General features: G+C 36.0%; 5 protein-coding genes across 7 annotated transcripts; 2 read left to right on the top strand and 3 right to left on the bottom strand.

Moving 5' to 3' along the window:
- Positions 1-9,103: 9,103 nt before the first annotated feature.
- Positions 9,104-11,830, bottom strand: LOC121735810. 2 transcript variants are annotated; one of them, XM_042126769.1, is made up of 2 exons: positions 11,758-11,830; positions 9,104-11,234 (listed from the first exon to the last, which is right to left on the bottom strand). In XM_042126769.1, the coding sequence occupies exon 2, from the start codon at positions 11,227-11,229 to the stop codon at positions 9,358-9,360; it is 1,872 nt and encodes a 623-aa protein (XP_041982703.1). In that variant the 5' UTR covers positions 11,230-11,234; positions 11,758-11,830; the 3' UTR covers positions 9,104-9,357. The 2 variants fall into 2 exon arrangements, with proteins under 2 accessions (XP_041982703.1, XP_041982704.1); XM_042126770.1 differs by lacking the exon at positions 11,758-11,830 and having other exon boundaries at positions 9,104-9,255; positions 9,846-11,301.
- Positions 11,831-31,984: 20,154 nt separating this feature from the next.
- Positions 31,985-34,229, bottom strand: LOC121736234. The gene is made up of 2 exons (XM_042127321.1): positions 33,820-34,229; positions 31,985-32,847 (listed from the first exon to the last, which is right to left on the bottom strand). The coding sequence occupies exons 1-2, from the start codon at positions 33,980-33,982 to the stop codon at positions 31,985-31,987; spliced, it is 1,026 nt and encodes a 341-aa protein (XP_041983255.1). The 5' UTR covers positions 33,983-34,229.
- Positions 34,230-42,718: 8,489 nt separating this feature from the next.
- Positions 42,719-44,871, top strand: LOC121736162. Of its 2 annotated transcripts, none has more exons than XM_042127244.1 (8): positions 42,719-43,049; positions 43,141-43,338; positions 43,571-43,750; positions 43,830-43,911; positions 44,012-44,071; positions 44,151-44,207; positions 44,284-44,367; positions 44,618-44,871. In XM_042127244.1, exons 1-8 carry the CDS (start codon positions 42,957-42,959, stop codon positions 44,812-44,814), a joined length of 951 nt encoding a protein of 316 aa, XP_041983178.1. In that variant the 5' UTR covers positions 42,719-42,956; the 3' UTR covers positions 44,815-44,871. The 2 variants fall into 2 exon arrangements, with proteins under 2 accessions (XP_041983178.1, XP_041983179.1); XM_042127245.1 differs by having other exon boundaries at positions 42,719-43,034.
- A 957-nt stretch (positions 44,872-45,828) lies between these two features.
- On the bottom strand, positions 45,829-47,481 carry LOC121736164 (putative nuclease HARBI1). The gene is made up of 5 exons (XM_042127246.1): positions 47,395-47,481; positions 47,111-47,307; positions 46,892-47,024; positions 46,577-46,718; positions 45,829-46,268 (listed from the first exon to the last, which is right to left on the bottom strand). The coding sequence occupies exons 2-5, from the start codon at positions 47,251-47,253 to the stop codon at positions 45,871-45,873; spliced, it is 816 nt and encodes a 271-aa protein (XP_041983180.1). The 5' UTR covers positions 47,254-47,307; positions 47,395-47,481; the 3' UTR covers positions 45,829-45,870.
- A 3,026-nt stretch (positions 47,482-50,507) lies between these two features.
- Positions 50,508-54,050, top strand: LOC121736165. Its single transcript, XM_042127247.1, has 2 exons — positions 50,508-50,680; positions 53,212-54,050. Exon 2 carries the CDS (start codon positions 53,299-53,301, stop codon positions 53,992-53,994), a length of 696 nt encoding a protein of 231 aa, XP_041983181.1. The 5' UTR covers positions 50,508-50,680; positions 53,212-53,298; the 3' UTR covers positions 53,995-54,050.
- The last annotated feature ends 18,039 nt before the right edge of the window (positions 54,051-72,089 follow it).

Here is a 72,089-nt window from a genome sequence, read left to right on the forward strand (position 1 = left end):
ATAATAAGAGTACTGAGTACTGTGTACTTTTAGCTCCCGAAAGCGCTAAAGGCCCAAATCGCAAAGGTTATGATTGCGTAAATTTCTATTAATACTTAATCTATTAGTAAAATAATTGAGTGAAAAGGTATATATTTTACCTAATACCTTGTCACTCAATAACAATATCGATTACTTTATTCCAAATTCAAAATTGTCGAAATTTCGTATTTTTGCTTTTTATTAACTCGACACTGGCCGAATGGTGCATCCCTGCATCTTTGGAATTTGGATGATTAAATTAAAAAGAAGAAGAAGAAGAATTTAGATCACATATTTTTCTCGTGTTCTTTGACCTGCACAAATTTAGCACCCCATCGAAGGATTTTTGAAATCAAAATGACCTTAATCGATAGGTCTATTTATACGGGCCTGTAATTCATTGGGTGCCCAGTTTAAAAAAATATGAGTTTTAAAATATTAAATATTTTTACATTGGCATCCCAAGTCTGGCCCCCGTTTCGTGATTGGCTAAAGTAGGGAGCTGTCAGTTGTTGTCAGTTGGCTGTAAACCTGCGTTTTCTAGTGACGTTTCGCCAATAGACATCATTTATTTACTTCTCACTTCTCAGTTTATTTTGACTTTTTCGTTAGTTTTAAGTGATTTTCGTTTTTTTTTATAATTAGTGTTAATTGTTTCGTTTATTATTGACTATTTTTCTTTGTGTTTTGTGTCTTTTCTTATTTTAAAATGCCTTCGCCGTATGTGTATACCGCGCGCGAATACGGCATGATGCTTATGTGCTTGGGAGAAGCATCAGGAAATGCCGCAGAGGCTTTGAGGATTTACCGAAGGCGATATCCTCATGCCCGACATCCTTCCGACTCTCGTATTATCTCACACGCATACCAGCGTGTGTTAGAAAATAGGCCTATTGCGCCTTCTGCTTCTGGCGGTGGGCGGCAGCTGGACGTGCGTGTCGAGGAGCAAGTTTTGGATGTTTTACACCGTGACCCACGATTAGGAACTCGTAGTGTAGCCAAAATATTGAGACGTCGTCACGGTCGGCGAGTTGTATCGCATGCAACCATACATAAAATTTTAAGGCGGAACACAATGCGTCCCTACAAAGTACACCGAGTGCAAGCGCTACTTCCGGAGGACCGTGTCCGACGCACTGATTATTGCAGATGGCTGCTCCAACGGGAAGAAGCGTCCCCCGGCTTCATCCAAAATGTCCTTTGGACGGATGAGTCCACGTTTACGAGGAACGGAATATGGAACAGGAGGAATGCCCAAATTTGGTCTGTTGAAAACCCTCGGGCATGCCAAGAAACTGGCCACCAAACTAGTTGGTCAGTTAACGTGTGGGGTGGCATCTACAAAAATGTGATATTGGGGCCAGTATTTTTGCCTGCACGGATGACGGGTGCATCATATCTAGAATTTTTGAACTGCCAGTTCACTGAAGAACTGGATGAGCACATTGCCGTTACTGACCTACGGCGAATGTGGTTTCAGCACGTTGGCGCACCTCCACACGTCACACAGCCTGTCCGTCAATGGCTGAGAGAAAATTTTGGAGATCGTTGGATTGGACGTTTGGGTCCCCAAGCCTGGCCACCAAGATCCCCGGACTTAACTCCAGTGGACTTTTTTCTCTGGGGCTACGTAAAGGAGCGAGTTTTCAACCGGGCGTGCGACAGTGCCGAGGAAATGAAGCAGCGAATTAGAGAAGTATTTGGTGACCTTAGGGAACTTTGTAGTGCCGACAGAACATTCGGTTTTCGCTTGCACGAAGACACGAAGAGGCGTGCAGAACTGTGTCTCGAGTTGCAAGGGGCGCAGTTTGAACCGCATCTCGTAAGACCACGAGTGCAAAGAAACTGATAAGGTCAGTGACAAATATTTTTCTATTCTTCAATAATTATTTATATTGTTAACTAAATTTCATTTTTTTAATTATCATTTTGCTGTTTACATGTTTGTGAACATGTACAGTTTTTTCCATAGATCAGTATAACTGTGTATGAATAATTTGTACATTATATATATATATATAATGTACAAATTATTCATACTATATATATATATATATATATATATATATATATATATATCAGGTTCAGGTTAACTTTTCCTCTATGAGTAGCAGTCCCTAAAAGAATATATACCACCGAACCAAAAAGAAAGCCGTAAAGGTATTTCCGTATCGATGCAAGAATTGGAACTGCTGTCGAGGTTTGCAAAAAAAATTTTTTAACCACTTTAGGCTACAACCAAAATAATGACCGGGTTTTGCGCATTGATATCGAACAATCGACTATTTTGGAAGGTCATAAGTAGGGCCCGGAAAAATATGTATTAAAAAATCCAAAATATGTAGGTAGGGGTCAGATGTTGGACAGTGAACCAGTAATATACAGTGGCCCACCATTCATATCTTACGAATGCGACGTTGAAAATTCGTGCCATAAACGTGAATAAACTTGTTTCTTGACTCAATCTTCCATGCCCAATCGACGCGACGGTGCGCTCATAGACTGGCGACTCAAATTTTTAAAGAAACTAGCGCCATCTGTGTTGCAGATTTCCTAACGGTTCGCACCATGCCGCGAAATTTAATTTTTTTTTTTTTATTAAGAATTTAAATTGTTGCTTCTATCTGTTTTATAACGTAAATCAAAGTTTGAAGATATAAGATAAGGACTAACAATTCTTTTTCAATTTATACAAAATAAGTAATGTTGGGAGTAGAGAAATAAATTGAAAAAGAATTTGAAGTTTTCAAATATTTATTGCAAATTCTGTTTAACAAGAGAACAGGCTATCTGTGATGGTCGGGATGTGTCTTCTCATATACAGCCATACTACACAGATTTTTTTCATATAGCCTAGCAAATTTGTATTGATAGGTGGAGGAAATTGTTTATCGATTGTTCTTCCTCCAAGAGTATTTGGTACTGGACATTAAATTATCAACCTTGTCTGATACCATGGTTTGAGGGCACTAATATGACCAGGGCCTCTATCATGAGCTCTTAAAGCCAGCCAGAATACTGACTGGCTAGCATTTTGGTACCATGACCTCTATTTTCCAGCCAGTCAGTGGTCACGTGACACAAAACTCACTTCTCCATTGTTAACTGAGTAGTAATTTCGTATCATGACAACACAACTGACATAAGCTGGCTGGCTTTTACGTCAAATACAGCAATTTAATAAACACAAACCAACGAGTAGCTTTTACTGAATAGTTTACATTTTAGTAATTTTATTTATTAATATTACATACTTTTTAGTCTTAAATTATATTGCTATTTAGGTGGTTAGTTATTTAATAAGTTATATTTTAGTCTATAGCATATATTTTAGTGAAAATAATACGTTATTAAAACCAAAAAACTAAACATTCGAAGTGTCCAAATTTTTGGAAAACGATTAAGTATTCTCAAGTTAATCACGAAGCGATACATAAGTAAAGACGTAGAGACCTTAGTAATCCATTTAGTGAATAGTGTTAGTGAGGTTTCAGAATAATAACATAAGTGAGGTGTAGTATAATAATACAATATAAGTACCTATATGTCTAGTCAACAATAAGGTTCGCATTTGTGCGATGAGCTAAGACTGCATTGATTTAGTACACAAGAAACACATACAAGGTATAAGGAACACAAGTGTTGTGTATAATTACTGTAAAATAAGTATGAATTTTCACCAAAAACCTACAGACCATACAATCTTATAGTTGCATTGTAGGTTTTTGTGTTATTTCACAAACTATTTCCTTGTAAACCTGAAGTATTTTGGTATATGCATGATAAACACTGCACCAAAGAGGCAAATTCAAAGGCATATTACTTTTAACAAGAAATTTGAGAACACAACCTTTTAAACTTTAGATGTATGTATAACATGCCCCGGATAAACATTGACACACCTAAACTACTAGAAAAGTTAAATAATTGATAATATCATAGAATCCAAATTAGCTAAATTCTCATATGAGCACTTTTCATTTATAACTTCTTCTCTTGACTACAATATGGTATTGTATGATGGGAATAGTGTAAATCACTAAATTTTACTCAAAAATAAAAACCTACATTATAGTACTTTTTCCAAAAAAGACTTAATAAGAATTGCATAACAAACATATGGAACTTATTGGTCATAAAACATAATATTATCATAGGAACATATATTATTATGTATTACCAAAAATACTTTTGTACCTCAATAATAATAATAAGTATTAGTTTTATATTAAATTAAAATTTAAAATACATGAGGACTTACTATGAACTTCTTAGGAACCTATCTTAGGAGCATTTCGTACAATCTTTTGATTGCAGTAGGTCTTTGTGTTATTTCACAAACTATTTCCTTGTAAACCATGCATGATAAACGCTGCACCAAAGAGGTAAATTCAATGGCATTACTTTCTCAATAACAAAAATTTTGAGAACACAACCTTTGAAACTTTAGATTCATGTATATTCACGAATAAACATTGACACATACACACACACACCTAAACTACTAGAAAAGTTAAATCATTGATAATATAAAATCCAAATTAGCTAAATTCTCATATGCACTTTTTCATTTATAACTTCTCTTGACTACAATAATATGATATAATATACAATGGGAATAGTCACTAAAACTCAAAAATATAATCCTACATTACTTATAGTACTTTTTCCAAAAAGACATAACAAAAATTGCATAATACACATACTTATTGTTCATAAAACATAATATTTTCACTGGAACTTATATTATTATTACCAAAAATACTTTTGTACCTCAATAATAATAATATTAGTTTTATATTATTACATTAAAATTAAAATACATGAGGACTTTAGTAAGTCCTCATGTATTAAAAAAATTAAAAAAGACGTGGTCGTCTTAGGGACCTATCAGACTGAGTGGTCACGCGTTGAAGCATTTACGTTGGAGCAGTCAGTGTGTGACTGAGGAGCAATTCTGACACATTCAGAACTCCTCCTGTGTGAGTATATAGAGATACTCACACGGGAGGCATTCTACAACATAATACAACACAAAGAACACAAAACCCTTGACCACTCTCTGTCTGAGATATCCCAGGCAGTTCCCTATAGTTGCAACTTGCAATGCAGTTTCTAATTGTTATTGGTTTGCCAAATAAAAGTCTGAAATTATAAAATTGTTTTTATCTTTCATCAAAAGTTTGTATTTGAACTCCTTTATAATAAATTAATATTTACACAAAGGATATTTGATTCAACTTCTTTGATTTTAAGTGACAAGAACTTGTTTAAGATTTCCGCTGTATAAATATTTTTATAAGTAAGTATAATATAAAAGAGATTTAACACTTGCCTATCTGATACTAGGTTGATAATAAGGTGTAAGACAAATATAGTACCTATTGATGAAAGCTGTGTATGAATATGTATCTAAGGTATATTTAAGTGAGAAAATAAATGAAAAAACATTTAAAAACGAGTATTTATTAAATTTCTTTTAATTTAAGCTTTTGAGTGAATATATATTATCTTCCTAGGACTTCGTCATCATTACACTTGCAATTCTTTATTAGCAATGTAGTACTTATAGTATCTCAGTGTTAGCAATCACCTTTATCCTGAAAAATATTTGGTTCAGCGTACACAGTACTAATAATGTAAAATGCCTTATAAGGCATGAAAAGGGGATTATTAAACTTATAAATTGCCTGTTTATGTTACAATAATACCTATTTGAAAGCTCAAAAAAACGTAGGTGTTCAAGAATGAGTTCAAGTTCAACAAACTATGTTCAACTCATGACATCAACTCTGTTGTAATGCATGTAATTGTAATCCACAAGTTTGATGCATTTCTAAGACTTTTTTATGGTAGATTTAAGATTATTTAGCGTAGGTATCAAATAGGTATAGGATATACTTAATAAACTTATCAATTTCTTGCATAAAACATAATCTCTATAAACTTAATAACAATATCTAATTATCTTTTTTTTGTCTCCTTCTTCTTCTTTTTTTTAATTGCCGACTCAGTTAGTTGCCAATGTCAGAGAATTCTTTCTCCTCTAGATCGCCATGCTTGTGATAATATAAACATGAAGGAGTGTTATTTTCTCAGTGTTTTCATAAAGGTCTTATAAAATACCATAAAAATATAAATAAAACCATTTACACATTTATAATAATTACCTTTAAATACAATAAATCGGTGCAAAAGTAACTATTCCTACATTGACCACGTTATATATTAGAAAATAGTATATTTTATAATAAAAAATATCAATCTTTTTTTAAACTATATTTTCATCTTGATTTACAATTTTTCCGTTAGTCGTTACGGCTAAGCCATTTCAATTCCTAAAAAAAAACAATGCCGTTAGTCAAATATGACGTTCGTGTTTGACATTTCTTAATCCAGTTCAGAGACAAATATTACAGGTTAAAACCATTCAGAACAGTAATCTGTGATTCAGAAGTAAAAGTGGACATGATAGGTACCGAAACAGAACCACTTCACTTTACAACTGTTTACAGACCTGCGCGGATTAGCTCAGGTTTTGACAAAGTTAATGATAGAGGCCCAGGACTAGCTTGGTTACCGCTATGAGGATGAGATCAGGACACGTTCTACTCAACAAGTTTAATCATATGATAGGAAAGAGGGAGTCCCCTCTTTGTGTTCACTGTGAGGTTGCGGAGGACTTAATGCACTTGTTGGTGGATTGTGGACGGAATCGTGGCCTCAGGGGCCGGTTGTTTTCAGGAGGTTTGTTTGGGGGGGAAATTAATATTATTTTGGCGTCGCCTCTTTCGTAAGAGGCCCGCACTTTAATAATATTTTATTTATTGTCAATGAAGGGTCGCATAGTTTAATTTTTAATTATTTTGAATAATACTATGAGGTTAGCATAGATGCCAAGTGCATTTTTAAGCCTCGTTAAAAATTTGAAGGAAAAAAAAAAACCAAGAGAACATACTCATAAGTTGTTAAAGTTTATAAACAAAACAGTTAAAATCATCCAAAAGGCAGAAAAGGGATTTAAAAAAGCTAGAACAGTCTTTAGAAAAATTAAATCTCATTCATAAGCTTTATTTGAAATACTTACTTGAAGTATATCGATGGCATAGAACACAGGTGTGGTATGTGCAATGGAATAACTTTTACACAATAGCAATTTTAAAATTTGGATAACTAGTACATTTAGGCATTTCTAATTATGGCTGCTATATTTATATTTACCTGTAAACCAGTTCATTGGCTAACGTAATATAGGTAGAAAGAGTAATAAAAGTGAAATTTGAATGCTAAAGTTGGAATTAATTAACTTTGGGTGTGCACTTACCACTTCAGTGTACTTCTTTATTGTACATACCATGTTTGACTACTTTTGATATTTGGTTTTTAAAGAGAAAAAAATACCTATTTGAATTGAAATTTCACTTAAGTTTCACTTAATTATAAATTTATAAGGTTAGTTTTCTTGGATATTTTGACTTTATGGGTACGGCTTATTATTAGTCATCATCACAAAATTTATTCCACTGCGATAACACACTTAGTTTAAAAATTATGACGTTTTATCTAAATAGGGTCAACAGGTGCAACTCAAAATTTTAAAAACATCATAAAAAATTCAAATATATTTTTTTATTTTTTTAAATATTATTCCCGTCGATAAAATGGGGTGTAGTTTCCCTGATTTTAATATGTGCACTTTATAAGGACTCACACATATATGTACATATATATATATATTATATATATATATATATATATCTATATATATATATATATATATATATATATATATATATATATATATATATATATATATATATATATACAGTGTGTAACAAAAATAAGTGATAATACTTTAGGGTGTGTACGTATTCCTTGTAGAGAGTTCACTGTGAAAGTAGCAGCGCTGAAAGACGAAAAATTTTTTTCACTTTTGTATGGGCAAGGGCCCGAGCGTCACGAGTTTCCCCATACAAAAGTGAAAAAAATGTTTGGTATTTCAGCGCTGCTACTTTCACAGTGAACTCTCTACAAGGAACACGTACACACCCTAAAGTATTATCACTTGTTTTTGTTACACCCTGTATATATATATATGTATATATATACTTAGTAGAATAGACTATAATTTATTATACATATAATAAATAAATATATATTTATTGTTTTATAAATTACATAATAATAATATTAATGTTTTGAACGGTCCTCACCGTTCAAAACTAGTCGGTGTGGCGGCCAGTAGGTCCGACATTTTCCGATTTCCTTAGATTTTATGCTGCTCCACCATTTGCCTTTAGATGTTGTGACATTGGCTTGGTGTAGAGGGCCACTCAAGCTGGGTGGAGTTTCTAGGGTGGTAAAGAGATATCGTTCTGTGTCGAATCTACCCGCCATGTGGCTTAGGACTTTATCGTTCCTGTCTTTTATAGCCATTTTTATGTTATAATCTTTTATGTGTTCGGTTGACACCTCCGTGGCTCTTTTTATGAAGCTTGCCACAGCATCTCCATCAGTGTCAGTGGGTGACACAGGTGTTAGTGGGAGACACAGGTGTTAGTGTGCCGGGATATGGCTACAACTGCATGAGGAACGCTGTCATGGATTGCCAGCTTTCGGGACTTGGTCTGTATGATGATCACCGAGGGACTCGTTAATCCCTGAGCTTCATGGATTGTGAGGACGCGAGAGTCCGTTCCCGATCCATAGCCTGTATTAGTGAGGGCTGCTTTCTCCTCTTGTGTGTGGACAAGATACAGGGTATTTAGATCGGTTTTAAGTATTTTCGCTCCTGTATACTTCATTAGCTTTAGGGACCGCACAATTTCCTTCGATGAATAAATGTTATTATAGACCATGCTTAAGGCGTATGCCACATCCATAGGGCTCCTGTGTGTGCAAGACAACTCCTGGGTGATGCTGGTTACCAGGTTTGGACGAGTGTAATTAAGTTTAACACGTTAAACGCTTTAAGAAAAATCGAGTATTTCCATTCAGGCCACAAGGCTCATCGGTGAGCCTTATCATACCGGACCGTTCGAGCCATGGTGGTCACCCGTGAGCCGCGTGACAGGTCTAGAGATGGGCAATCCACCTGGGTGGGTTTAAAGTCTGGTGGGTAAAAACCGGGTGTTTTGGGTTTATTGGGTTTAAACCCCATAAAGACCCAAATTTTTGGGTGTTTATGATTTTGTACTTCATCATCGTCATCTCAGCCGCAAGACGTCCACTATACTGGACATAGACAATATTATTATGCAGCCTACAGAATAAAAAACTTTTAATTTGATTTTGAGTTTATTAAGAAAGAGATGAAAGTAAAATGTAAAACTACAGTCAATCACTGTCAGATTCAGAGTTATTACAAGCGATGAATTGTATAGGTTCGATAGGCTCTATTTCGTCTAAACTGTTATGTTCATTTACTTGCTCAATGAAAGCTTCTAAGGTATTTTCTTCATTAAACTGAATGTCCTCGCATTCAGCTTTATGTTTAAGATTCCAGTTATAACAAATGAATGAAATTTTTTCAGTTCTTTCAGTTGTAAGTCGATTTCTTTTGTTATTATGTATGTAGCCTTGGATACTAAAGGAACGCTCAGTGGCTGCCGAAGTACAGGGAGCTGATAGAATACGAATCGCTACTTTGCTTAACTCAGTGGAACCACAAATACCTTTCCACCATATTAGGGGCTCAATGCTATCTAATGAGCTCCATACAAATCCTCTGGCCCAAAAGTTTTCTTTAGCTTTATAACACGCCAAATCTGCCATTACATTTGACAAACTTAAGTGTTGGCTTAAATTGTAGATAAACTCCATACCCTTAAGTTCTTCCTCTTGAGTAAGTTCGACTCCTAGAGTCCTGGGGTCTAGAATATATGCTGCAAAATGTATTGGCCTCATTGCCATATTGCATCTTGAAGATACTGATGTTAGAATCTGCTGTTTGCTTTCTTCGCTCAATGTCGAAATCTCATTTAATGCAAAACGTATCTTAGCTTGTACATCTCTAAATGTAATGTATGTGCGATGCAAACGATTCTGGTCGCTCTCTAAGTAAAATATGCTTTCAGTGACTGGTTCCAAAATACTTATACATTCCCCTGTCTTCGTCCAGAAATCATCACTTAGAATTAAATCTTTAATATCTCTTGAAATTACCACATCTTCTTTAACTGTTAATATTTGCAAAGCTATCTTATTTGCTTTCAAACTTTTTAACGAAGTAACATGACTTCCCCATCTTGTAGCACAAGGCAATTTTAGTGTTTGTGTAGAATCTTCACCCTGCCTTGATTTTATCAACAAGGAACTTAATCGTTGACTCCTTTTAACAGTTTTTATTATATTTATGGCTTGCATAATAAACACAGTTACTTCTTGTATCTTTACAATATCTTGGCACAACAAGTTAAGGATATGTGCACAGCAACCGAGAGGAACAACATGTGGATATTTGAGTTTTGTTAATTCGAATGCCTTTTGTATATTTCTAGCGTTATCGCCAATAAGTACAAGAAACTTATTTGCTCCATATACTTTCATTACTTTTTCAACTTCTTGGCTAAGGTATTCACTAGTGTGAGGATTACTTTCTGTATTCAAACTTTTAACGTATGCAGGTTGAGGTTTTGATATAAGAAAGTTTATTATTCCTTCATTTCTTAAATTAGACCAGCCATCGCACTGAAGGTGTAAGTAACTACAAGCATTTAGTTCCTCATTTAACTCAAAACGCATTTCTCTATATATTTTATCTAAGTATTTTGTCGCTAAAGCTTTACGTGAAGGTATTTTAAATTTTGGTTGCAATTTTTCGAAAAATTGTATCCATAAAGGATGTTGCACCATCGATAGTGGCGTCCCTGTTACAAATATAGCTCTCGCTAATTCTGTTTTTATATGATCATCGGTGTCTTGAAACTCAGCATTTATTGTAGTGTTAGCAGACGACGAGGGGCTTATAAAAGAATCATTTGTCTCTATCTCTGACAGTCCAGACATTTTGGTTTTGGACGAGCTATCTTTTATAAGTTTCATAGAGTCTTTTAATGTTTCTGGAGATTTTGGACAAGTGATAAGATGTTGAAGCATTTTGGCAGCATTACTGAATTTGTAGACCTTATTACAAAGCTTGCAAGAAACAGACTTGTTTGGTAAAGTACGGTAGTGCTCCCATATGCGTAAATCTTTAGGTCTCCCCATTGAACCTAAAAAAATGAACGATGATTAGTTGGTCTGACGAAAATTCAACAATAGAGTGCCTATTTTTTTACAATGATTATTTCTTGTTATTTACAATAAATTTTTAAAAAAAAATTAAAATAAATACAAAAAACCTTTGTAAAGTTACATCTCCTCGGAGGATTAAACGCAGACGCTAGTTTATTATCGTATTGTTCTGTATTTTTCTCAGCAACTTCTTTAATTCGATTAGGTACTTACGCATATTATGTTAAAAATAAATATCTAGTACACATCTTAGGCTATCCACCATTATTATCCAAAGACGACTCTCAGCTAACTATGCACTATCATCCAAAATAAACGTGTATGGAAAATTTTATCCCAGTCGGTTGAGGATTGAGGATAATTGCATCAACATACGAACATACCTACATACTTTTATTTACATAACGCAAGCTAAATAAAAGCTTGTAATAATACATCTAATTTTAAGTTAAAATTGTTAAGTGATCATGATATAATTGTATCATTCAAAAATCCACTTACCTTTAATTATTTCTTGTTAAGTATAAATATTATTTCAAATCTGCTCCCTTAATATGCACTTTTTTACTGCTTTTCCTACCTAACACGTTACCAGGAAGTCACGTTATCAGAGTCAGAGTAATAGTGAACACGTTTGACAGTGATTGTCGTCGCCTCATATTCAGCGTCGACGAATAGGGGAATCCCCAGTCATAATGTATTGCATGCGTGGCGGTCTTACTTCAAATCCATAAACAAAGAGATAATTACAGAACTCGATACTAGATGGCGCTGTTTTTGTTTGAAGAAAGTTTGCGGGCTAAAATACATAGAATTTCATCAATGACTTCCACAAAGAACAACATTTCTGTTTTTTCTAAGTCCGTATCTCTTCCGTATATTTCATAAGATATAAGCTTGGGCTACATTGTTATGCAACGTGATTTTGTCGCTGTCTTGCTAGCAGGGTTGACAGATATACGATTTAAATCGTACTCATACTATTATTTGTCTATTTTTTAATGTACGATCGTAAAGATTATGATCGTAATTCGCACAAAAACATACGACTTTTTGGTTACCTGGCAACATTTTTATTATGAAACGAACATGCTCACATCATCAGTCACATGCAACAATTTATTGGGGATTTCCCCTTCACATCTGGCAGTCCTGCTTGCTAGAATATAGGTAAGTCAGCCACAGTTACTGACGATCGATATTTAAAGGGTATTGTTTTTGTGCTAAATATTTCATAAAAACGTTATTTAATACTTTGTGGATTATTAATTTAGTTGATAATCACTGGAAGTAAAATGGATGCTAATTTGAGAGATCAAGATCTTCGTATAAAACAGTTATTAAAAGAAAATCTACGTAAGTACTCTTTTTATACCTAGGTAGTTAAGGTATAATAAACACAAAAGGTACTTAGATCGCGTGAGTTCGAAGCATTTATTCTAATAAATTTAATTTAAAATTGTAGAAAGAAAAAAATGTCTGCCAAGCCGTAGCCGAAGCCGATCTCCAAATATATTTGGCGATAGTGAGACCCAGTGTCCAGATGATTTACCCAGCGTCGTCGCAACAAAGAAAAAAAACGAGGATAAAGTAAAAGAAAATTTACTGAAAGAAGAAACAAACTGTTCTAAATGCTTAATTTATGGAGAAGAGGATAAAAGAAATGAGTATTTCGGACTGTTAGTGGCTCAAGAATTTAAATATATACGGCCATGTGTGCGAACGAGGTGTTATGAAGAAATTTTAAAGTATCTACGGGAAGCAAAAGGCCAACATGTTGATCAACTGCAACATGAAAACACTGAAAATTAATTACTTTCATTTTATTATATATAGATTTTTAAAATTTCCTGAAATATTATTAGTTAACGTTTTATTTAATATTGTAGAATTCATCAATACAATTTATAAAAATAATTTATTGGTATTACTTACATATTTTCAAAAAAATACGTAAAAACCTATTTTTTTGGGTGATTATGGGAGTTTATGGGTGTTTATTGGGTTTTTACCAAAGCACCGGGTTTAAACCCGGTGCTTTGCCCATCTGTAGACAGGTCCAACGTAAACGCTTCCCACAAGCCACAGACTGCAGCTATGAAACAAAACGCGTATGGAAGTGAGCCGCGAGGCCCAGTAGCCGGTACGGACTGCGTGGTTTTCAAATCCGATGGAAACTTACTAGTTTTATCCGGGTTTTTGTAAGAATGCTAGGGTTGTTGTTAACGATATGGTAGAAAATATTATTTAGATTTAATTAAGACAATAAAACATATAATAATAATCAAATATTTATTGAAATAAAACACATAATGAAAATACGACACTCTTATTCTAAATTTACGACGAAAAAAAATTATTTGTGGTTCTTGTTAAAACAAGGCAAACAAAGGAATGGTTTAGTTGGGCAGCTTTGGCAATAAGTGGAGACCTTTATCGACTTTGTTTTAGCCTGTTTGCTACCCATGACTGGTACGTTATCTGCATAACATTGGCGACATGTCCTTCTGACTTTTCTAGCCAAACCCTCTTTTTTTTCCAAGCAGTGTTTCTCTCTCTTTGGTCTTTGGTTAGGCTCAGCCACAGGATTTTCTTGGGCTTTGCAAAGATTCATCATTATGGATCTCCGGAAGTCTACCATTTGTAAGTTTTTTAGTCACTGACTTGTACAGAGTCAAAGCATTTACCATCGCAGTATTTAGTAATAAATCAACAGCCAATTTCTTGTACCACTTTACAGATTTTCGCAACGGGGAGGAGTATGCTGCCATTTGATCCGATAAGTCGACTGCTCCTTTGGCTTTGTTGTAATCAATTATGATCTGCGGTTTCATGACCATAGTGCCCCGACGTTTTTTTATCATTCCAAATTGATCTGAATGTTTGGTTGACAATACCAACACGTCCCTTTTGTCTCTCCATTTCATGGCAGTAATACCATCTCGACTCTCCCTGGCAATAAATTCTCCTTTCTTGAGTTTAGTACTCACGACTTTCTTGGGTAGGTTCCTCCTATTCTTTCGAGTTGTTCCCACCAAATGGGTTTCATTATCTAGCAAAGCCCTGGCCAATTTAATGCTGGTATACCAGTTATCGGTATAAAGAGTATGGCCTTTATTAAGAAGATTGCCAAGCAAATCCATTACAACATTATACGGAGTGGTATTTGTGACTTCGTTGTTTTTTCCTGCGTAAATACTTATCTTATAAGTATATCCCGACACACAGCACAACTTAAATTCTTTAATTCCATATTTATGGCACTTTTGTTTATTGTACTGTCGGAAGACAATTCTGCCACGAAACGGAACAACACTTTCGTCTATACATAGGTCTTCGCCAGGTGTGTAATGCATCTGGAATTGGTTATTTAATACCTGCAAAAGGTATCTAATACGATGTAGACGGTCTTCTGTATTTGCCTCATCGTTTTGAGAGAAATGACGCATTTGTAGTAGCAATTCGAAGCGATTTCGTGGCATTACTGAGCGTGGAAATGGATGACCTATAATAATATTTGTTGACCAATACTCCGCCAATCTAGGAAGCCTTGTGATGCCCATAAAGATGATAAGCCCAAAAAACTTTTTTATTTCCTCTAGATTTGTTGGAGCCCATTTCCGAAGCCTTGCAAAGCGTGAACTTTCTTCGGAAACAGCGATTTTTTTTATTGCGAATTGGTTTGTAAGGTCAGCAATCTCTTGGAAAAGACTATCAGGCACCATCAATTGGAAGAAATCAGCTGGATATTTATTGCGCATGCTATAGCATAGGTTAGTGGAAAGGCCAGGATGTTCAGTGAAAGGTATTATATGGCGTTGGTTACCTTTAGGTCTTGACCAGGTTGTCGATGGCGATGTATTACCTGAACCAAAAAATTGGTTGCCTGTAAAGTCGGTATACGGGCGAAAGTTTTACGTGACAACGACTTTGAGTGGTTTATGTCTGTCTCTCTCGCTCTTAGGCGGGCTAACCATGCCCGAGTGGAAGGGACGCGTGCCTCTCACTCGCTCTCATTGTGAGCGCATAACGTGAGCGGAGCGTAACGCAGTTTCTTTAAGTGTCACCCGGCAAACCAATTTATAAGACGTTGTCACGTCAAAAAATACAACTAACGTATGTATTGTAACTAGTGAACCTACTCATAAACAAGTAATAATTGAATAAATATGCATACGTTGAACACACTTAGATCCCTTTTACTAAATAACAGGCTTGTAAGCCTTAAAACGTCAACTATCTGATAGATAAAGTTTCATCAAAATTGGTCCAGCCATTTCATAAATAAATCAGACCAAAGAAAGACAAAAATTCAAAATAAACTATGTAAGTAAATACCGTATGTAGAATACTTTCATATTATGCATTTAGTGTTGTTAATAAGCTGTTAATGCTGTTAACAAACAGACACTTCAATTTTATATATTGGTATAGATAAGTAGGTAAATAAAATCATGTCTGCAATGTTATAATAACAACTTCATACTGAATGTAAATATGTTAAATTAATTGTCATGAGAACCAAACAAACGCGGTTGTAGATAGGTATGTATAATGTATATGTATGTGAAATGAATATAAAGCAAGTAAAGCCGTGAGCAGTAGCTCATTTAAGATTTAAAATGACTTACCAACAGTATCAGCAATAATCCTTGCAACTTCTGTGTCGCTGTCATCGCTCTCTGACAATATAATTCGGCGGCATCTTCTATTTGTTCGTTGAACTTCATCTTCATCATCATCAGAATCTATTTGTAAACTTTGGTTGAGAAGATTTATCTCGATGCTTTCTAACTGCGTTAGCTCCTCTTGAGTTAGTTCAAAATCATCAAAATCATCCATTTTTGAAGAAAAAAGCGTAACCGATCCTCACTACTCGACGTAGCGCACGGAAGTGTCGCGCGAGAGCGTGCGGCGCCGTGGGCCGTGCGGTGACCCCGCGGCCCCCCGCCAACGGAAAATACAAAATCCTTTGCATGAGGCCACGGGACTCACCCGTGAGCCTTTTACAATATCTTAAAAACTAGACGTTAAAAGTCGCTAGTTTTGATTTATCATACGAATTACTTAATTTTATGAACATTGGGATTAAAATTTTAAGTTGATGAAAATTACCGATTATCTGATTATGGCTTGGCTCGAATGGAAAAGTAAGCTGGGCGCACCGGTGGGTCGTAAAGCGTGCAACGTGTTAAAGAGGTTTTCACGCTCTATAAACGGGAGTTGGTTAATATCTCCAATGAGGATGACATCGTTGGCGCCTGTTAACTGATTCGCCATGACGATTGAGCCGAAATGGTTCATGAGGGCCTCGTCAACTATCAACTTTTTGTAGGTTTCTTTTGTCCCATTTACCAGCAAAGAGGCCATGGTACGAACTTTATCTTTAACTTTGTTGCCAGTTCGTAGCGATAGCCTTTGATTTAGATCCTCGGCTGCTTCGATTGTCGTTGTTATTATAACGTCTGTTTCCTCATTGAAGTTATTAATGATCCAAGTTGTCATCCCACATCCAGGAACCCCATTGACCCACGAGTAGTTGATAGGTTTCGCGAATATATCCCAGTCCATGCTGGATTCGGGGTCCCCAGATAGGACTGCCATTTCTAGTATCCTGTCTTCCAGCATTATTCTGGTACATTCCGCTATTACCACTATTGGATCCTCAGATTTTGTGATAAATTTGAGTGTTCCCGTGCGTTTTGTCTCATCCTCGTCCAGAACCACGAATCCGCAGTCGGCACTTAATGCCGCCATATACTGCCCTGTCATCGCCCCGGCAATTATTGTGGAGGTGACATTGTCGTATATGGCAGCTTTTGCATCCTCGAGTCTCACTTCTAACAGCTTTTGATTTTTCCGCTGATAGGCCTGCATGATCTTATTGCAGGTCAAGAGCTTTATGGTCTTATTTGCTCTTATTATCGCCTGGAACTCGAGGAAGGCATTTATTATATGATCTTCGGGGTTCTGGGCCAGTCTGAGTTTTGGCGGGAGCACTTGCCCGAGATCGGCCCTATATCTTTTGTTTTTATTTGCCGGTGTTTGTGTAGATGGTTCCCTCAAAAAAGCCTCCATTGCTAAAGCCTGCCGATTTGTTTGTGACGAAGCCTTGATCCGAGAAAGGGTGTTTTTATCCTTGATCATTCTTTCACGATGAAGTACTTTTTTGATGGAGCCCACAAACGCTTTTAATGGAGACCTACGAGGAAGGGAAGCCAGTCTCGCCAAGCTGGTCTAATTTGGCGCCATTAAGATGTTTCTAAAACAAGAGAGAACAATTTACTTAGCAAATCATATATTAGTAGGGAAGGTAAAACACTAAAAAAAAACCTTCATACCTTAGCATTCCTTTTTTGTTAATATTAATTTCCATAAAGTTTTCTTCATCGAGGTCATACTTGTACATAATAACATTGGGCTTAAGTTTGGTAAATCGCAGCCATTTAATTTTCAGCCAGTTCACTGTGTCTTTGTCAGTATTTTTTGTAGTATTTTGAACTACTTGCTTGGTCAATAATTTTAAATCGTAAAAGTCACTGTTAGTCAAAATATTTACAATGTATGGCTTAGGATTTATTCTAGCAGCAGAAATCAGCAAGGCCCATTCCCGTGTGGTATAAATTTTTTTGTGTTTTCTAGCCCTTTAAATTGTGGCATGCATAGCATTTGCCTCCAAGTAAGAATGCCCAGATTCCATGTACTTAAGATCTATTATCTCCAGGTGGCTAATATTAATCACAGCATATAACATTGCAGCACAGATATGTTTATTTCTATTTTGGCCTTCACATGTGTCAGAGAAAGAAGAAACATGAGTTACAGTGTCAGGCAATGACTGCAAATATTTAAAAACACAGGTAGCTATTTCATTGCTGCCTTTCTGAGCATTACACTCATCCCATATGTAGCAGTAACCATCTCTGGAATGGTTTTCATATTGTTACGGCACATGGTATACGGACACGTGGTGCCATCTAGTGACAAACCAGCGAAACTTACCGAGGGAGCACAGGCAACATAAATCTCCTACTCAATACTAGATGGCATGAGGTGCGCAAGTACATACTCGAGCCTTCTAGAAAGGTCCAATGTTTGTTAACGTGTTTACCGTTTATTTGTTCTAATTTAGACCTTATGACTGAGTCCATAAGGTCTAAATTAAATTTGCCAAAAAATTCAACTTACTGCACTTATCGTAAGGACGGCAGTTTTATTGTGGTACATGCTCGAGCCTCCTAGAAAGTTCCCACGGTTGTTTACTTGTTTACGTGAATCGGGAACTTTCTGGAATTCGTCTCGCCATATAAAAAGCCGCAGGCAGGCCTGGCGAGTTCAGTTCGGTTCGAGCGATCATCAAAGCGACTTCAGAGTGACAACAAGTGAGTGAACCAGTGAAACCTGCGACTTGGCTACGACCTAGGACAGTGATAGTGCTTAGTGATTAGACCTAGTGATTAGTGTTTGGACTTAGTGCTAAGTGTTGTGACCTAGTGTGTGCTTGTGTGACCTAGCCTTAGTGAATAAAGTCTTCAAGAGAGTCAGCAGGTCTTTCTCTCCAAATCCTTCGAACCCTAGCACGTAACAATATATTGTGAAATTATATGCATTCAATTTTCTCTTGCAATAAAAAGCAGAGTCACCTGCAAATGGGAGAGTCAATATGCTTTGCAAGTCAAACGAAACTGATCTGAATGTCTTACCATGATTTTCTTCTGACTTAATTTTGTCACTTTGTTTCATTTTCATTGATGCATTTTCTCTGACTTTACGTGCTGTCCACTCATCTTTCAAGGAATCTTTATTTGATGAGGCATTATATGCATTACATTTTATACATTGATCCTTTTTTGGTTGATAAAAACTTAATGCTGGATCATATGAATGAAAAATATCCTTATATAAACATAATAGGACAACGGTTGCACTTCCTTCAGTTGTTCTTTATACAAACGATACGTAATGCTAATATTTAAATCAGAGGCCAAATATAATTTCTTACTGTGACGCCTGCAGTAGTGGGATTCCATCCATGGGAATGAGTCAATGTGAGATTTAAAAACGGCAATGCTAGTCGCAGATGTAGCATTGACTGGTTTCGTGCCAGCTCTCTTGTCATGACTTGAATAATTGCCAGTACTTGACACTATCAAAGTATGTAACTATCTACTATCCGGTGACTAATTGATAATTAAGAATTAAACGAACTTACCTGGTGAAGTTCGATTCTAATTATACGAGTATCACGAACCGAAGATGATTACAGATTTACAAGCAGCAGTACGTAGTATGGTGCTGTCCTCGTCACACCTTCAAAGACATTATACAAAAAAAAAACTCGCCGATTAGGTCATGTTGCTGTCTCACTCTTACCCCTACCCGATATCGTTATATCTCCTTCATCGACATTATTTTAGAGCTGTTTGAAATCCAAATTTTCTAATTATTTCGGGAAATGTATCTTGTAGGGTTGGGTGGGGAGTATGTAATCATCTTCGGTTCGTGATACTCGTATAATTAGAATCGAACTTCACCAGGTAAGTTCGTTTAATTCTTAATTATACTTCGTATCCCTCCCGAAGATGATTACAGATTTACAAGCAGATGTTGAGAGATAGAAAATTTGGATTGCAACTCAAGTGAAAAAAGAAAAAACACCTTTTTTCTATTTTTATGTAAAGGTTTTAATAAATATATGGCAATATTAACAAAAAAGTACTTATTAGTACCTTAACAAAAACATAACAAAAAGTACTTATTAAACCTTTAAGAAAATAAAGAATTTGCAAAATCATTTCCAGAGGATACAGTAATTTCTCTATTATAATATTTGGTAAAGACATTAGAATTTTCCGTCCAACCCGCGGCCCTACGCACCGCCTGCAGGCTGACACCAGCACGGCGCGCGGCAGACGTAGCCGCGTGCCGCGTGCTGTGCGCGCCGAACATTGTCACATCTACTCCACTTTTCTGGAGTGTGTTTTTCACCCAATGTGACAATGTCTGTGACCCTACTTTTTTATGCGGCTTTCGAAAGCTTATGAAAAGAGCGTCCGATTCATTATTACGGAGATTGCGGGTTTTTTCTAAATATACCTTTAATGCAAAATTTTTGGGTTTTCGTTTATATAAGGCAACCTAATCAGGGGTTGATAGGAACCGGGTCTGGACGTTTTTATTAATTCACTTATTTTAATAATTATAACATCGCTATTTAACAAAATATTATTAATTTTTATAAGGCTCAAAGTTTGCATTCTCTGAGCAGATGCAATCGCGATTAAAGTAACAGTTTTATAAGACAAATCACTTAAATTTATATTATTATAAGGATAATAGTTACTTAAATAATTTAATACAATACTGGGGTCCCATGTCGAATCATATTTAGGCGTGGGAGGATTTAGTCTAAACGATCCTTTTAATAGTCTATTAATATAATCATGAGACATCACTGTACTACCTAAAATTAAACAGAGAGCTGATCTGGTGGTATTAAGTACACTATAACTAGCGCCCGCGTTATACCTTTCGGTCAAAAAAATTAACACTTCAGAAATATTAGCTTCCCAGAAATTATAATTATTCTGTTGGCAAAATACCCACCAGGCTTTTAATGAAGAACTGTACTGCTTAATTGTTTTTTCAGCAAGTGAAGCCATAAGTAAATCCAAAGATTGACCTGGTACTCCACTTTTCATCATCGACTGCCTGATAAGATCGCTGCCACCAGGGTAATGCTCTTGTGAAGTGGATGGACTTCTCTGAAAGGAGAGTACAAAAGGTTTCGTTTAGGTTGAAAATACAATTCTTCCGATACGAGGAGTCTACGATACAAAGGATACCATGGTTGGGCCGGCCAGTACGGTATCACTACTATGCCCTCGGCTTTGTCTCTTATTATTTTACGTAATACTTTTGTAATAAGGCAAAAGGGAGGAAAAGCATAAAAATAAATTTTACACCAACTAAAAGTAAAAGCATCTATAATTTCAGATTCAGGATCAATCTTCCACGAAGCATACCTCTCACATTTATGATTTTGTATGCTCGCGAAGAGATCAAAATGTGGGATACCAAATTTATTTGTAATCGCAGTAAATGCGTAGTCTGTAAGTTCCCACTCGGTGTCTATAGACAATTTACGCGATGCACGATCTGCTTCAACATTATCTGCGGATTTTATGTAAGACGCGAATATAAAAATATTACGAGCTTCGCACCACTGCCAAATTTCTCGTGCAAGTTCATTTAGGTGAACGTATTGTATGCCTCCCATTTTATTAATGAAGGCTATGGCTGTGTTGTTATCGATCCGGAGAAGAATATCGCAATCTTTTAAATGAGAGGCAAATATTTTTAACCCGTAAAAAGCTGCTTTCAGCTCCAAAAAGTTAATGTGTCGTAAAAGATCTGATGCATTCCAATTGCCAGCCGCAGTTTCATTTTTACAAGCGACTCCCCAGCCTGTACTAGAAGCGTCGCTATAGATTTCTAAGACATAGTCGTTGTTTTGAATAGGTGAAAAACTACTATTAATATTATCTCTCCACCATCTAAAATATGGGGCGAGATAACCTTTTAAACTCATTTGTTTGTTATAATTTTCTGTGTAATCTAATGCTAAAAACTTTTCTCGTTCAAAAAGTTTAGTATAAATCCAACCATAACGAACAGCAGGACACGCTGACGTAAGCAAGCCAATGAACTCTGCAAGTTGTCTAATAGTACATCTTTTTATAGTTAAAAAAAACCGGCCAAGTGCGAGTCGGACTCGCGCACCGAGGGTTCCGTACAAACCTGCAAGGTTTACAAAGTTCGTTCATTACGACAATCGAGTCATAACTATGGTATTTTTATTGCAAAATGAAATTCATAACATTACAATGGGGAAAGATGGAGGAGCATAAATTTAAGACAAAGATCTCTTTATCGTTTAAGTAATCCTTTATTTTATATTAACACATATCATTTATCTATAATATAACTGAAACACTTATACTAGCCTTGCAGCAGACTTGCGAAAGTTCTTTTATTAAAGTTATTTATTTACTAAGTTTTTTAGTCACTATTTAGAAATCTGGTTCAAAAATATTAATTAAGTATTAAATTTGAACCAGACCTGTAAATGGTGACTGAAAAAGTTATGAATAGTACCACATTGAACATTGAAGTTCGAAAAAACGTTATCAATAGTTGTACAACTTCGTGTAGTGCTACTGTTTATTAACGGAAACATGTTTATGGATGAAAAATATGTGGAAATTCCATTTTGGGGATTCATTCTAAAATCTATATTGAAGTCTCCCACAACAATCAGACGAGAAGATGAAGTGTACATATTGAGGTTGCTGCCGAATATTGTTGTATTTATACATTCTATTGCAACATTAATTTGACATTGTGGTGACCTATATACAGTTATCACTCTGATATTAAACATTTCAAAATGCAAGCATTCACAATGGCCGTTTGCAGCGCCTGGGTTATTTAAATAATATCTTTTACATGATCCATCTGTCACGGCATCCTTAAGATTGCGACGTACATACGCGATAGATCCCCAACCTGGATTTGCATTAGATACAGCTGGACCATCTACTCTGCACACCTCATAAAAACCATCAAGTTCAAAAGTGTCTCTACGACATCCCCAGGTTTCAACAAACAATGCTGCATGGGAGGAATGAATAATAGGATCTATGATGACGTCTGAAAAATGTTTGCGCAATGATTGCACGTTATGAAATACAATTTGAACTGCATTATCTTCAGGTGTTTGCAAAAATTTAAAATATGGTACCAATTTGTTTTGTTCTAGTCTTTTCATTTCTATACTTACAGCACTCGATTCTGATATTTCAGAGGGAGGTTTAAATGTACCTGAATTCACGACTAAAAACAGTCCAAACGATGACATTGCTCTAGAACAAGCTACATACAGCATCGATCTTTTTACATTTTTAGAAATATGGACCACAACTTTTTCTAAGGTGGCACCTTGCGACTTGTGAATTGTAATACCTTCTGCTGGTATTATTGGAAACTTGGATGCAGCGTGCATTACAATATTTGAAGATTTCCACCTTTTCACAGTATAAGTGACGGCATCTAATGGCGTCCAATTCGAATTGAGATATTGACGATGTTTTCGAGAAGTTACTTGACATTTACTTCTTGTAGCTATTCCCGTACTTTTATCGAACAGAACCCAAATACGTAAAGGCCGCTTTTCACTTGTCTTCTTGTGTCGACCGTAATCTATAGCCTTCAATATTCCGGTAGTACCATTCACAAGGCCATCTGTAGTGTCAATATTCACAGTTACCATATAACGTGCACCTACTCGTAAAAACAAATTCTTAGGAAGACCGTAGGTCTGCATTGTAGGTAGAGTATTTACAGATTGCAAGGCTTTTCTAGCAGCTTGCGGATTTGGTGCTCCAGAAACCACATCAAGTGCTTTAACCGAGTACCCTTCAGTGTTCATTCGAGACAATACTTGATTATTGTATTTGTCGACTTCATTGTTGGTCGCAAATAAGTGTATCACTCCATGTGCCTCAATAGGTAAAGTATTAATACTGTAACATCTAGAATTAATTAACTCTATATCCATAGAAGTCATCCGACCGACAGCCATATTGTTTAAGGCTATTGCGAATGCCAGATCATCTCTTTGCCGCATTATTTCAGTCATCATAAAGAGACGGAATGGTTCCCACAACGGAGCACCAGCAAGGGGTGCCAATGGATTTCGACTACTGTTTGGCTGAAAAACCCAGTTGTCTCCTACCGGTGGTAACTGATTGAAGTCCCCGACGCTTATAATAGACATACCAGCAAATGGCGTATCTGTGTGAAATATTTGCTGCAATCTCCTACTAATTTGGTTCAGAGTTCTACTACCTAACATAGATATTTCATCCAAAATAATTAATCTTACTTTTGCAAGTTTGCATGCTAAGGTGTTCGCGATGCTTGCTGATAATTCGGGCATTGTTTGACCACATTGGGATACTGGAAGTCCAAACGTACTGTGAACAGTTTGACCACCGATTCCAAAAGCAGCTTTTCCCGTGTATGCACAAAGTAAAATTCTAGCATCATCAGGATTTATACCCGGAACTCTATTGAACATAAGCATTAAATATTGATACAAACCCTTAATTAACAAACTTTTGCCCACGCCGGCTCCACCACTAACAAAATAATAAAAAGGTGGTGGTGATTCTTGAGTGAAAATATGTCCTACATGTAAAACAAAATGTCTTTGATCACAATTAAATATTCTAACTAAACGCAATACATCATCTTCACACAAAACTGCTGGTTGGGCAATCGCTCCTCCTACTAAATCTGATTGATTTCCATGTAACTGTAGACAATGATCTGGATCACCTTCTTGTGTCTCTAATTCATAATCATCTAAAGGACGAGCTTTTTCTTTCACTGCACTATCCTCATCCTCTTCATCTTTATCTACATTACGAATTGCATCCAACAATGCCTCAAACTCATCTGGCCCCCAAGCGATTAAATTGAAGACTTTCTGAACGGATTTCATCACTAAGTTCAATAAATTTCTGTTCGAGGTTTATAACGTCATTGACTAATTCACTAATTTCATCCCTCCAGTTTGTGTATAACATTAGCTGCTCCCTGTAGAAATTGTCGGGATCTTGATCTATCTATCTCTATCTATCTCTATTATATCTTCGGAAACGTATGACCCTGGGTTTCCTTCTTTTTCGCACGTATCCATCGTTATTTAACAACTCAATCCAATTTCCTATACACTCATGGTCAGTGTTTTCACCTTCATGTGTACGTGAGATTTTAGTTGAAAAAGTATAATACGCAGCAAAATAAGCTAAACTCATTGTATCAATGTTCAATTGTGTTATGACTTTGCTCTTCATCTCTGTATACAGGATCCTCTCGTAACACACGATGAGCAGTCGTGTCACGAGCTTGTTCATTTTCTCTGTATACAGGGTCCTCTCGTAACACACGATGAGCAGTCGTGTTACGAACTTGTTCATTTTCTTTGTATACAGGGTTCTCTCGTAACACACGATGAGCAGCCGTGTTACGAGCTTGTTCATTTTCTCTGTATACAGGGTCCTCGCGTAACACACCATGAGCTAGCATGTTACGAGCACGTACATTATCACGTTTCCGTGTAGATTCCTGTGACCTTTGTAATCTCTTTGACAGTCTGTTTCTTATTCTCTCCTTAATTTTAACGTCTTCTTTATTTCTCGATTCACGTTTTTTCTCTTTATTATATTTTTTAAGGTCTTCTGACGATTTTCGTTTCCGAGGAATAGATAGAATTTTTTGAGAAAGTGTATCACCAGACTTATCAGCTACTAAAGACGCAGAGTGTTTAGGAGTATACGTCATGGATATTGGCGTAGGTGACTTAGGTGTATAGGTTATGGAGTATACTGAGGTATCAGGGATTACGAGTTCGGTATTGACCTGAAGATGCTGACCTTGAGATTCCTCGAGGTCCGTCGCCGTACGATATGCCACAGCTGGCCTATTAATTTTAGGATGAGTTTGCTTGTATTTCTGTTTAGCTTCAAGTACTTGTTCTGAGCGGGTTTTTTTAGACTTTTTTGGACGACCACCTTTATTACGTCTTGGACGACCAACCTTTGAATCTTGCGTTTTATTTACCAAAATTTCCTGCGTATTATCGTATGTATTATTTAGTAATTCTTCGGACCCGATTGGCGAACAAAAATCATAATGACCCGATGATAAATTACCCGAAAAAAGTAAACGCTTTATTGCATATCCTTCTCTGCCAAACACACCCCTCAGAATACCCGCATTACGTTCATACACTTCGAACCTCGCTGGATACAAAAATCCTGCTGCCTTCACCTCAGCAGTACCGCCATAACTGGAGGATTGGAGCATCGTAGCTTTGTACTCTTGTCGTGAAGAGAAAGGATCTCCCCGGGCATTGCTTGTATACAAATTAAACTCGTTCCAGTTGTCATAAATATAATTAACTATTGTAGTTCTTAGTAATTGTGTTTGATCAAAATTAGTGGAATTGTAAATAGAAAACGCTATTGCATGAAATAAACAACTTCCATCGGGAGGCATAGGTATTATACTATGTAAAATAGTATTTTCGTTGACGATTAATGCAACTGTAGCCATAATTATATCTTTACAAAGTTTTGCAATTGGAAAACAAAGCAGAAACAAACAAAATCGACGAGAAATTGTCGCAAATTTTACTTATTTCGGAACGCGTGCGAACAGCATGCGGGCGCTCGTGCGAATGGCGCACGGCTGCCGCTCGCTGTGTGACGATACCAGTGTTGCCAACCCGAATTTTAGAAAATTAGTAGATCATGCGCCAAAAGTTGGTAGAAGTTGGTAGAATTTAAAATGCAAAATTGGTAGATCTACCACCTCAATTTAAAAGATTTTTTAGGAAAAAAATGCATAAACTGTTCTTTAAATGTTTATTTTTTAAAATTATACATATTTTTATTGAGCAATTTTAAATGTTCAGCGCTAGGCTGCCCGTCCGTTGCTATGAATCTTTTAGTACGCAACAATCCCTCTAGAGTCTCCGTGCAAATTCGGTTTCTCTGGCAGGTTTTCATATTATTAATTGCAGAAAACAATCTCTCTACATTGGCGCTACTATGTGGAAGTGCGAGTAATTTTTATTAATATGAATTCGCATAGCAAGGGAAACATTGGAGACTGGTCTCCTTTTTTAATGGATGAAACATGCTTCCAAAATTCTTCAGGTGTAGGATCCACATTTTTTTCTGTGAAATTAAATGGCATGTTTCGTAATAATCTCCACTCTCGGTCCAATACGGTAATATTTTCTGGGCATAGTCCTGAAAATAAAAATGTAATGTAAATAAAAAAAGTATTCTAGGGTAAACAACATCAATAATTCATTGTTTAACTTGCCTGGAAACTGAACCCCTGCATGAGCAATAGTTGTGACTGCATGTTTTTCAATGATATGCTTAGGGTTCATAAATTTGAGACATTTTAATCTTTGCTTTTCATTAAAACAAAAACGCTGTTTTATTTGTTTTATACTCTCCATATAAAATAGAATGCATTTTTCTTTAAACTGTACTATTTCCATTTCATTAATTCTAGCCACAAAGTCTTGATTTAATAACAGGGAAATAACATTGCCACCAAGATATATTTCTTCAATTGGTACATGGTTATGCTTATTTTCATATTCTAAATTCAAAATTTTGTTCTCTAAATCCAAGTTAAGATCCTTGCTACTGTGTTTTTCACCTTCAGTCAGCTGCAGTAATTCTGGTTTAATAAAACATTCCAAGATAGTTTTGTATATTGTAAAAATCCGTTCATATAACAAATAAAGTTTAGGACTTTCTGATTGCATTTCTTTATTAATATCATGGAAATAGGGCAACACATAATCCAAAAAGTTCAAATATAACTCTGTTGAAGGATCCATGGACTTCACATGGATGGACTGAGCTGCAAGTAGTCTGTCATTCAAAACAGCATTTTGGAAGTATAACTTTAAAGCTGGAAGCTGTTCTAAAAGCCGTTTGACCACAGGAAGTAGAGACAGCCATCTTGTTTGAGCAGGATGTAGAAGTTTGTGGGGTTTTATATCCAGAAAAGACTGGAATTGTTGATAGTCACCCAGACGTTTTGGGCTATTTTGGATATAACTGTATACATCTCTTGCAAAATCCTCTACACCTCTCGGAAGAGTTTTGCAGGCATAAGAAGCACATAAATGAAATGAGTGGCAAATGCACTTCATCATAAATAAATGAGGGATCTCATTTGCAAATAGAGTGGACAATGAATGGTGTGAACCAAACATAGTATTTGCACCATCTGCTGCAAACCCAATCATGTTCTCTCTGTAAGGAATATTTTCTTTATCAAAATATTCTTTGCATGCATTGTGTAATGCTGTGGCAGTACCGTCTATAACTGGTATTAAACATAAAAACTGGTCTTCTACATTGAAATCTACTGCTGTTCTGGTAATGAGTGCCAAATGTTTTGTTGTTGATTTGTCTGTGCTTTCATCAACAATCAAAGAAAATTTTTCAGTTTGTAAAGTTTGAACTAATTTGGTGTGAGATAATTTTCCTGTAACATTGGTGACAATGGCTTGTGCCTTAGTTTTTTCGAATGTAATTTCTTTGGCTATTTCACAATCTGAGCAAACATTTACAATAAGTTTCTTTAAGTCACCTGAAAAATAATATTATTTGAATACCTATAGTATTTAATGTCTTAAAATTATTTTTTGTGAATCAAATACAACAAAACATAGTCTACATTTATTAAATAATGAATTTGTAGACCAAGTCACAAGCATACTAACCAGCAATGTTAAAAGGCAAATTATTTTTTGCCAAAAAACAAGCCATTCTTATTTCTCCAAATTTGATTTTATCCTCTAATGACTTTTTTGAGTGAGTTTGCCCAAACTGGGTGATTGATAGTTGACTTGCCAAACCTGAAAATAAGCAGTTACTTTTTTAAAAGATTAATCTTTTATAAGTATATTTAAAAAATAGATAAAACATGCACAATCATAGGCAATCAATGATAAATTTTTAGTAATATTATTAGCAAAATTTTTATTATTCTATATTAAACTGAGCATAAATCCACCGAATAGGTCACCTTTTACACATGCTACATGCTTTAAACTATTTGCATGTTTATTTAGAATAAATCTTCCACCAGCACACTTAAGATCACACCTACATGATTTACAATAAAAATATTCTTCTCCCTTGGTACTTTCTTGAAGCCAACTAGCAAATTCCTTGTCTTTCTCCCATAATTTGGAATACTTTTGTTCATAGTGCCTTTTTATAGCTTTTCGTGGCGGAGTTCCTAACCTGGAACTCTGTACTTCGCTTTCGCTGCTGTCAGCATCCATTGTACAAATAAATGTACGCAACACCGAAAATACAGCAATCAGCACCGTTATTTAGTTTTAACAACACAACAAGTCAAGAACCTAATATAGGAGCAGATTTACCATTAATACCGCAACAAACCAACAAAGTTTATTATTGACAATGACAGATGATAATGGGCGCGAAAGTCCATTTTACGAAAAAAGTCCCCTGGGAGCGGCTGCGCTTGTCATACAAATAGGCTTTCTATCTCTTTCCCACTCATTACGTAGACTGCCATGTCATTTTAGTTCATCAAAAATCCGGGGGACTCTTTTCGTGAAAAGGACTATACGATATGGCGCGAACGGCCAGCAGTTGCTGTCTTTTGTTTTTTTGTTTATGGTCTTGAGTCTGGACGTATGACGTATCGTCGCATGACTCACGCAACATTTAATTATTTCAATGTGGTGAAATGTCAAAAATAGGTAGATTTTAGGTATCGGGTGGTAGATAGGTAGATTGAAGTGAAAATTGGTAGATCTACCGAAAAGTTGGTAGACATGGCATCACTGGACTATACCCCTTCTCTTGGCCAGTCGCCTGCCCCCGCGCCCGCGGGCCAGTGCGAGCGCGTTCATGCCCCGCCCCGCGCCCCGCGTGCCTCCCGTGCCACCAGCGTCCCATCAAACTTCGCCAGTAGAAACAATACAAGCAAGCTGTCTGATAATAACCAACAATAAGAAATATAATAATGTCATTGAATTTAATTATAAGTATAACACTTTAAGCAGTTAGGACGCATTTAGATTATACAGCTACATTCACCAAAACATCGGGATTGAATGACGATGAGTGAGGTCGTCTTTGCCGTTTGAAAAATGTTGCCCTCCCCATACATAGTATAATAACTCGCGGTCATTGCTGTAACTACAATTATGTTTACAATCACAATTTTTTTGGTGGTATAACTACTTAAAATTTTAAGCTTTTCGGAATTTTTCTGTTACCTGTGCTGTAAGCTATTGCTTCTTACCAAATTTCGAGATTCTATGTCAACGGGAAGTGGTCTTTAGGTTTTAATTCCCTTGCGTGTAGTTGCGAGTTTCAAAATATGCGGTATCAATGGTTGTACTTTTGCGTTTTGCGTTTTTGCGTTGACTTAGAATTTTTTTTTTTTCACGGGTTAAAGGCAATTAGATCTAAGTATTTGATATGAATTTCAACTTGATAGCTCTACGCGTTCATGAGGAAAAAAGTAATAAGTTTATATTTATTAAAAAATATATATTTTGTAATGTAACTAAAAATTTAAGGTTTTCGGAATTTTTCCTTTATGTGTGCTATAAAACGTTGCTTCATGCCAAATTTCAAGATTCTAGGTCGACTGGAAGTACCCTTTAGGTTTTGATTCCCTTGCGAGTACTTGCGAGTTTCAAAATATGCAGCTTAAATTGCTGTTTCTTTTGATTGCGTTGACATAGAAGTTTGATTTTGTTACAGCTTAAAGGTATTATAGACCTGAGTATTTGGTATGAATTTCAATTTAATACCTCTACGCGTTTATGAGGAAATGGGTAGTAAGTTTAAAATTATTAAAAAAAAATATATTATGTGATGTAACTAAAAATTTATGGTTTTCGTAATTTTTCCTTTATCTATGCTATAAGACGTTGCTTCGTACCAAATTTCAAGATTCTGAGTTCACGGGAAGCACCCTGTAGGTTTTGATTCCCTTGCAAGTGTCGAAAATTTGCGGCATAAACGGCTGTATCTTTTGATTGCGTTGGCTTAGAAGTTTGATTTTTTCACAGCTTCAAGGGACAGTAGACCTGAGTAATTGATATAAATTTCAGCTTCATACCTCCACGCGTTCCTGAGAAAAAGGGTCTTGACAGACGGCCGGACGGACAGACGGACAACAAAGTGATCCTATAAGGGTTCCGTTTTTTCCTTTTGAGGTACGGAACCCTAAAAATGATTGGTAGCTTCAATAATTCGTTTTTTCTTCTCTCCAGGCAAACTAATTATCATATTTGTAGTATCAAAAATATATCCAAGAAATTTACAAACTTTTTTAGGCTTAATTTGACTTTTCTCCCAGTTAATTAGGAAACCTAAGTATTGTAACATTTCCCTGGTTGCAGCGATATTTTTTACACATTCTTCGTATGTGGCGCCTATACATAAGAAGTCATCAAGATAATTAACTGATAGATGGCCGACAGAACGTAAATATTGCAATACAGGTTTTAATAATTTTGTAAACATAAAGGGCGCAGTGCATAAACCAAATGGAAGGACATTAAATTCAAAAATTTGCGAGTTCCATTGAAAGCGTAATTTTTTACGGTCTTCAATATTTACAGGAATTAAAAAGTAAGCGTCTTTTAAATCTAGGGTTGCCATATAGTAATCATTATTTAATAGTTTGATTGCTGTACGGTAATCCTCCATTTTAAAATGTTCTACATCGATAAATTTATTTAAGCTTTTCAAGTTTAAAATAAAACGATTATCCCCATTAGGTTTAGGAATTGTAAATATAGGTGATAAATACTGGCCTTCACAAGGACTGCAAGGAGAAACATAACCTGAATCAAGAAGCTTATTTAAACATTCCTGAATTTTTTCTACTCCTAATAAAGAATAAGACTTATTTCTCGGTAGAAAATCCTGTATAGGTTCCTCTTTAAAAGGAATTTGATAACCTCTAATCCACGACAATATAATAGGGTCGTCTGTTATCGTACACCATTGGTTATAAAAATATTGTAGCCTGCCAGCGACAATAGTATTTACCTCGGGTTCTGACGTCAACGTCTCTTCGAGCGATACCGCGGCAGGTTTTTGGGCTTCTTGGAGCTCTGGTCGCGCGCCGAGTGCTGTCTCCAGGTGGTCTGGGGCGCTCGCGGCTCGGCGGCCGCCCGCGGCGCTCCCCTCCCGTTTAAAGCCCCACGCCGGGCTGCGGTAGACGGACCTGCCTGAGGCGTGCTTGAAATTCTGGCTGCAGGACGAGCCGTCGTAACTTGGGAACGCATTTCAATGCCTGATTTTGAAATTGCTTTTGAGGATTTTAGTTGTTCAGCCAATTCACACCCAAACAAAAAATCATCAATTTTAGTATTCTTTATCACATCTTTTGTTTGTTTATTCAAGGTATTCATGGCAGCGAACCGTCTCGATTGCGACTCTTTGAAGTAATAATCGCAGAACATTTTAGCTGCATCACTCAATGGCTTTATCAATCCATTGACATCAGCTGTTTTACTAAGTACTAAATTTAGGGCTTTTCCCAGCGCTGCTAGGCCACTGCCTAACTGATTTTGCTTACTTTGGCTGTACATATCTTTTTTGTTATTCATCTCCGTAAGCGCAGCCTTTATTTCAAGATTAAGTTTAGGCGCTTTTAAATATGTACAATTTTCTGGTACCAAATATGTTTTTAATAATTCAGACCTATTCTCTTTAGAGAGGCCATTTAATAAAATATGCTTCCACCTAGGAGCAATATCCTTGTGTAAGTCATCTCCAAAGGATTTTACTGATGTTGGATCTTCTCCTAATATTTCCAAAATATCTTGTTCTAGGTCAAGGTTCTCCGTGTCAGTAATATTTGCATCAATGTTTCCTTCTATATCGTCGGCCTCGCATGATTCCTCTTGTAAAGGCATTTCAACTAAAACAGAATGCAAATAAAAATATATTATAAATCGTACGCTGAAGCAAGTTGCATATTATGAACATGAAGTCCACTAAAAGTGCATTTTATAGGGCTGTAAGCACAGTATATGTATATACGCTAATTGCACAGTTTCTACGTGTTTCTACTAATAATATAATAGTAATACAAGTAACGTAGTTATTGTATACTAATTTTTTGGTTATGTTTCTACGCTCAACACAGTTTACGTGGAGCTAACTAGTCTTAAAGATCAAGAAAAAACACCGCTCAAACATGATTTACATGGAGATGCGCTCAGACACGGTTTACGTGGAGCAGCTGGTTTCTAAATAAGTATTATGTTACGCTCAGACACGGTTTACGTGGACCAGCTGGTTTCTAAATAAGTATTATGTTACGCTCAGACACGGTTTACGTGGAGCAGCTGGTTTCTAAATAAGTATTATGTTACGCTCAGACACGGTTTACGTGGAGCAGCTGGTTTCTAAATAAGTATTATGTTACGCTCAGACACGGTTTACGTGGAGCAGCTGGTTTCTAAATAAGTATTATGTTACGCTCAGACACGGTTTACGTGGAGCAACATGTTTCTCGGCCTGTTTTAGTACTAAAAAAACACTCAAACATGATTTACATGGAGCAATACAGTATAATTTGTATAAGTAAGGTACTTACATATTCTGTTACGAACATTGATCGGAACAGAAAACATTAAATTGCAAATAGAACATTATTCAAGTCGTCGAAACGGCGAACAAAAGAAATATTATGGTATTAATAATTATTAGCGTGTTTGTTACTACGTATTTAGCGTTTACAAGTCGGTGCATTTAAAATGGCGCAGTGGCATTTATAATGGCAGCGTGCGGCGCGGCCTGTCTGCGCGTTGTAGTTATTAGCTTAATAGATAACAGATAGCAGGAATAAAGCACCGCGAGTGCATTAGAACAACAAATGAATGCTTACCGGCCAAATCTTCCGTAATATCATTACGATATGTTTCACTTTCCGATGACGAGGTTGAGGGTAGGCGGCGTTTCTTTCTAACTTTATGTTCGATTTTCCTAATTTTTTTAAGGAGACCTTCGTAGTCATTCTCCTTCGATCGTGATCTTTTCCTTCCGCCCATTTTGAATTATTATAAACGATGTAATCAAAAGAACAAAATAAAGTTTACGTGTGACTCGGACTGCACCAAAAAACGTAATGTCGATGAAGGAGATATAACGATATCGGGTAGGGGTAAGAGTGAGACAGCAACATGACCTGTTCGGCGAGTTTTTTTTGTATAATGTCTTTGAAGGTGTGACGAGGACAGCACCATACTACGTACTGCTGCTTGTAAATCTGTAATCATCTTCGGGAGGGATACGAAGTATAATGTATCACATAAAAACTTCATACAAACTCTTATTAATGCTCCTTCTTGTGTCCTCAAATGATATTGTTTCGGCAGTTGCTTAGGATTTTTAGTATTTTGTCTCCGTCTAACAACATCACCAATTGTAATTAATGATGATAAATATTGTTTTTGTTTGGTGACATCACTCAAAGCATAATATTCATCAAATATTTTTTTTCTTAAGTCTTCATTAAAGTTTTCGTTGCATTTGTATCTAAAATAATAAAATAATTTTAACATAAATAAATATAATATAGATGCTAAGTACCTATTTTATAAAAAAATAACACTGTACTAAATCTTACCGGCATTTGCTACAATCAGTGTTTCTTACACATTTTTTAGCAATTATTTTGCCTGATCGATTTACATACTCTTGCCCAATAATACGGCTCATCTTTACTTTATTTCTTTTCCAGTTTTGTGGTTGAGTTATTCTCAACCACCAAGCCATCCAAGCCAATCAAATAACACTCGAAATCCGTACGTTTAGTTTAGGTTAGGTTAGGGGGGGGGGGGGGGGGGTGGCAGCGCCCCCCCCCCCAAGCAGGAAACAGGGCGAAAGCCTATTAATCAATTTAAAAAAAATAACACCTCCTCTACTCCGGAAGTCGGTTAAAAATGCTAACCATTTGTTAGTCCAGGATATCAGCTAGCAGCTTGTAAATTTTTGTCGAAATCGGCTCACAAACATCGGAGTAATCGTGGAACAAAAAAAATCACATGAAAACGAACATAACATCTGCACTCTTAGCACGGCCGCCAGTAGAAATGCGAAAGTATGGACAAACTGTAGAGATAAACTTAAGGTAGTGTTCCGATCTTTTTCCTTTCCCAAAAATTCAAGTAAAATACCACTTTATGACAGACTATAGTCCTTAAAATTCAAATAATATCCTACTCTATGACATATAATACTATAGTCTGTCATAAAGCGGCATTTTAATTGAATTTGTGTCGGTCGCGATTGGCCGCCGTAAAGATCGGAACGGCACCTTTAGTTTAAATGTCCACAGTTTGTCCATACTTTCGCATTTCTACTGGTGGCTGTGCTAAGGATACTGCTCCAATTTGAAAGTCGGTTAAAAATGTAGCCAATGTGTTATTCCAGGATGTCAGCTACCTCCTTGTAAAATTTTGTCAAAATCGGTCCAGCCGTTTAAGCGTAAAGAAGTAACAAACATACAAACTCACATACTTTCGGCTTTATAATATTAGTAGGATGAATAACTACATTGATATTTAACTACTACAAAAATAATTTAATATCGATAAAAAGTTACCGATATACCGGGTGATTATCAAAAGACTTACAAAAACTTACTGAGTATAATATAGTAATGATGTAGTACTAACTAATAACTACATGGTAAGTGTTTGATCTTTTCAATTTTATACATCTTAATTTTATAAGGTTTTCATACAAAAAATACTGTTTGACCTATTTGTATTGACATGAAAGATATTTAAGTAAATTTGGTTCTCACTTAGATAGTTATACATCACTTACTGAGTAAACCTAAACGTTTATTCGCTTAGTATTGTGTAGTACATTCATCAGGTGCCTGATTCTGCTATTTAAAAACCAATGGAATTGTTATTGAATTGCATGATTTTGACGTTTGGTCCATACTGAAACTGTCAATTGTCAAAATCACGCAATTCAATTACGATTCCATTGGCATTTAAATAGCAGAATCAGACCCCAGGAATGACAATGATTAAAAAAGTCATGCAAAAGTCAATTATATAATGCTTATGCCAGCTTATGTTGATTATAAAAGGGAAATAATAAAACGAGCGAATAAAAAATTACTTTGCGATGTACATACTGTTTTAACCCTTTAGCCGCCAAGGTCGGAATAATCCGACAAATATTTTCGTGCCCATTTCGCCAAGGTCGGATATTTACGACCAGTACCACTACTCTGTTAATCGGCCTTTATTCTTTGATAGCACTGTATTATATTAAAATAATGTTTATACTTGGTAAATAGTTAACGAAGTTAGTTTTTTAATTAGAAGACCTAAAAAAAATGTCTAAAGTTAAATAAATTACCGAAAATATTCTTAGAAAAGTGTATTGATGTCCAACGCCCGAGTCGGAAAAATCCGACAGTAGGGACGGGACATAAGCAATGATTTACTGATACAAAAATCCATATAAATTAAAACATTTCTGTTTTTACTAACTAATTTATTATAAAACAAATAAAGCAATGGTTACTGAACAAATAAACGTGTTTGTTTTACTTGACGGCGCTGCGGAAATAGTTTTACTTCAAATATGATTTTTGGTAGATTAATATTGTAATTGGTAATTTCCAAACGAAATAGAGTTATCGCTCTGACGTAACGATAAACACTGAATAGGCGGCCAATTAAAATGATACTGGCCGAATATGGCAAAACTATCAACTATGATTTATTGTCTGTGGATAAAAAAGAAGGAGAAGGAGAAACTGGTTCGGACATGATCCGGTGACCGGTGTTGAACGCGCTCGCAATTCAAGTGTTTGGCGGACGCCATAGTTTCAATTGGAAATTATTACGCCTAATTGTCGTTGTTTCATAATCTCTATTAGTAGAAACTCAATAACAATTATAGTAGAGAGATTATAAGGTGGTATCTTTTCCTACTGAATTCTCCTCGCCCGTTTTCCGACGCCACTGTCTTGAAGCAGCACTTTACGATGAAGACCTATCCTGATAACAGCCTAGTCCCTATATACTTAATTTATAATAAATATAGTATAAAAATTTCAGTGATTGAATTGACGATTCCCATCCCTACGAATGTTGTCAGCACACCCTGCGCCACGGTCGGAAAAAGACGACCGCTTCTGACGTCATAAGCGAGTGCCGCCTTCTAGAATTTTCCACTAGTGTTGTGCTTATGATGATGCTATCGATAAATGTGATTGCAGTGAATACTTTAACCGCCGAGCTTAAAATCAATTGTCGTGTCTCTAGCGCCGGCACCACAAATCGAAAAATTTATACCTACAACAAATAGTGATGTGCAATGCTTATCTTTTTCGATGTCGATAATTTATTTCTTAATTTATAATTTATACGAAGTTAGTTTTTTAAAGTATAAACTGATATCTAGTATTTGAATCCATAATGTTGTTAGTAAATATACAACGCTGGCAAGAACATTAGATAAAAAAGCTTAAATAGTGAAGTGACATAATTCCCGATATTTGTTATTACATTTCAAATAATATTAATTTCGTAGTTTCCACGGATTAAATAATTGAGTTCTTTAAATATATAACCTACTACAAATATAGATTTTCAATAGTAGATGTGATATCCCATCCCCTTTACACGCATACAATTTCATCTAAATGTCGTAGCAGACAGACAAGCGTTACTTTGTAATTTATCGTAATTTTATTTCTAATTTAATAACATGAGCGGTATTAATTTGACTAAGCGAAAAATAAACTAAACTAGTGACTTATATTGATTTATAATAAAATCCAGAACGAGCTTACAAAATGTGGATTGCGATTAATCTATTTCAGATATTAAAATTCTATCCGAGCGACTGTATTACTAAGTGAGCGACTGGAAATACAAAGCGGGCAACTACAATATTAAATACTAGCTGTTGCCCGCAACTTCGTCCGCGTGGACTTCAGTTTATAGCGCGCGATGTCAACAAAATTGGTGTCAAAAGCTTTCATAAAAAACCCTGGTACCCCTTAAATCAATACAGCTGTGCAGTCTGCACACAATAAGTATTTTATTTTTTTATATTAAACTTTATATTTTATTCCAAATTTTAAAGCTTATTTTTTATTTATTTATTTATTGATACACAATAATTAATATACAGTTAACAAATAACAGTGTTAAAAAGCCCCCCAATTACACAACTTTACCCATAAACTATTTATCATTGATAGGTTTAAGGTTACGTCACTGCACAGATAAAGTACTGAGTTATTTAATACCGTAGAATAGATTTAACAATCGAAAATAATCGAAACTTAAAAATGTAAGATGATAACACGTCTTATAGAAAGACGTGGTATCATTTTATTTTTTTGAGCAAGCGTCAGCGCGATGTAGAAGACGCACGGCGCCATCTATTATGAATTTTTGGAACTAACTTAATTTGAACAAATTTACGCATTTTCACCCCTTTACAACCCTTTTTTCAGTAAAAAAGTAGCCTATGTCCTTTCTCAGGCTTTGATATGAGATGAGATATAGAAAGAATGAGATGTACGATCTTGAAACTTGTATATGTGGTCCTGTTCGGAGTCTGATCATTTTCTTCTTGGTCTTTTTGCCCTCTCGTCCACGTCTGTATCTGTGTCCGATTCATCGGAGGATGAATCCCCTCTGTGTCTCCTCCTGGTTGATATCGGTGCTTCCATTAAGAGTGTATGAAGGGGCGTAGAGGGCATGCGGTAACAAAAAGCCTGGCTGGAAGGGAAAGGTTACCGCCGGTAACCTTTCCCTTCCAGCCAGGCTTTTTGCTCAGGAGTTAATTCGGATGTGCCCAGTGTAGATGTAGTCATTTTCAGAACCTTTTTAACTATGTCCTGATGCATTGCCTGATCCAATAATGTTTTGCTACCCAAGTAATTTTTCTGGACCTTGCGCGTTCGGCGTGCCCATTCAAGTGTTGCGGAGTACAAGTTGGGGTAGTTTGCGTGGTTTAATTCAGGGTATTTACTGTTGTCCAAGAGACGACACAGGGAATAGTTTGGGCCTTCAACCGTCCGTATCCTCTCCAGGACTGTGTCTAGATTGATTGCCTCTTGGACTACGATGGGTATTTCAAGTGCTCTGCTGCCCGAGGTCGAAAACATACTCATGAGATTGACGGATTTTAAATAGGCGTCTGTATACACCAAATCAAGTTGACTGAGGACAGCTTTGACAATAGCTGGTTCAGAGTCCCTTGATGACCTACCCTTCAAGTAGGCGGTGATAAGGTCCTCCCTAATGCCCGGGTGGCTGTAAAGAGTGGCCTTATTATCCACTATTGCTTTCCAAGCGCGGCCCTAAGAGGGTTACCAGGGTTTTAAAAAGTTTTAAATTTGACACAAATTTTGTTGACACCACGCGCTATAAACTAAAGTCCACGCGGACGAAGTTGCGGGCAACAGCTAGTTATGAATAAAAACAATATATAATAAAGTATGTTTGATTAGTTCTGTTACAATAATGCAGTAAAAAATAAAACGCCATCTGTTTTCATATATTAGAATTAAAATGTTGGTTGCATTGATATATTTTCTGGATGGAATATCTGAGGCCAACACGGTACACTCGAACTCCTTTATTTTGTTCTCAACTTGTCCTGTTGTCAACTTGTCACATATATTAGAATTGCAGTAGGAGTAAGATGAGATAGATTGATTATTATTATACCAAGTGATAATATTATTAAACATAATATTCTAACGTATTAAAAACTATAAACAAAAACATAATAACTAATAAGTATGATTAGTTCTATGTTACAATGAAGTAAAAAATAAAACGCCATCTGTTGAATCGTATTAGAACTAAAATGTTCATTGCATCGATATATTTCTGGACTTAAGATTTTTGAAATATTATTTTAATACACATCCAAGACCCAGGAACATTGAAAACTTTTTGTTCCGCCTGCGGGACTCGAACCCAGGACCCCGGGATGAGCGCTGGCCACGCGCAATGCGAATTAATTTTCATCGATATTTTCATGGAAATAAGATATTTTCCCACATCAAAGTATAGCCTATGGCGTGAAAGCGAGACAGACAGACAGACAGAGATACTTTCACATTTATAATATTAGTATGGATAGATTAAATTTTTCTAAGTGAGGTTATTTATAACGAGCTACTAAAAAGTTCATTTTGAGCAAACTTTTATGAGCTGCTTTATTAATGATAATTGGTTACTGATATTCTATTTGAGGCTTTATATTTTATATTTTGATACGTGTTTTAATGAAAACTACATCTATCTATATATTAATACGTGAGCCAAAAACTTTGTATCCCTTTTGACGAAAAATGGGGAAACGTCGGTGAATGAAATTTCGCACAGTTATAGTTTATAAGGTGAAGGAGTGCATCGAGCTAATATTATTTTGAAATTATGTTTTTATCATACATTTTTTTAACAAATAAAATATTACACACACTACAACACACACACTAGGAAAAATGACAGATTTTTGAGTGACAAGCCTATTCATACGAATTATACTCTTTTATTTATTGTTGAAGTCTGTTGACAACAAGATGACAAATTGAAAATGGATTATAGTTTTTTTTATTGAATCTGAAATACTATTAGACAATGCTTACACGGCCAGTCTGAGATCAGCCGAGTCCCAGAGACAAAAGTTGAAAAAAATATGTCTATAAAGACAATATTTTTTTTTACAAAATATAGGTAGTGGTCCTAATGTCGTCCAAACTAAACCATTGGGCGATCTCTAGTATTGTTAAATGCATGCGAATTCGAATGGGGGCGTGGCGACGAATCGTTGCAGTCAGGTGAGTTGGGCTGCGGACCAATACGACTTTTTTAGGTTAGGTTAGTGGTTATTTTTTTGCAAACCAACCAGAAGTAGGAGCCCCGCGTAGCGGGGCTCCGTCGAATCATAATTAAAGCCAGTTGTTTTTTTTTGGTATAGGTCGCCATTAAAATTTTACCCATTTCTTTGACGTTTCGTTATACTATATTACTCGCCGCAAGGCAGCCTTGATAAACAGAGGCTGAAAAATTACTCAGAGAGTATGTAAAGGAATGTGATGTCAATTTTAAGTTTAGAGAAATTGATTCTAAAGACATTATTAACACGTTTAAATTATTGACCATTAAAAATACTACAGATCTTTGGGGTCTGTCTACTAAGATTATTAAATCAATAATTGACATCGTAGCTCCTTACCTGGCCAATATTTTTAATGACTGTATAAGGAATGGTGTTTTTCCTGATTTAATGAAGCATAGTAAGATGTTACCTTTGTTCAAAGCCGGAACTAAATCTGATCCGACAAATTATAGGCCTATATCAATTCTACCGACTTCTAGTAAAATAGTAGGTCTTCTTTGTAGTATATTTGAAGCCTGGGAGGAATCCCGGGATGCCTTAGGTGTATTTTGCGACCTCTTTAAGGCATTCGATTGTGTTGATCATACTACATTGATCAGGAAATTGCACCTCTATGGCATAAGGGACTCGGCACTCAACCTTTTGACATCTTATTTGAGGAACAGGACTCAAAGGGTTGATGTCAATAGTAAAAGGTCCACTGGGTTATTAGGTTATTTTAGGTGTCCCACAGGGATCCATTTTGGGTCCGTTTCTTTTTCTCATCTATATAAATGACTTACCTTATCTAGTTAAGGATAATGATAACGAGATAGTACTTTTTGCTAATGACACTTCACTTATTTTTAAAGTGAAGCGACAACAGTCGAATTATGACGAGGTAAATTGTGCTCTCTCAAAAATAGTTTATAGGTTTAACGTAAATAACTTACTTTTAAATTCTAATAAAACAAAATGTTTAAGATTTACCTTGCCAAATGTTAAGCAAGTGCAAACCAATTTGCTATTAAATGACGAGAAAATGAATCTTGTTGTCACTACTGTGTTTTTAAAGTGAAGCGACAACAGTCGAATTATGACGAAGTAAATTGTGCTCTCTCAAAAATAGTTCATAGGTTTAACGTAAATAACTTACTTTTAAATTCTAACAAAACAAAATGTTTAAGATTTACCTTGCCAAATGTTAAGCAAGTGCAAACCAATTTGCTATTGAATGACGAGAAAGTAACACTAGATTATAATCTGCAGTGGGGTACTCATATTGCCAAACTGGCCGATAAGCTCAGTTCCGTAGCATATGCAGTCAGAAAAATTAGAAAAAGGAGAATGCCCAAAATTATATGGAACCCTGTACCATTTTGCTACACGACCAGGTTGGTTTTTTACAGTCTATAATTATCATATTAGCTCCTATAAAAATATCTTTGTAAACAAAACTGGTTTCCGAGTAATTTGACAAAATCTAAAATAACCTCAAAATCTTCAAAGCATCTATTTTATTGACAGGTCATACACGAGCGAACGTTATTGCTCTAAAAACCGAGTAAGGCGGTTATATCTAGGGGTATTTATTATTATTATGACGTAACATTTTAGTCGCAATACTTTTCAAAATGGACACATAGCCCAATAGGCAATAGCGCACTAGCGGCCATCGAAAGTATGGTGTGGCCGCTTGGTGGCCAAGTGCGCTCGTGGTCTATGGCGGTTTCATAGTAAGGTATCTATCTCGATGGCTGCACGACCTGGCCGTGTGCGCTATTGGGCTTATGCTCATGCTGTCAAGGAATACTATACTCACAAGGAGCATGCTGTTGACTTTTTTTTTTTATGAAATAAGGGGGCAAGCGAGCAAACGGCAGGCTGATTATGTATTTTTAGCAGATGGTTAGCAGACAGCAACCGGTCGCGCAGTTGTCGCGCGATCGGTTGCTAATCGCTGAAAAAAATCGTATTATATAAGCCTGTCGCTCTGCTGTTGTCCGCTAGCTATTAAATGCATTTTTAGCGACAAAAAAAGCGCCACTAGCGATCTTGTAGCAACACGTGGAACTAATTTAAAACGTCAAGTGTTTTGTTTACAAAACTTACAAGTGAATTCTTAGTTATTTATTACAAAAAATGGGCTGGAGTGGTGAGAAAAAGTGGATTTATTGGCTCTGGAAAAGCACTCGAAGCAAACTTTCAAGAAACTTATACGTATGCAGGCAACAAGTGAGTATTCAGTATTATGAGATTTGTTTTCACCGAGGTTGGTTCTTTGAGGTATAATCGCGTACAATTTATTGTATTTGCATTTTTTTAGTATAAAATGGAACACAGAGTCTCCAACTCACAGATCGAAGAACTGTTGGACCACTTGGCTGGTCATTCATCATTAGCCAAAGGTGTTGGTCTTGGGGCAAGGTCGAAAGAGACCATTGACAGAGAGTGGAACGATCTTGCCCAAAAATTAAACGCTCATGGGTCGGGAGCTAATAAAAGTGGTCAACGGTGGAAACGTGTGAGTATTCTTTACAAAATATAACTCTGTCTTTACTTACCTAGAATTACTTGCAAGTGAATTTTTATTGAGTTCACCTCGGTTAAGTGCATATCATACTATTATTATATCAAATTTAGCAATACATAATTTATTCATGAATACCCATTTCTTTGATATAAAGTTGTGATAATATTCATCTATCTATATGGAATCTATAATATTCTTATAATTTTCTTTCCTTTGAATTCAGTATTGGGCTGATATTAAACACAAAGCCAAGTCAAGAGCTGCTGCTAGGCGGCGAGATGCTTCTGGCACAGGTGGTGGACCATCAAGAGAAGAAGATCTGTCTGAAACAGATCGAAAGATCTTGGGGATAATTGGGGATGCTGCAGTGTATGGAGACTCTCAACACCGAGTGCCCGTTTTTGTCAGTAATCAGTATTAAATTAAATTGTTATTAATTATTGCTGAAAAAATATATTATTATCATCTTGCATTGTTTGCAGGAAATCCAAAATGAACCTCAGACTGTAAATGTGATAGAGGATATTATAGTACCTGAGGATGTTGTGCCTGTAAGCACGCCAGGTATGTTTAATATACTTAACACATTAATAATAATATAATAAATACAAAATATATTCTCTGCTTTGTAAACAAAATTATATAGATACCTATTTGTTTTTAGAATCAGCTCTTGCAACAGTGGTGTCACCTTCAAAGACTGGGCGTACAAGCACAATAATATGTAAGTAACTAAAACTTTGCACCTTATTAAAAACACTACTCCCAAATGCTTTTTACAATCAACATTGTAATTTTTACAGACACTATGCATACACCACCAGGGGACAAAAAATCTAATGTGTGTGAAGTTAAAACTGGTAAGGTTACTTCTATAAAACAGTAAATAATTTCTGTTGTATGATAATTCAAACTTAAAAATGTTATTCATTTCAGCAACGGCAAGTCCCGCTACCTCCAGGCCTCTGAAGCGTTCACTGTTCCAAGACTCAAAGATTAATAAAAACTCCAATAAGTCAAGTAAGTGTAAGACTTTCAGTATTATTGTAAAGAGACTGATTATTATCGATCTATGTATGACCAAATTTTTAAATTGGAGTTATGTTCTGTAAAGACACTTACTTGAAAATCACTATGTTATCCTATTTTAATTTTTATCAATACATCATTGCAATATTCTCAAACGAAAAGTGCCTAATATTGTAACTATTTAGTAATTTGTGGCAGAAATAGTTGTATAATTTAACATAAATTAATTGTCATGTTACAGATAGAACAAAAGTGGAACCTGCTTGGGTCGTGGAACTAGAGTCTAGGCGTGTTGCAGCAGAGGATAAATTAGCCAATGCTGCAATGATAATAGCAGAGGCCTCCCGAACAAATGCAGAAACTGCTCGGCTAAATGCAGAATGTGCTAAGATGCATTATGAACTCATGGCCAAGTTGATAGAGACTATAAAAAAGTGAAACGTGACCCTATTTTATTAATAGTTTCATAATAGTATATAAGAATCTATTATCTAAGCTTAATTACAATGTATGTTATATAAATAAAGACTGTTCTTAATTATAAACTTTTTATTCAAAATATATACTTATAAAGGCCAGAAAAAGAAGTGTTTATTGCATAAAACTGTACTAAAGTTCATATATTAATAAAGAACAACATGTTCGAGTTCGGAAACAAATAGTCAATTACCACGTCCCGCTTAATAAATTTAATTACACTATGAAAAAAAGAGATGATCCCTACTGCTCAATATGTCAGAAGGAGGAGGACCTCCTACACTTAATTCTAGAATGTAGAATCAACGAACAACTGAGGCTTTTACTTTTAAGAGACAGTGGGTGTTCTTCGTCGGACCTCCTCTTTTTGTTCCATCGAATCTTAGCCTCAGAGTTCACTGACAAACACAGTAACAATCTTTTAAATTTTATTACACATTCTCTGAGCCTAAGATTTGAATACTATAAAAATAGTCCTTAATCATAATATGTTAACCCTAATGTCCTAAAGTAAAATGTAACTCTTAAGCCGACTTAATCTTCAGGATGTAAGGCTTATAAAATAAATAAGATTAAAAAAAATTATAATAAAGAACAACATATTATCATAACATTTTATACAAACACTTTAACTTAAGTTTGCTATTTTAGCTTACACAAACATAATAATAAAAAAATTTATAAAAACAAGTAAAAACATGAAATCAGAATTAGAATACAAAATGTAAATACATAACTAAATAATTCTTATCTATTCCTCCACAATCGTTGCACAATAAGTTGTATAAAGGCCAGAAAAAGAAGTGTTTATTGCATAAAACTGTACTAAAGTTCAGATATTAATAAAGAACAACATATCATAACATTTTATACAAACACTTTAACTTTAGTTTGCTATTTTAACTTACACAAACATAATAATAAAAAACATTATAAATTAACTACTAATTATAAAAACAAAAAAAAACATGAAATCAGAATTAGAATACAAATTGTAAATACATAACTAAATAATTATTATCTATTCCTCCATAAGCGTTGCACAATAAGTTGTCTCTGTTGCCTGCCACCTTCAAGCTGTTGACCTTCCTCAATGTACGGCTGCCGAGGTACCAGGAAGTCTGCTTCCCTCTGAATATCATTGGAAGGTAATTCAGGTACAGGAAGCCTGTGCTTGTTGGTGATGTTGTGTAATACAGCACATGCATTAACAATCTTAGCCACAACATGGTGATTGTAATGTAGTACTCTATGTGACAACAGACACCGCCAACGGGCTTTCAATACCCCAATACACCTTTCAACTGTGTTTCTTGTTCGGCAATGCATATTCGTGTAGTTCTCTTCTGCACTGCCAGGTTGTGTGTTAAGGATTGGTGTTAGAAGCCAAGTTCTCAATGGATATCCAGAGTCACCTGTTAAGAAAATATATTTTATAATATAGTAGGGTACATATCTACAGGAGATGGGGTAAACACTGAGATATTTGAACTTAAATCAATGAATATTATAGTAAATAAACCATTCCTATGAATGAACATTAAAATAATTTGCAGAAATTAAGTGTGAATGAAAATTGTACATTTATTAGTATTTTGGTTCGTGGTCACAACTTTTTAAACAGCAGGTAAAAAATACCCCATGTCTTTAAAATGAAAATGTATGACTGTAAGTGTAGAGACAAAGCAAATTTGTTGGGTACCTATAATATAATAATACATACCAAGAAACCAAATGCTTTCACCATTTTGATTCAGCTGCTGCAAATGATTGTGTATTTCTGAATTTTTCCATATATATGCATCATGGGTAGCACCACCAAACGTTGCATCAATATTTAATATATTCAGATCACTATCACAAATCTGTAGAAAAAGTTAAACTTAAAACAAGATAAAGAAAAACATTTTCAACTAAACTTCTCAAATTATTCTAGAAATAAGTATTGACAAGAATATTTCTATACTGAGCTACAACATAGCAAGGCAGTATTATATAGCTGCTACATAATCAACCTACTGCTAGTACTAATACTTACAATTTGAACATTCCTGGAATGGTAGTGCTTCCTATTAAAAAATCTCTCTTCGTGTTCACTTGGTCTGACCAAGGCAACATGTGTGCCATCAATACACCCCAAAACACCAGGAAAGCCAAATTTATTTGAAAACCTGCCAAAAATAAAATGTAAGCTTTATGTGGGTAATTTTAAAAAAATACACATCAATATGATGAATATAATTTTAATAGCACTGACCTATTTACTATTCTTTGCCTTTCTTGTCTGGTTTGAGGAAAATGGATGTGCTTTCTCAATATAGAGGGGTGATTTAAGGCCATGGTCACATCTGTAATTGCCTTAGACACGCTGCTCTGACTAAGTCCATGCAAATAGCTCATACCTACAGGTTTTTGATATGAGCCACTTGCATAGAAAGAGAGTGCTGTTAACACCTGCAAAAGTAGTGTATATGTAGGATTATCTACACTTTGCAATTAGGTACTATTAAGGAATATAATGATAATTGGGTATTTACTTACTTTACATTCTACAGTAACTTTTGTTTTCCTACGAGTTCGAGGCAAAAAGGGTTCGAGTTCAGTGCACAATTCAGCGAACAACTCTTTAGTAAAAAGAAATGGAAATTAAGAAGGTGGTGGATGTTAACAATACATCGAAACAGAACAAGGTAAAATAATTTTGAATAATAATATTTTTGTACTACTTTGTTTATTTATTATTTTTATTGTACTAGTAATTTTAGTTTTTTTCTGTAGTTTAACTTTAGTGTTTATTGTATTAGTTTATTGTATTAAGTAAATATTTAAAAGCATTTGTTTTCGTATGTTGTGTAAATAAAAATCCCATATTATGGATTTTTAATTAAAAAAATTATAGAAATTTTGATTCCTAGAAATATACTAAGAATAATAGGTAAGTATACAGAGTAGACAAAACTACATGTAACTGATCACCAGAAATAGTAACATTTTACAGACAAAAATATTATAATAATAAAAACCAGACGTTTCGCGCGGCTTCGCCCGCATAAATTAGAAATTTTACGGAAACCGTACATTTTTCCCCTTAAAAATAGCCTACGTCCCTTCACGTGGTCTACTCTACATCTGTGCTAAATAACATAAAAATTCATCCAGTAGTTCGCGAGATAAGCGCCTTTAAATAATTTTCCTGGTTTTTTCCACATTTTCCTCCGTTTCTTCGCTTCTTTCGATTTAGAGTGATAATATTTTATAGCCTTCCTCGATAAATGAGCTATCTAACAACGAAATAATTTTTCAAATCGGACCAGCAGTTCCTGAGTTTAGCGCGTTTAAACAAACAAACAAACTCTTCCGCTTTATAATATTATAAAGTAGTCTATAGATAATAATATTATAATAATATGATTATATTTATTATCCGATTCATTACGACGCACAATTTTTAAAACTTTTAGTAGTGGCGGCATACAATTTTCTTGTGACACGTTAGCCGTGTCATACGCAGAAGTTGTATATGTCGCCATAGATGTTGCAAAACTTTTGTAACTTCATTGCGCCAAAACTCGTTTATCGCGTGGGAAGAGTACATTTATATTATTAGTATGGATGGCACGGCTCTCGTGTCATATGCCACCCGCTAAAAAATATATATTATGACACGGCTGCCGTATCATCCTCAATGAATGCAGCTTAGAAAAGGATGACAGCCCCCACATTTTTTTTTAATTCACAGCATTTTCAGACACGGCTCCCGTGTCATACGCAACTCGTTAAAAATATATGACAAGGCAGTCGTGTCATATATTACTTAACGTTAAAAAAATATGTGACACGGCTGCCGTGTCATCCGCACTGAATTGGTTAAGGGCCTGTTTCACCACTTTCTGATAAATGCTATTCAAATAGGCTATTCACAACTTTTTTGATAGATTCTCCATACTTTGTCAATTAACTGTCAAGTTAACTTAGTTCAGTGGTGGATAGCCTATTCGGCACTTATCAGAAAGTGGTGAAACATGCCCTTAATATAATAATAAATTATAGTGCTAGGTATGATGAATATAGTTTATTTGTAGACAAAATTGATATTATTATCTGAGTAAATACAGCAGGTCAGTAAATCAAAAATTACCCTGCGCAGGTTAAAATGTATACCTAATACATTTTAAACCCTTGTGGCTTACCTCCGCGAATCTATTTTTTATTTATTGCAGGAGTAGCATGGATAAACAACTAGCAGAACTGCTGGCAGAGCCATCGGGAGAGTTTGATAACTTTGTTCGGATGTCATATAGCGATTTTGAATACCTGCTACGAGGGCTGCTATTTATGTATCCGGAATTAAAAAAAGAAACAAACATATATCATTTAATATGGTTTTATTGCTTTTCAAAATATTCGCCGCGATGATCGACACACTTTTGCATACGCTGGAACCAATTTTCATAGCACTTTTTCCATTCTGATTGAGGTATCTCCAAAACGTGCATTTTGAACGCATCAACAGCCTCTTCGCGGCTCGAAAAACGTTGACCACGTAATTTGTTCTTCGCGTATGGAAATAAAAAGAAATCGTTAGGTGCCAAATCAGGGCTGTACGGCGGATGACCAGTCAATTCGATCTTTTGACCCTCCAAAAACTGAGTTGTTTCAGCTGAGGTGTGACAGCTAGCATTGTCGTGATGTAATATGATTCTGCGTTGTCGGTTGTCCTTTCTTATTTCTTCAAAGACTTCTGGTAAACAAATGGTCGTATACCATTCAGAATTAACCGTTTTACGATTCTCTAATGGCACTGTAGCCACATGTCCATTAATTCCAAAAAAACAGGCGACCATTTGCTTCAAAGTACTTTTTGCACGAGTAACTTTTGTTGGTTTCGGCTCATCTTGGAACACCCACACCGTTGACTGTTGTTTAGTTTCGGGGTCATATGCATAGATCCAAGATTCATCACCTGTGTAGATATTATAAACGGCTTTTGACGTACCACGGTTGTATTTTTTTATCATTTTTTTGCACCAATCGACACGAGCCCGTTTTTGATCGATTGTCAAGTTGTGCGGAATCCAACGCGAACATATTTTTTTTACAGCCAAATGTTCGTGTAATATCTTATGTATGCTCGTCATACTTATGCCTAAGGACGCCTCTATCTCGCGATATGTAACATGACGATCACGCATTATTAGTTCCCGCACAGCATCTATATTTTGTGGGACAACAGCTGTTTTTGGGCGACCTTCTTTATTTTCATCCGTGAGCATAGACCGCCCACGATTAAACTCACTGTACCAGTGATAAACAGTGGTTTTTGATGGTGCTTCATCTCCAAAAGTTGCGGTGAGTTGAATAAAGCACTGTTGTTGATTTAGCCCACGCCGAAAATCGTAGTAAATCATTGCACGAAAATGTTCACGCGTTAAATCCATGGCAAATGAAGACACGCAATTTTCAAAATGACGCCACAATGGAAAAATAATTGACAGTCACATGAAACAAAATGTATTCTTCAACCAAAGAGTTCTATTTTCAAATGTTGTAATTACTTTTTAAATATTGTTCTTGTAAGTGGCCAGTTCCGGATACATAAATAGCAGCCCTCGTACAAAAAATATCTCCTTTCGTTGTCAAACAAGATACAAATTGGAGGGATGCGATTCCTGTGAAAATACGACTGGCTGTGACATTAAGATATTTAGCTACTGGTGACTGTTACAAGAGCTTGCACCATACTTTTAAAATATCAAGTCAAGTTATATCTAAAATTATTCAAGAAGTATGTTCAGCTCTCAATATTGTTTTGAAGGGTTTCGTAAAGGTAAATAAAACTATTTTAATTTCAATACAAAATAATTACTCTTTATTATAATTTTTTTTAAATATATTTATTTATAAAAATCTACATATTATTGTTACATATTAAATCTCGCCAAACTAATTCTTTGACGGCGAGATGCACTCATCAATAAAGTTTACAATATGCTAAAATACTTAATAAACTATACGCAAATAAAATTATCTTCTAAACTTTAAGTTACAGAACAAGAAAATAAAAATATAAAATAGTATGTTTTAACTAATATTCTAACACTAAATTATACTACTCATAATAAACTTAACTTATATTATTAAGTAATTAGTTACAGTCTTTAACTTTTTCTTAATGGTGGTGACAACTTTTATTCAATTCTTAACACATCTAAATTATTAAATATTTTAGGAACTATGTATTTATTCGTCCTCTTCCATAATAGTTATATAATATTTTTGGTTTTTTCAGTCTTTGCTCTCTTACTCGTCTAGTGTTGTATTTATTTTCTATTTATTTTTTATTTTCTTTTAGGTTGAGACAGAATATGTCTTTAAACAATACACTGTAGTTTGATGAGTGATTTTGTTAATATCCTTTTGTTATTTTAAAATATTGTAATATTATAATATTGGTACTTGGCGTACCATGGTAGAAATTTGGTAACAGGATCCTTATGTAATCGAATAAACTCCTCAAATTTTAAATGGAAACATTTAAAATTTGAGGAGTTTATTATACAAGTTTGGGGGTTGAGGCGCTGTTTTAATAACTGAAAGCATATGCTACTATGCAAATTACATTCATCATCATCATCACTAACACATCAGGGTCACTAATGTCACATGACTGTGTGCGTTATGCTTGAATTTGTTTATCTATTATGAAGGTGTATCCTGGATCCAAAGCAGAACACTTAAGTCTTTACAGAAAGCCTTATACAGTGTGTAATAAAATAAGTGATAATACTTTAGGGTGTGTACGTGTTCCTTGTAGAGATTTCACTGTGAAAGTAGCAGCTCTGAAAGACGAAAAAAATTTTTTTCACGTTTGTATGGGCAAGGCCCCGAGCGTCACGAGTTTCCCCATACAAAAGTGAAAAAAATTGGTCTATCAGCGCTGCTACTTTCACAGTGAACTCTCTACAAGGAACACGTACATACCCTAAAGTATTATCACTTATTTTTGTTACACCATTTATAGCTATCTAAAAGAGTGAAATTATTATTTTTAACAAAAAATTAAAACCGACTTCCAATTAAAAACAATAACATTATTTGTTATTACATGAACTAAAAATAATTAAATAATTCTTACTCTTTAGTAGTGCCTCTTTCAGAAAAAATTAAAACCGACTTCTAAGTAAAAACAATAACATTACTTTTTATTAAATGAACTAAAAATAATTAAATAATTCTTACTCTTTAGTAGTCCCTCTTTCAGAATTTTCCGAAACCTCAACTATTTCTGCATACAATCTTCATTATTTTGAGTCGGTACCAGCTCAGAATCGTGAATTCCATGACAAAATATTTTGGGACTGGTACCGACTTCAAAATTATTAAGATTGTATGCAGATATAGTTGAGGTTTCGGCAAATTCTGAAAGAGGCACTACTAAAGAGTAAGAATTATTTAATTATTTTTAGTTCATTTAATAACAAGTAAGTAATGTTATTGTTTTTACTTGGAAGTCGGTTTTAATTTTTTGTTAAAAATAATAATCTTCATTCTTGTTCCATGCCCGCTCTTTCGAATGCGTCAAGCAAGATATTACTTGATCCTGCTTGGACTGTTTCTTGCGATATTATATGAACTTTGGGTACATAATATTGTCTCTGAGGCAATATTTCTTGCGTTGTTGGTCTAATATGGGAACTGCGTTTTGATGAAGGACGATTAATTATTATTTGCGAAGATGTATCAGATTCAGAGTACAAAGAAGGCTGTTGTATAATGTGTGAGCTCGGAGAGATGTTTCGTGGCAGCGAATCATTCGAGTAATAAGAACCGTGTGCCGATGAACTACGACTGAAAATCGGAGAAGAAACAGCGGGCTGCAGCACTCGGTCCCTTCTGTGACGACGTTTGTTTATGATCAATCCATGGATTTCGTACATTAATTCGTCTCTTTCTTCTTTAGGGAAATCCCTCAGCTGTTTTGCTAGAAGAAGACCAAACAAACCAGCGTCATCATTTTCTTTGTCCTCTTGATGCTTCTTACTTTGTAACACGTTATTTAGTGTACTGAAAGCAATGTTCATGTGCTTGCTGGCTTCCTGTAACTCAAGTGGATTTTGTGCTCGACGTTTCTGCGCTTTAGAAGCGGTTGCAGGGTTTCTATTCTGCAAAGGAGATTGTATGGCGCTGTTTCCTGTATCGCTATTGTACACTTCGGTTGTACTGCTACTTCCTCCAACTTCAAGTTCATCAGTACGTAAATCTTCCTCCCCGCCTTCGGTCTGAAATAAAATAATATATATGCTAAGTTGAAAGAGCCGTGAAAACTTCATCAATTACAGTTGTGTATTTTTTTTTCAGATTCCAACTTCCGAGGACGAGTGGTTATCTAAATCAGGAGGCTTCCGATTCCCCAATTGCGTTGGTGCTTTAGACGGAAAACATATCATGATTCTACCACCACCATTCACTGGCTCCGAATACTTTAATTACAAAGGGCATTTCAGTATTGTGCTATTAGCGTTAGTTGATAGTGACTACTGTTTTATGTTTGTAGATATAGGTTGCCCTGGACGTATAAGTGATGGAGGAGTATATAATCAAAGTATTTTACGACAAAAAATTGAAACAAATGCTATCAATTTACCACCTCCTAAAAGAAACACAAACTTGCCCTATGTATTTTTAGCAGATTCGGCATTTGCGCTGGCTACAAATATCATGAAGCCATTCCCTGGACATCATGCAGTGGATACTCCAGAACGAGTATTCAATCAAGAACTGTCTCGCTCTCGTGTTGTCGTAGAGAATGCCTTTGGAATACTGTCTAGCAAGTTTAGGATTTTTAAAACCTGTATTCCGCTGGACGAAGTTAAAGCTGCTAAAATTACAATGACATGTATATTGTTACACAATTTCTTAAGAAGGAGCAATACTTCTCGGAATTTGTACACCCCTGATGGCACAGCAGACAGTTATGTTAATGGCGAGTTAGTTCGAGGAGGATCCTGGAGATCTACCGATAGAGGGACAGGTATTACTCCACTGAACGGTGTACCTCGTAGAAGTACAGAAAATGCGCTAGAAACAAGGGTTAACTTTATGAATCATATTTTCGAAAGACGAAATAACAGTCAGGCATAAGTTGCTTTAAAGTTAAAACGCATCTATTATGTTTAAATTGACTTCATGTTTTATGAATAAACATTACCCATAAGAAACTATTTTTTGTTTTACTTACATTTTCTTCACTATTGCAGATGCTTTTGCATTCATATACATCCCTTAAAAATACTTCCATCGCATCATAGAACTGCCAAATTGGTTTAAAGGCATCTTCTTCTCCAGCTCCTGACTTTAACGAATCTAATTTTTTTTTCAAATTAATCCGAAAGGTTGCCATCAAGCTCTCTTTTTTCTTCTTTATTTCATGCAATGGTATACCCATTGTATCTGCAATACGTTTCCAAGAATCGTTGATCTGAAAAAAAAATTAGATACTTAGTTGATATATAAAATCAAAACAAAATGTTTTATTTATAAATATTACCATAAATATTTTCAGAAAGTCTATATGGTCACTACCACCAGTTCGGGAGCTAACCCTGATAAAATCTGATCAGCAGCAAATCTAGCTTGTGCTTATTGAAATATAAAGATGTGAATCTAGCAGTAGTGGAGTTTGATTCCAATAAAATAACGTTAAAATCAATACATATAATAAGCCTTTTGTTAGATGCACATATTTTTGACCAAATTTGTTCCACAGCTTGTTCAAAAGAATAGTATAACCCAAAATGGAGGTCTGTATACGCTTACAAACATTATATGGCTCAGCTCTATGCAGGCCACTTCCATTATCCGTTCAGTCGAGAGACTCACAATATCTTTAAATTCCTTAAATTTAAAGTTGTTTCTAATTAAAATTAAAGTGCTGCCTCTAATGGCATTTTTCTACTGAACGAAATTGCTATGTGGTGATCATTGAAATTTATTATTATTTAAAAAAAAATTGAACCCGACTTCCAAGGTAAAAACGATATTCTAAATATAATTCATCTAAAAAGTATGAAATAATTCTTATTCTTCATTTAGTCGAATTTTGAAAAAGGCACTAATGAAGAATAATAATTATTTCATACTTTTTAAATCATATTAAGAATATCGTTTTTACCTTGGAGGTCAGGTTTAATTTTTTGTTAAAAAATAATAAATTTGCTGTGTTTTATTTTTTTTAGTTATCTACACGACCACAAAGCTTTATGCATAGATAACCACTACTTTATTGCATGCATGCATGCATGGAAAACATCCAATTTCTCAATACTCTAAGATCGCCCAATATGGTCGAAATTCGACCTTAAAATAAATAAATAAAATTATAAGCTTAAAATATCAACGCTCTTCTATGGATATTCTACTGTCAAAATTTTGACTTTATTCTTGATTAGACATAATTCCTGCGATAGCCGACAGTCTCAGATTAATTAAGTCAAATGATGTACTCAAAGTAGGTATCTCCATGGCAAATTTCAGCAAAAACGGTTGAGCGGTTTTGGCGTAAAGAGGTAACAGACAGACAGACAGACATACTTTCGCATTTATAATATAAGTATGGATGGCACGGCTCTCGTGACATACGCCACCCACACGTTAAAAAATATATGTGACACGGCTGCCGTATCATCCGCAATTAATACAGCTTAAAAAAGGATGACAGCCCCTTATAACCTTCTAAAGTGTAATTTGAGGGAGATACAATCGTTTTCTAAATGACACGGCTCCCGTGTCATACGCCACACGTTAAAAAATATATGACACGGCTGCCGTGTCATCCGCACTGAATCAGTTATTTCTGCAAGAGACAGGCTACTTTGTCTTATTATCTAATTAAAATAAATATTTGGAACATATTGTATTGTATATATATATATATATATATATATATATATATATATATATATATATATATATATATATATATATATATATATATATATATATATATATATATATATATATATATATATTAGGATATCTAGTTAAGTTTTCTTTATTATATATAGTCTGCGGCGCAGTTACACGTCACAATCAATATTTTGTCACGGCGCCCTACTCTACCTAGCTATTACAAAAAGGTACATAAATAAACAACTTTAATGATTATAGTTAGGTAAGCAGGTGGATACTAATAAACAAATTATACTAATATTTAATTATCTACCTGATTTATTTACTTAATTATTATTATAATTTTATAACTGTATATTTTGTGGTTTTGGATAATGATGAAGGATCGACTTACGGCGCGCCCCTCCTGCCTTTCCACGGCGCACCAGGGCGCCGCGGCGCACAGTTTGGGAACCGCTGTTATAGGTAATATAACTTGTCCAAATATTCAGTCACCTGTTTTTTATTTAGTTTTCCCTTCCTCCCAACAAGTATGAATTAAGACGTGTAGTATTTGAACAATAATTCATAGTTTTAAAAATATCACTGTAAACGTAGTTCCTGGCACAAAGTAATTGGAAATTGACTGTACTATACCTACACATCCTATTTTAATAAATAGGTACCTACCTAAATCCTTACCTAACTCATGACTGAATAAAGCAATCCGTGGGTTTTTACTATGACGTACCTTTTTTTTTATGTGATAAGGGGGCAAACGAGCAAACGGATCACCTGATGGAAAGCAACTTCCGTCGCCCATGGAAACTCGCAGCATCAGAAGAGCTACAGGTGCGTTGCCGGCCTTTTAAAAGGGAATAGGGTAATAGGGGAGGGTAGGGATGGGAAGGGAATAGGGGTTTTCTGTGAGAACGTGGTATTTCTCCGGTCGAGCCGGCCCATCCGTGCCGAAGCATGACTCTCCCACGTATAAAACCTTCTGGCTGGAACATTATATTATATTAATCAGAAGTCGGATTTTGTTGAAAGATTTTTTTATACTCGCGTAGGTAAGTAAATCCTAAAAAAAGGCGCTGTCCATGGGGCGCGAGGCCCCTAGGACCGCGAGGCCGTGGGCGGTTGCCCACACCGCCCACGCCTGACGCCGCCTCTGGTGTTAAGTGGATTTGTTGTTAAATTTGTAATGTCCTTGAAAATAATCCAGCTCCAATTCGAATTCGTCCTGTCGTTGACAGTTGCACTTGGCTTGAACTTTGGTTTTCAAAAATACACAATTTAACACAAATACCTACTACTAATTTACAACAAAGAGAATATAATCACTACGATTTACAATGCGACTTAGCTTAACTGACTTTTTAACTTATTTTATTTCATTAAAATATTCGGGAGATGACAATTTATGTACTTACTACAAAATATGCTGCCAGAAATATTCTCCATAGTGATTATATTATTATCTTGATATTCTCGAAACAAAAAAGTAAAAGGCGTGAAAACGTAATAAACAAAGAAATAAACTCACTTTTGAAATAAAATAATTTAATACTTTTAATACTTACAATATTCTTATTTTTGTGATACTTATTTCTAGGGTTCCATAGGCAGTTTTCGGTTTGATAAAGTTCGAGAAACCTAAAAGTTTCTTCATTACTCATCGACATTTTGTAAACAACTCGCCTTGAAAATCACGTGCGCTCTTTATCGCTGCTCCGGGCGAACTGATCGCGCGGCCTATGTGTGGATGGAGCGCGAAGCTTGCGACAAATGTCCTTTGATCTTTTGCCGGCATTTCCGACCCGCGCGGCAAGCTCGCAGATGCGTCGGCCAACGTCTAAATACCTACGGCCAACGCGCGAACGCCCGTTCTACACATTGGGCCAACGCGTCTGCAGACGCGTTGGCCAACGCGTTCGCCTATATCAAGAGCCGGCATAATACCGATTTTTTTCATTACAACGAGCTTCGATGCACTTTTAGTTCCTCAATTGTTCGCTTGAGCGCGCTACCATCGATTGTCCGCTATCGCGTCGCTGTTGCTAATACATAATACAAAAATTATGTTTGACAGCGATATTTGTACGATTTACGCCTGTCGCATTGCTGTTGCAAGATACATAATCAGCCAGCGGGTCACCTGATGGAAAGCAACTTCCGTCGCCCATGGATACTCGCAGCATCAGAAGAGCTGCAGGTGCGTTGCCGGCCTTCTAAGGGGTAATAGGGGAGGGTAGGGAAGGGAATAGGGGAGGGTACGGAAGGGAATAGGGGAGGGTACGGAAGGAAATAGGGGAGGGTAGGGAAAGGAAAAGGGTAGGGGATTGGGCCTCCGGTAAACTCACTTACTCGGCGAAACACAGCGGAAGCGCTGTTTCACGCTGGTTTTCTGTGAGGACGTGGTATTTCTCCGGTCGAGCCGGCCCATTCGTGCCGAAGCATGGCTCTCCCACGTCAAAAATCGTCTCCCACGTGACTGGAGTCAAAAATAAAACAAACAATGTATTTTTATTTTATCCAAACATTGTCATAACAATAACAAATACATGTACATAATATATTACATATATGCATCCAGTGACGGATTAGACCTTAATTAAGCAATTGCCTAGGGCATCACATCTGAGGTAGAAGAGTAAAGGTTCAAAGACCGATTCTAGTTGAGATACGGATAGGGGGGAGGCAGGCATGGATTGCTTAGGACATCAAGTAGTCTTAATCCGTCACTATATGCATCAAACGTCCAGCGGCTTTATTATAACATAAACAAAAACAGAGTTGTATTATAAACAAAAGGAAAAAAGGACAAACACAAAGGGCTTAATTATTCTAAGGACAATAATAATTAATCAGTAACATAATATTACATGTAAATTAAGCCTAATATAGTGTATGAATTAATACACATAATTCAGTAAGTAATTCACATTTTGCAGTACATATTATGGAACATAATATTATGTGAACATGATCATTGATCATACAAACATTTAAATAAGATTAATTTTTATCAACATAAAATAAAAATACCTATTTAAATCATTCATCATACTCCTGCAAAAAATCATAGAATTAACCTGGACCGGATCCGTACAAACGGTCCATATTATGGACCGTTTGTACGGATCCGTACAAACGGTCCATATTATGGACCGTTTGTACGGATCGCTGATGACATCGCTGATGACAACAAATAAAAATATTTTATGAAATTATTTGTGAAACCATTTTTGTTAAGACACAATAATAAAAACGCTACCAGCAGTATCAAATATTGAAGATTAAAAATTAAACATATCAATAATAAGATATAATTAATTATAAATAAAAATACTTAAGTAAGGTAAAAGCACTAAGACTCGGAACTAATAGATGACACTTACGACAAAAATAGCATAAAAATAAGAATTAGTCTATTTTTTTCTCGACACTATAAATTTTATAAGCTTCTCAAGCTATCTGTTGACGTAAAAAAATATATTAGGGACGCCTTCGGGAACAAAATTTTAAAATGGGATCAGTTTTCGTAAAAAATGTTACCGCGTCAACACGCGCTCGGCAGCAAATAGGTTAAGGAAGGCGAAATTTTGCACGTAAGTTTTGAATACATTTATTTGATTTTTTGTAATTTCTATTGATTTCATTGTATTAATGGTCATATTGTTTACACTAATTAATGTTTATTTATGATTTTTTATCCATTTTCCCTAACAATATAAAGGGTGTCTACTATAAGTTCTTGAAAATGTAAAAAACCTAATAGATGACATGGAACTCATATCATCATTTTGCAATACAACATACTAAAGTTATTTTGTAGTTTATTCTACTGCAAATATCATCAATATTCTCTGAAAATATAATTATTTTAACAAGCTAACAAATTAGAACTACTGTACCTAAAAATTGACATATTAGACCTTGTCTGATCTAAAAATCGATTGCTTTAGTTTTTTAGCAGTAAAAAGAAGAAAAAGGAGAGCTGAGAAAAGAAAAAAGAAGAGGCAAGAGAAGCATGGAGACTAAAGACTAAAAAATAAATTTGCTAGGAAAAAATATATGAAAAATAAAAATAAAAGGAAAGATAGTTTTAGCATGGAAGAAGAATGGATAGAACCTGGAGACAACGTGGATAATATTTCATATGCATGTAGTTACTATGATGAAGTAAATGAAATCTTTGAAAAAACGGCAAATAAAGACCTAATAATAGGAAAAATGTTAAATGTAATGTAATGTTCTATGTCAACTATTAGTTCATATTGGTGTCTACTATTAGTGATGTTCGTTTTCTGTGATGTCATCTATTAGTTGTTATGACTAAGTTGACAAAAAGACCAATAATATATTTTTTAATTGATTTGTCAGTGAATAATCATAATAGTTTTATTTTGTAAGAGTTACTGAAGACATGGAAGAAGTTATCAATCCTTTATTTTAATAAATATATATTTTACAACATTCAAATGTTCCATGTTTCCTTAAAGCGTCTGCCATTAGTGCTTTTATCTTAGTTATTTTTTAAGTGCAGCGGAACTAGTCTAGCTATAATGTTTCTCTTTTGTTGATCTTGTCTTACAGTCTGTGTTCTTGTAGTATATAGAATAGACTGGCCACAAGAAAAACATAATCTTCTATGACAAACTTCCTTCATTGTTTGGGTTTGCTCTTGTCTTGAAGCGGTGTCAGAATCTGAAGTCAGCTGTAATAAAACAAAGACTTAATTAAATAGTGTTTGTAATAATATATTCATAGAAGTAACAGCTATACTCTAAATGGTTTCACTGCTAGAAGATTACTTGTGAAATCAAAGACTTATGTATTTAAAACCTTTAATGTTTTTTCTGTTGTTATATTTTCAGGAGCTAGTTTAAAACATTTCATTTGTCAGGAAATACATGGAAGGTGCCTTCTTAGACTTTCATATGCTTATTCAGAAAATAAAATAGGTCTGTTTACGGTTCGTTTCAGCCACAATTAATCCTAAGACCTCATCGGTCCAATAAGAACGGAAAGCGTCGTAGGCTGAATTGAAAAACTGAACCGAACCAGTACGCTCTGGCTGAAAAATTTCTTCCTGACCTTGAAAAGTATCCATAGGATACCACTCAAAGTCAGCATCACCTCCATCATTGGCGTCGACAAATTCATCCTCGCTCTCACTATCAACCCTTCCTCGTTCGGAACCACGGCATCACCTTGCAATCTCCTCTGTCGTCTCCTCACTACATCCGTCGCCAAACTCACCAATTCGGGAGAAACGTCGGCATCAATCAGCCATATTTGGTGAAGTGGTTGTCCCACCTCCCACTGCCGTCCTCCTCTACGGCCCCTGATTGGATACCCACCCCTGCATGCACTCTGTCCTCGCACACCCCTGACCCCCCTTCGGCCACCACTTCTCCCGCTCGTTCCTCTTCTATTGCTGAACGCTATAGAAGCTCTTTCATACTCTACTTGCTCTACTGTTACATACAATGGGTGGGCATCCGGGGCAAAAAACTCGTCGCCCGTCGGCTGGTCACCGATCAGCGCACCAAACTCGTCGAATAGGAGAACAAGGGGCTCTGCAGGCACCGCACTGTGAAAGAATAAAAATTAGACTTGATTTATATCTACGCAGACATAAATTAACTCGTGAACAGCATACAACCGCACACTTACGGTTCTGCCGGAGATGACAGTGGCGAGCGTGACCTCTCCCGAAAGTCTCGTCGAGGCATTATTGGGTCGTCCTGAAAAAACATTAATACAATGAAGAAATTCTATATATATCACTATCGTAAACCTAATAAAATAACCAATGCATACCATTCGCGACCGCCTCTCACGGATCTCCGGGGACGTGAGAGGGGAGTATGGTGGAGCCTCCACTTCATCCACTTCATCTTCATACTAGGCCAAAATAAAAAGCATAAATACACTGCAATCCATAAGTTATATAAATATTTATAACCACTAGTTGATGGGCGACGACAGTTGCTTTTTTTTTATGAAAGAAGGGGGCAAACGAGCAAACGGGTCACCTGATGGAAAGCAACTTCCGTCGCCCATGGACACTCGCAGCATCAGAAGAGCTGCAGGTGCGTTGCCCATTCGTGCCCATTCGTGCCGAAGCATGGCTCTCCCACGTATAATTCATTTCATTCTTTCTATAAGCTAAACTAGTATCATATCTTCGTCTTTTCGGTGGGATATTATTTTCTATGCTATTAGTTGGAGGTAGAGCATTTTCTTTGTTTGTGTTGGTGCAGTTTGATTTACTTTCATACTCTATTTCTCTGTTAGTATGACTGTAACTGTTGCATCGTTTACGTGCATGCATTTCAGATTCTGGGCATCGTATTTCACTGAAATCGAAAGTTAGTCGTCTCTTCTTGGTGGTAATCTTGTCTTTTGCAGTTTTTAAAGCTACTTGCAGTGAAAGGGATGGAGCAGGTTCAGTGGATGGTGTTGCCTTACTTATTGGAACTTATTGGAAAGGCGTCACTATACGTAAAAGTGCATTGTTCTCATAGTATTCATAAAATTTTGTAATGTTTCTTTAGTGACGCTTTAAAAATTAAAATTAAAGCGTCCCTAAAGAAACGCTGACGTTTTGAAACAATATTTCGAACACAAAGTTTAAATAACCTTAGCGCAACACTATCTTTAACAAAACAATGCCATTATAGGAATAAAAAATTACCTTATAAGCACAGTCGTCCTTTTCCTTATAAGCACAGTTTAGAACTGAAGCGGGGGGAAGGATTCGTTTATGGCCGAAGCGGTTAGCTGCGCCATCTGTGGCTTAAATTAGGAATTACGAAGCAAAACTATGTGAGAACCGTTGCTTTTCAAATTTGCAACGAGATGGCGTTAAAACCCCATTTTTCAAAATTTTTGTATAGTGCCAGTGTAGGATTAAGGGTGCGAAATTATTGCGGGCTGAGACTGTACAGCCGGGCTTTTTAAAGACAATAGAATTTGGCTGGGGCTTCATAATATCATATTTTCTATGCACTTCCGATATTTATTTATTTATTTATACTTATTTCTACCATTACAGGTTTACCCCAATGCGATAGAAACATACAAATTAAAACTTACAACTAAATAATATTCAATAATGATTGTACCTTAATTAAACTAAACCGTACCTTATTTTATGCATAGCAATCCTTGTGAGTTCACTCTGAGCACAGCAGAAGACGTCGGTTTTTCAGACGCAACTACATTAATGTAGCGCAGTGCCCGCGTCAGCGGCGCCTGCTGCAGGAGGTTGGTGCGGGCGCGGGGCTCTGCGAGCAGAGGAGGTCGTCTTCGTCGCCACACGTACTTGTCTGGCATGTTCAGGTTGACCCGTGCTAGTATATCCGGGTTGTACAGAAGACCTCTCATAATCCGAACCACAAACAAGACCAGCGCCAGTTCCCTCCTGACCCCCAGCTGCGTATACCCTACCATAGCGAGCACGAACAGGGGATAGAAGGGATATACTCCGTACAGTCGTAGGTACAGGAATCTAGCAAACTTGTTCTGTATTTTTTCCACCATCTTACAATATTTAATTTCGTGAGGCGACCATACCACAGAACAAGTTTCCAGATGACTTCTCAGTTCTCACCAGAGCATTATATAGCACCATTATGCCATAAACATTTTAAGACCACGCGCCGTACGCAATATAAAGCCTTAATTCCTATAGGCCTTTGTACACACATCACTAATATGGTCCTTAAAATTTAACGCTGCAGTCAGTTTTACACCCAGGTCTTTTACGTCCGATACCCTGTGTAGGGGCGAGGACCCCTACACTACAACGATGGGCAGAAGGGAAATTGGGTTTACCTGGTGGCTGAGACAGCTGGGCAGATGGGTTGATAGGGCTGATGTGCTGATGCTCGTAGTCACACGACACTGTCACCTTGTCTTTAGTCTATATCACTGAGCTGAGGATTTATCGCGATTCACGGGAACGGCTAGCCGATATTTTTCGTATTTAACGATCGCTCGCCGGTAATGGACTGTGTCGTACTGTCACTTGTCAAAGGGCTTGACATCTGACAGCGACTCATGCGCAGTGTTGCCAACTGCCACATTCGTCGCGCTAAAGTTTGGCGCGAACACCCTGTGTATATCCTCCTGGCCGATCCGGTAATTATATACAACAGGAGATGTCGCCCTGGTAAAATATATAGCTACACACTTTTTTATATTAAATTCCAAGTGATTTTGCTTGCTCCAACTTAGCACCCTGTCTATATCTGCTTGAAGCCTAATGCAGTACAGAATACTTCTAATTAACAAATACAATTTAAAATCATCTGCATATTATAATAAATGTTTCGCTACCCTTACGACATCTCTTAAATCGTTTATCATGATGATAAACTAAAGAGGGCCCAAATTACTGCCTTGGCCAAATTACTCCCGACCACGTATAGTAGCAATCAGACTTATAACCACCATACTCCACGAATTGTCGTCTATCTTTTAAATAGCTAGCGAAAAATTTAAGAAGACGCTCAGAAAAACCAAACTAAACTAAAAAAAAGTTTAGTTAATAATATGTCATTATCGACTAAATCGAAGGCTTTTTTATAGTCAAAATATACTGCATCGATTTGGGCCCCGCTATCTGCCGCTGGTATCAAATCCGACATGTAGGACACAAGGTTAGTAGTGGTACTTCTGGTAGGCCGAAGTCCATGCTGCGTGTCCGACAGTCGAGACTGAACCTGTGAAAAAATTCGAGCATGCAATATCGATTCGAATATCTTAGCCGGAGACGACAGAACTGCCACCGGTCTAAAATTTGTTATGTCCGATCCCTTAGAAGATTTAGGGACCGGAACTACCCTAGTAGTTTTCCATCTCTCTGGGAAAATGGCAGTGCTTAAACACAGATTGTATATGTGTAGTAGTGGCTTTTCAAACACAGATCGACAGTCTCTAAATATGTACGGTGGAATTCCGTCTGGGCCCGCACTCTTTTTTGGTTTTAATTCTTTAAGCGCCTTACGTACATCGCCTAAGCCCAACTGATTTATACAGACCATATCAGTACCATCATCCCCCGCCTCCTTCATAGCTTTAAGTACATCTAACTCAGGGCGTCGGAAGCTGTAAACAGAATGAAAATACTCTGCGAACTCATCTGCACAGTCTTGTTCGCTAAGCACTATTCCGTTTTTCATTATACTTTTTATACGTTTGCTTTGCTCTTTGCCCTTGACATACTTCCAGAAAGATTTTGGATCATCTATCAGCCTATTTTCTACCCTAGATCTATAATTAGCAAGAGAAATGTGTAACATTCTCTTCAAAGTAGCCCTACTCGCAGAGAACTCATCATAGTCCGACTGTAGTCTACTAATTTTATATTTCTTATGTAAAATATATTTAAATTTTATTAAACTAATCATTTCGGCCGTGTACCACTCGGGGTAATTATAATTAAACTTTTTAAAACACACGGACTTCTTGGCACACCGTTCTAAGATAGGGTTAATTTTAACTATTATCAATATTTAAATTGTATAATATTTGTACTGATATTATTTGTACTGATGCACGGTATTGTAGGAATAGATTTTAAAATTGCTCAGTTTTTCTTCAAAGGAATCTAGGAGCATTTTTAGTGAACCATTTTTTTTCTCTCTCGTTTTTTTTGTAGTCTTTGTCACATCGCTATTGTTTTCGGTTTGTATTCATGAGATTTCAAAACCCATTCATTCCATGTTTACATTAAAGTTTAAATCTTTTTCATCCATTGAAGAATCAATACGTTTGTTTTTGCAAATATCACAGTCTCATTTCTTTGGTTTTGAAGAATATACAACCATGTTCAGTAAATTATCAAAATCTGCTGTTGCTACTAATCCTTCAATGACTTCAATGACGTGGCTTTCATATTATGCAAATTTCTCGTTTTTCGACTTTTGGGGAGTAAAACTGGGAACAAATTATCGGACGTTTTCATTGGATGCGGCTTGTTTCTATCTGATTAATACAAAATACACTAAGCTGTGCACATTGTGTGACATAAGTCGCGGACGCGACCTTGAGCGTTCGGACGTCCGAGCAGTGTCTGGCTGGCCGAATGGCGTATTGCCAAACTGTATACTGACCCAGACGCCCATAGTCTGTACTGAACCACGTCGCGCTCATTGAAAATTGGAGCAAAGTATATACGAGCTCAGACCAATCTGAGTAGGTATGCACTTTGCTCGCTTGTATGTAAAGCAAACTGTGACATGCGAATATCTGTAACTACCTATACAATGTGTTTAATAATTTCCCGTATATTTTTGTTATGTTGTTGTGTGTGGTTGTTATACCTATCCGTGAAACTGAACAACTTTCCCTAAAACATACCCATTGTGAATTATTTTGGGTTATAACGAAAGAAAACCCGTTGTACGAGTAAGTATTTTGAAAAATTTGAACTGTAAAAATTTGAACTGTAACAATTATAGGTACAGGCTGTTAAAAAAAATGTAAGTGTTTCCAATGACAGTATTTATTAATTTTTCATAAGAAAGATGTACTGACTGACACAATAAATTGTACCTATTTGTAATCGATGTTCACTGAAAATAATAAAGGGTTCCTTCAATCAACAACAAACAAATAAATTAATGAATCAAGAACAGAAAAATGCCATAATTACTATTTTTGTTTTTTGCCTGTATTGTAACATCGAATTTTGGCTTTTACTACATTTCTTACTAAAGGGGTCACAGAAAGGAGTCGATATTGAAAAATAAAGTGTCTTTAATACATAAATTTGTGTAATCATGTATAATCATAACTAAAGTAAATGTAATCATTAATCAACTACAACTACCACATTAACCATCAATCTTTTTCAATGTTTCTTTGCATTCGGCTGATTTTTATTAATATTTTCTGATAAATTATGTTTTCGTTTTTTAGTTACGTCTCTGCCACTCTGTATACGTCCTTTTCCTTTAGTTATTCCTCTGTCTTTTCTCCTTGCAATAGAAGTTGACTGAACACCAATTTTTTTTGATCTACAATATTTAACTCTTTGTGCAAATAAGTTTTTGGCTTGTTCCGAGGTTTCAATATCACTTAAAACTTTGTTTAATTTTCTAAGTAACATTAAGTTGCTGGGAGATGAGTCAGTTTGTAGTATTTCAGCCAAGCGATCACATTGTTGTTTCATTGTATTTATTTCCTTTCTTATGTTTCTCTCATTTTGTTGAGAATTTTCTACTGGTATAATAACGATGTCAGACGAATTCATTAGTGTGGGTTGGACTGAAGAGCTGGCTACAACCTCCTCGAAAGAATTGTTACCACTGTTTAAGTCGACGCTAGAATAGAAGTCCCCTGATGGTGTTTCATTTCCTAACGCCAGTTCTGCAAAGCTTTTCCTATCTTGCGATGTTATACGTGGTGATGTTTTGAAAATAATATTTAGTTTGTTTTCCATGAAACACAAATGTTTACAGTATCTTCCACTGGAGCCTTCAGGGCATTCACAACATGCAATGTCTACAGATACCGTGTAAGATTGTTTAGGGTCCTTTTCCGATTGCACTTTGTATTCGTTTTCATTTATCTGGTAGTATTCGTTGAGTCCCTCTACTTTTTTGAAATATTTCATGTAAATCATATTTTTGTCACGTCGGGAGTGTGCAAAATCTAAAAGACATAACTTGTGGTAGTTCTCAAAACTTTCCGTCATAAACTTTACCAGTGCGCAACTGTTGAAAACCTTCGACCTTTGCAACACTACATCCTTGAATATTCGAATAGAGGCTTCCACATAATTGTTTGTGTTGTTACCTCTAGTCATCAAGTCATTTCTGTAACACAGGCACCATTCTTTTCGTCTGGCCCATATATTGGTAAAATATTCAGTCAGCATAGTATTTGCTTTAACAATATGGTTCGATAACAATTTAGCAAAGTTTTCGGACGCCGATTCTTCACTTTCAGCATAAAGTATATCTTGAAAAGCTTTCATCACAACTTTTCTATTTTCTTTTGCAACTTTATGTTCAGAAAGCCATAGCCATCGCCAAACTGCTTGACAGATACGGAAGTGACAGAGTAATAAATTCGCTTGAGGGAAAACACATTTTAGAGCATTACGTTCCGCTTCGCTGTCGTCGGTCATTATAATAAGTGGTTGAAATTTTCTTGCTGAATCGTTTTCTAAAGCTTCTTTAACAGACATAAAGGCAAGAGTATAATTGGCTTCTGTATCAGCGGTGTGTAAAACACAACCAATGGGAACTGCACCAATTTTTAGAGATGCAAATATGAATGTCACTCGCGTTGATGTCTGGTCACAGGAACCGCTGGAATCTATGTACACCATTTCATCGGAAAATCCTTTTAAAAATAATCTCTTCATAATTGGAGTTATTATGACGATCACCATAGGATCTTCTTTAATCAGTACATGAATTCCTTCATCAGTAAAGGAAGCCAATTGGTTTTTCAAGACGGTAATAACATCGCGATCTGAACGTCCACCTAAATTTGTTTTACGCCATTTATCGTATAAATATCTAATATGACGATATGTAGGATTTTTTTGAGCATTAGCGACAGTTTGACTACCTTCAGAATTTAACACGATCATCTCATGATAGTGCTTCGCAATGGTGGGGGTCATACCTTGCTCGAAGTATTCATGGAACTGTCTTTGCACGGCTGGATCGCATCGTAAATACTTGTAAGCAGACGCAACGTGGATTTTATGCGAATGGTTAAAACAAATGTCAATAATAGTGTTTAATCCTTGTTTCAAAAAGGCGTCGTTTTTAATTGTATTTCTGTTAGTTTTCTTAAATAGGAAGTTTACTGAAGCTTTGCATTGAAAATTTCTTGATTTACCATGTTTTTTATTGAATGATGAATGCTGACAACCATACTGTTTACGGAATTCATATCGCTTCACAGTAGGACTTCGCTTGACAATCCAATTTGTGTTCGAAAGCTTGGAGAATTGTTGAACAAAACGCTTGCACTGTTCGCGCGGCGAATCGTTCTGCAGTGATGGCAGTTTGCACTGAATTTTTGCGTTAAATGTCTCATTATTCACATAATTGCTTTGTAAAATCGTAAATTCTATACACTGCTTCGCTAAGAATGTTTTTAACTTCACTTCACACATGTTTGAACACTCGATTGGCAAGTAATTGTTTTATTTGTGAAAGAATAACCTTGACACGTGCGTAATTGCTAATTAGGTCACGAACACTGACAAAAAGGCGTCAAGGTCGCAAGCGGCGCAAGTTTTAGAAGACAAGGCAGGCATGATAGCGCGCCGCGCGGGAATAAAAGAGATAAGATATGTCTGCACTCGCATGCATTTTGCTCTAAATTATCGATGCCATATTACATACTACACCAGACGCCGAAAAGTATGGACGTCTGGACTCGTATGTATTTTGCTCAAGTATTTTAAAGCAAAATGTATTTCGATTCAGACACGCTCTGAATAGGTATACAGTTTGCTCTTCAACTATAAAGGCAAACTGCGATCGAACTCAGAGCAACCCCGGTCTGGGTCAGTATACAGTTTGGCAATACGCTGCCAGGGCCCCCGCTGACCTACTGACCCTCTCGGATAAGCGACGGAAATGGTCCTTAAAAGTCCATCGGCCGTCGAGTACCAGGCCAAGATATGTCATTGATGACTTCACCTCAATATTAATGCCGCTTACTGTTACAGCTAGGCCCGGCGGAGGCGATTTCCTTGGCCCGTGAAACAGCAAGGCTTCGGACTTGTTGAGAGCCACCGTCAGGCCCAGCAACTGTATTCGCCGGACAATCTGAGCGACAGTCGCCGTCGCCAGAATCTTGGCCTCTCGTATCGTCTTGCCGCGACAAACGGCAAGTGTGTCGACTGCGTAGGCTATTTCCTCAGCTAAGTAAGTATACCCTAAACTTTTTTAGTGAGCAGACGACAGCTAAGGTTTCTAACTCATAAGAGTGAAGATGTCTTTCCTCCGGTGTCGTTTGCCTACTAAAATAGGCGACCGGCTTCAATACACGAATGTCACGCTGCCATTGCATCAATATTCCTCCAATACCGAGAGAGCTAGCATCAGTGTGCAATTCCGTTTCTAGCTTCGGATCATATAGAGCTAATACTGGCCTACTTATTAGCTTTTCTTTTAATAATGAAAACGCATTATCTTGCTCCTTAGACCATTGCCACGTAGAGTTCTTTTTCAATAGGGACGTAATAGGTCGTGCAATTTCTCCATAATTTTGTATAAATTTACGGTAATATCCCGTCAATCCCAAAAACTGTCGTACCTCGTGAATATTACTAGGTTTGGGGAAGGGCTCTACGGCTTTTATTTTAGCTTTATCTGGTTGTATCCCTGCAGAAGAAACCTCATACCCGAGATACTCTACATTGGTAGTAAAGAAACGGCATTTAGACAATTTTAAAGTAAGGCCATGCTCTCTAAATAATTTTAAAATCTCTTCTAATCGAATAAACATTTCGTCAATGTCTTTTGAAGGAATCAAAACGTCATCAAGATACGCTAACGCATATTCAAATCTTTTATTACCTAAAATTTTATTTATCGTCCTCTGAAAGACGGCAGGGGCATTAGCTAACCCAAAAGGCATGCGCTTAAATTCGTAATGCCCATCAGGTGTCACGAATCCGGTAAGATGCCGGCTACTTTTAGCTAAAGGACGTAACCGGACGCTAAATCTAAAGTCGTAAAGTAAGACTTGCCACTCAAATTAGTAACTTGATCATCGATCACGGGAAGAGGAAAACGATCTTTGCAAGTTTTATTATTAAGGGCCCTAAAATCTACACAAAGCCTCAGTTCTCCAGTTTTCTTCCTGACCATGAGTATGGGACTAGAATAGTTTGAAGTCGATTCCTGAATAATGTCGCATTTTAGAAGTTCATCGATAGTCTCCCTTACTTGCTCTCGCTCCAAATGCGAAAGTCGATATGGACGATACACAACAGGTCTATTATCCAAAAGTTCTATATGCATTTCTACATCCTTTACACGACCGACCTCGCTTAGATTAATAGCAAAACAATCCCTATAACTCTGTAATAAAGAGTGTAATCTATCAACGACATCAGAATCTAAATTTTCACCGACAACAATCTCACTTTTATTTAGAGGTTCTATTTTAGAAGTATCATCAGTTAAAATCCTATTAACTTGTTGTGTATAACATTCAATAAAAGGCAATGCACGCGCTATTAATATTTCAGACTTTAAAGTGACGACTTTAGGTGTTAAATTAGATACTATTAACAGACTTTTACCATCGGTTACCCTATAAGCTCCTTGAAGCAAACTATATTCGCGACCGGCTCCTAACGCATGATAACCTTGCACAAAAACATCCCCGGAATATTTCGGATTCTCAGTATAAACAGGTAAAATATTTGTATGTGTCACTTGGGTGGTATCTAAAACGTATAACTTAATTGGTGTAAAACTAACTTCCGATTCAAAAACATCGCAAGACGGACTCTTATAAAAATGTAATTGTATACTATCTTTTAAAACAGTTAAAAAGGGCAATTCAGTGAAATTTTGTCCTATTATTAGTGAGGTTGGCATAAACTCATTAGCAATTACCAGAACGTCTATAAAGGCTTCAACATCATCAATCTTAATTGTAACGTGTGATTTGTATAACGGTCGGATACAAGAATTACCAAAACCTTTAACAATTGGAATACCGTCGTAATTTTTAGGTAACTGTAAATTTTCGGCTTCACTCTGACGTATAAGACTACACTCACTTCCAAAATCTATGTACACCTCATACTCTTTATCATTAACTAATGACCGTTTTATAAACTTATTATTAGATTTGTCGGAAACAGTGATTTTTAAAGTTTTCTTTTCAGAAGACGAATCATTTTGGTTTGTTGTATGCACTAAACGTTGTATAGGGGTGAGCTTACAATCATTGTTATCATGACCGACTCTAAAGCAACGCTTGCACTTAACATTCTGATTGGGGCATTTATAACAGGGAACGGACGGTTAGGATTAACAGTTTCGATATATCTGTTATTAACCTATTCATATATCGGATAACCGAAACTATCTGTTAAGCAATTATTTCGGTTAACAGAATCCACAGATACCTTTATTTTTAGGATTAGGTTAAACCGAAACGATACAGGTCAACAGAAAAATTTCGGTTAATCGAAACGTTTCGGTATACCCTAATCCTAAAAATAAGGGTATCTGTGCATAAGGTCCAAAATATAACATAATCAGCGCGCAGCGCTGCATGTCTGTGCGTGATCTTTCGTCTCATACACACAAAGCATGCCGCGCCGCACGCGCCGTGCA

This window comes from Aricia agestis, chromosome 18, assembly GCF_905147365.1.
Source record: "Aricia agestis chromosome 18, ilAriAges1.1, whole genome shotgun sequence".
NCBI classification, from domain to species: Eukaryota; Metazoa; Arthropoda; class Insecta; order Lepidoptera; family Lycaenidae; genus Aricia; species Aricia agestis.

What these genes read in the sequence shown, in the direction of transcription:
- LOC121735810 (XM_042126769.1), bottom strand. Translation starts at nt 11,229, where the DNA reads ATGGGGAGACCTAAAGATTTACGCATATGGGAGCACTACCGTACTTTA.
- LOC121736234 (XM_042127321.1), bottom strand. Translation starts at nt 33,982, where the DNA reads ATGGGCGGAAGGAAAAGATCACGATCGAAGGAGAATGACTACGAAGGT. An exon ending in TATTACGGAAGATTTGGCCG is followed by an intron (nt 32,848 to 33,819) that starts GTAAGCATTCAT and finishes ATTCTGTTTTAG; the next exon opens with TTGAAATGCCTTTACAAGAG.
- LOC121736162 (XM_042127244.1), top strand. Translation starts at nt 42,957, where the DNA reads ATGGGCTGGAGTGGTGAGAAAAAGTGGATTTATTGGCTCTGGAAAAGC. An exon ending in TATACGTATGCAGGCAACAA is followed by an intron (nt 43,050 to 43,140) that starts GTGAGTATTCAG and finishes GCATTTTTTTAG; the next exon opens with TATAAAATGGAACACAGAGT. An exon ending in TGTGCCTGTAAGCACGCCAG is followed by an intron (nt 43,912 to 44,011) that starts GTATGTTTAATA and finishes ATTTGTTTTTAG; the next exon opens with AATCAGCTCTTGCAACAGTG.
- LOC121736164 (XM_042127246.1), bottom strand. Translation starts at nt 47,253, where the DNA reads ATGAGCTATTTGCATGGACTTAGTCAGAGCAGCGTGTCTAAGGCAATT. An exon ending in AGGCAAAGAATAGTAAATAG is followed by an intron (nt 47,025 to 47,110) that starts GTCAGTGCTATT and finishes TATTTTTGGCAG; the next exon opens with GTTTTCAAATAAATTTGGCT. An exon ending in ATTCCAGGAATGTTCAAATT is followed by an intron (nt 46,719 to 46,891) that starts GTAAGTATTAGT and finishes CTTTTTCTACAG; the next exon opens with ATTTGTGATAGTGATCTGAA.
- LOC121736165 (XM_042127247.1), top strand. Translation starts at nt 53,299, where the DNA reads ATGATTCTACCACCACCATTCACTGGCTCCGAATACTTTAATTACAAA.